The sequence below is a fragment of the Prionailurus bengalensis genome, chromosome X (genome assembly GCF_016509475.1).
Source record: "Prionailurus bengalensis isolate Pbe53 chromosome X, Fcat_Pben_1.1_paternal_pri, whole genome shotgun sequence".
In the NCBI taxonomy this organism is placed as follows: Eukaryota; Metazoa; Chordata; class Mammalia; order Carnivora; family Felidae; genus Prionailurus; species Prionailurus bengalensis.
This window is the reverse complement of record NC_057361.1, coordinates 56,998,109-57,069,875: the sequence shown is the minus strand read 5'-3', so window position 1 is coordinate 57,069,875 and position 71,767 is coordinate 56,998,109. Positions and strand designations below refer to the sequence as shown.

The window sequence follows — 71,767 nt, the reverse complement described above, 5'->3', positions numbered from 1 at the left end:
AATAATTAAAAAAAAAAAAACCTGCCCCCATGGGATTCTAATAGCAGCCAGAGTTGAGACCCACTGGACTAGTCTATATTGACTCTTGAATGAATGATACCCCCTCTTTCTAATTCTTCCAGAAGTGTTTGCTAGTGATAAATAAATAAATCTCTAATGGATGGAATTTCAGGCCAAGTTGGGAGACAATAATAACTAAATGACAGATAACAGTAATAACAACTCTTTATGGCTGTGTAGGCCTTGTCATTTACAAAGGACTTTCATATGCATTCTCTTCAACTTAATCCTCATGACAACCCTGTGAGTTAACAATTGTTAGGTCCGTTTTACAGATTATCAAACTGAGGCTCAGAGAGATTAATAAACTTGCCCAAAAGATCATACAGTTAGAAAGCAGTAGAACTTTGGTTTTCTGATTTCAAATTCCCTGCTCTCTTGATTCCAGAACAGGTACAACCTGCGTAGATCAGATTTGCAGACATTGGAGCAGGCAGACAATAACAATATACACCTCCCAATCTCATCCCTTCTGTTCTATGCCAGCAGCCTCAGCCTCAGCCTTCTTTCAACTCAGCAACATCATTTTGTGGGGATTCTCATTTCTGGTGTCTGCCCTCTGTGTCCAATTTGCAAGGTCATGGTTTAGTTTGTTTCCCAACTATCAACTTTATTTTATCCTTTGTAATGGCATAAATGACATTAACATAAATCAAAAGAAAAGAAAAAAATAATTCACTGATAATCCTGCCACCCAGTGAGTCATGTTTTTATTTTTTATGCTTTCCTCTCCAGAGCTTGGCCATATGCATACATCATTTTTACATACTTGTAATCATGGCATAGATGCAATTTCATACTCTGCTTGTGTCACTTAGCATTACTATATCATAATCATTTGCTGTGTTGCTATAGCATCTTCATAATTATCATTTTAATGGCCACATAATATTCCATTGAGTGGATGCACCATCATTTAGTTAAGTATTTTCAATTTTTCACTATTATAGACAATGCTGCAACAAATATCCTTACACAAAGAGCTTTTTCTTCTTCTGGATAGTTTCCCAAACTGTCTATCACATTAAATACACCGTTTCTTCTCATCTAGTCATCCATTTATCCAATTGTTCATTCAGTCTGCAAGCATTGTCAGAGCATCCAGGCACATGCTCAGAACAATCAGATGAAGGCCCTGTGCTAAGTCTCTGGTAAGACAAGCATCTCAGCAAATAATTGTGATATTATTCTGTAAGTGCTATCAGAGTCCAGTGGAGGGAGTGATAAATTTTGCCTCTTTCTCCTGGGGTGGCTTCTCACTGTTCTTTTACTGGAACTTTGTCTCTTATCAGGTAGCTCCAGCTAACCTCATTTTTTCAATCTCTTCTTTCTCCCTTGGTTGGCCTCTCAGTGTCCCTAACTCAAATTCTCCTTCCTCTGAGTAATCTTCCCCAACTTAACCCTGGAATTCACACTCCCTGCAACTTATGAGCTTGCTGGTTTCCATCATTCAAACATTTCTGACTACCACCTCTTCTTAAGAATCCTCCCCAAAGGTTACAAAATATGGCCTTAGGCCATATTATTTGTCAGGCATAATGTTTTCAAAAGTTGGAATTGGAGTGCCTGTGGACTGCACATGCCTCTCTGCTCCCCACCAGGTCCACCTCTCCCTGCTGTCTCAGATTAGGTCAGCTCCACTCAGGAATTTTACCTGCCTAGTCTGATTGGCAAGGCAAACTAGGCTCTCCTCAACTACACCTGGGACTTTCATTATCTCCCCTCACTTCCTTACCCCTCTACCATAGGAATTTAATTTCTCCTATCTCCCAACTTTTAAACATGTTGGTATTTTGTCAATGTATATCCATTTGCTTCATTCATCTATGTTTCATTTACCTATTCAGTCAGTCAATTGGTCAGTTAAGATATCCTTGCTGAACATCGATATTGTGTCAGGTCCCCTGTGGGATGCTGGACGTATGGAAATGAATGACAAGTGATCTTTTTATTGATGGAACACATGGTCCAGTGTACACATGTCCTTCATCAATTTGGATTATAAACTCTTTTCAAGGAAGAATTGAAGGCAAAAGATCCACTTCATGTAGAGTTGTGCATAGAAAATGACTTATTCAGTGCTCTTTGATGATGACTTTGCCAAAGTAAAAAATATTCAAGGGCCATTCTACCTCATCATACCATATTCCACTGACATTTAGCTTTGTGGGAACAGCATCTGACAAAATTCGTCTTTCTTCCAGGAAAAAAACTGGTCACTTGGAAGAGACTGGATGATTATCCTAATTTTCTCATCAGTAGGGATCTTGTCCTTTCTTTTCATTTGATTGTGGCCTTTATCTAAACAAGCTTCTGTTTTGTTCATACATTCCTAGGCTTTTGCATAAGTACAGGTCCTCCCCTACAGTATGATAGGGCCCAGATCCTCCTGCCTTATAGAGACCACAGTGAATATATCTCTTTATCCAGACAGAAGAATAAAAGAGGGAAGAAAAAAGGTGGTTATGATCTTACATGGCTTGTCCATGGCATTTGACCCCTGTTTTGGAACACTCTCTTGACCTGCTCTTATTTTCTTATTTTCCTGGCACTTGCTCTGGGTTATCCTACCTCTTGGACATTTTTCAAAAAAAATATTTTAAGTTTTTATTTATTTATTTTGACAGAGAGAGTGAAAGGGGGAGGGGCAGAGAGAGAGGGAGAGAGAGAATCCCAAGCAGGCTCTGCATGGTCAGTGCAGAGCCTGATGCAGGGCTTGAACTCATGGACCATGAGATCATGACCTGAGCCAAAACCAAGAGTCGATGCTCAACTGACTAAGTCACCCAGGTGCCCCTTAGACATTTTTTAAAAAAATAATTTCCTCTGAGGGCCTTTCTTTCTGTGCCCATCTTTAAAAAAACATTAGCAACAGTTTTATTGAGATATAGTTCACATACAAGTCACCCATGTGACTATACAATTCAGTGGGTTTTTGTTTTGTTTTGTTTTGTTTTGTTTTTACAATCCATTGGTTTTTAGTGTATATGCCAAGTTGTGCAATCTTCACCACTATCTAATTCCAGGACATTTTCATTATTACAAAAAGAAACCCCATACCCCCTAGCCATCACCCCCCAATTTCTTAATCCTCACCAGGCCTAGGCAACCACTAATCTACTTTCTGTCTCACTGTATTTGCCTATTCCAGACATTTCATACAAATAGAATTATACAATATGTGGTTTTTTGTGTCTAGCATAATTGTGTCTAGCTTCTTAGCATCCCTATTGTAGCATGTGTCAGTACTTAGTTCCTTTTATCTTGGCTGATTAATATTCTGTGTATGAATATGCCACAATTATTTATCCATTCATCCAGTGAGGGACATTTAAATTGTTTCCAACTTTTGGCTATTGTGAATGCTACTGCTATGATCATTCATGTACAAGTTTTTGTGTGAACATGTGATATCATTTCTCTTGAGTATATAGCTAGGAGCAGAATTGCTGGGTCAAATGGTAACTCTACATTTAACCTTTTGAAGAACCATCAGTCTGTATTTCAAAGGGCCTTGATCTACCTTTTTAATGTTGTTGTTTCTCTTCTCCTCTTAATTACTGTTGGCATTTTCTAAATTTCCATTTCCAGCTCAGGTTTCTGTCCTGCCCATCTCTATCTGGACATCTCACAGGTTCTTCAGCCTAACATTTCAGAATGGAACTCATCATCTCTTTCCTGCCCCTTACTGCATTCCCACTTCCTCTTGTGTTGCCTATCCCGGTACATGTCACTCTAATCTATCCAGTTTCCCATATACCAAACACTAGACTCCTTTCCTTTTTCATTCTTCACATCTAATTCATCACCAAGTTCTAAAGGTACTGTCTTTTCACTAACTCTCCAATTCACCTCTTCTTCTTCATCTCCATTTGCCAATGCTCCAGTTAAGGTCCCATTTTGCCAAAAATAGTAATTTTTCACCTAACTTCTAATTTCACTATTCCTTGAAATCATCTTAAATATCACTGCTAATGTGATAAGCCACTTTCCTGCTCAAAATTCTTTGGTAAGATGCCCTGGGCTATAGGATTAAATTTAACCTTCTTTGAAAGACAAAACATGCAACAGACTCTTAACTATAGGGCACAAACTGATGGCTACCAGAGGGGAGATAGTGGGGGATGGGTGAAAAGGTGATGCAGATTAAGGAGGGCACTTGTTGTGATGAGCACCAAGTGATGTTTGGAATTGTTGAATCACTATATTGTACACCTGAAACTAATGTAACACTGTTTGTTAACTATGCTGGAATTAAAATTAAAAACTTAATAGAGGGGCACCTGGGTGGCTCAGTCGGTTAAGCCTCCAACTGATTTCGGCTCAAGACATGATCTCACAGTTTGTGGGATTGAGTCCTGCATCAGACTCTGCACTGATGACACAGAGCCTGCTTGGGATTCTCTCTCCTTCTCTCTCTGCTCCTCTCTCTCTCTCTGTCTCTCTCTCAAAATGGATAAATAAACATTAAAAAATACTTAATGGAAAAATTTATCCTTTTTTTATCTATGGTAATAGGTAATGCTCCAGCAATACTAAATTAGGTATGCTCTCTCATACCTCTGTCTTTTGTACATGCTGTTTTCTCTGCTTTGAAGACTATCCCCATGCTTGTACACTGAGTGAATTTCTACTCATTCTTCAGAGCCCAGATTAAATGCTACCTCCTCTGTGAATTCCTCAGGTAGACTTTGGTCTTACTTCCCCCATTTTCCCAGTGAGCCTATATGCGTATACCTTTACTAGAGACTTTACTATAAATGATATTTCCTTTTAGCCCCTAGACTGTGAGATACTTGAGGGAAGGAACTGTATAATTTCATCTCTGAATACCAGCTTCTAGCAGAGTGTCCAGTATCTGGCACAAAGACACACAATCTGGATAGATTAGGGTGACATACACTGAAGGAGGAAAAAAGTATGTCTTATTGACTTTATTGAGTCTTTGATCACCTGCTCTGAGCCAAGAATGTTAAACCCTTCATATGTGATCTCATTTAATCCTCACAGCATCCATACCTGGTATTTCCATCTTGAAAATGAGGAAATTGGGACTCTCTGAGATGTGGTAACATGCACAATTTCACATATACAGTCACAGCAGAGGGAAAGGTGATAGATAGAAAAGAATTGAACCTCTCTGAGGGTAGTCTTTCCTCAAAAGGACCCCAACCTGAATCCTCACCAGCTTCATCCTGCATTCAGGCTCAAAACCCTCCAATAATGTCCTGTCTACAGACAATAGTCATCTGTATCCCCTTTCTATGAGGGAAAAGTCCAGGAAGGACCTTTAAACCTCATAGAAATGCCACCTCTCCATCTACCTCTAATTCATCCTCTCATCCCAAGATTTCAAGTGGCTCAGGAGTTTGACAATCTTCCTAGCTGTTATGATTTATCTGTGGCCAAATGCCTTTTTTGCTTGAACTGATCTGAGGAAAGATGGGGGTTTTCAAAAGATACTTTTCTCAGAAGCTGAGGGGAACACAACAATTTTTTAAAATTATAAAACCCTAGAAATAAATGAGTTTACAGAAAGATTGGTTACTTTTCCTAATGCAACTCAGATCTTTCCGCTGATGGGCTTGGCTAGCACAGTTTATAGGGCACTCAATCCCCATTCCTATTCTTGGCCTTAGTCCTGTCTCAGTTGGATGCTCAACCACACTACTCAGACTCATTGCCTGGAAAGTTTGGTTGGTGCCACCATTAGTGCTGGTGGGATTCTCTGCCTTTTCCAGAAACTGCTTTATTAATTTAGCTTTTGGGGATGATATGGGGAACATTTCCAGATTGCCTCCTGATTCTGGGAAAGTCTGTCCTTGTCCTGAGTAGTTTTCCCGGCCCCCTGAGAGAAATACCCTGGTTCCTGGTCCCATGAGTGATGAAGGCACTTTCTCATCTAGCTCAAGAGAGGTCTTTCTTGCACTTCAGGAGACCTCATGAGTGTTTCTGTAACTCCTTTTACATAGCCTCTGTGGCTCTGGTCTCTGAAAAGCCCCCTTTCACTTTCACCCTAGCCTGTTTCTCTTGGTCCCTTTTGGTTTACCTGAAGCATATCTGGGGTAGACACCCCTTGGAGTGGTGGTTTGGCTTACAACAACACCCCTGTGACAGTCACTGCTTATTATTTATCCAATAGCTATTTCCCCACTCCTTTTGCTAACAGATGGAAATATGCTGTGTCCTTGATGATGAATTAACCAATCCCAGAACTCCATATCCCTGGACGTTATATTAACAATAAGTTTCCCTCATAGCTTAAGTCACTTTTTGATGTGTTTTATATTAATTGCAGCTGAAAGCATCTCTGGGAACACCCCAATTCCCAGGCCCAGTGGTCAAGTCAGCCCTATGTTATATGACCCCATCCTCTCTCCATCACTTATGGTTCCAAGGTTTAAAAATCTGTTCCAAGTTGTCCAATCAACTTCACTCTGGAATTTAAAACTGGCAATGGGAGACAAAGCATAGGAGCTAATCATTGGAGCTGAGTCCCATAAATGGCAGTGCTCTAATGAGGAAGGACCATAAATGTCTACAGAGCTGTCCTCATTTCTGCCCTTCCAGAGGGCAACTCTTTTGTTCTTGCAACCAAAAAAGCATTAGATAATGATATCTACCTGACTAGACATTGGGACTACTCTACCCTTTTGTGACACACTGCTGTTGTTCCAGGACTGAGATTATAAACTGTTTTCATTTCTATGTCAATGTTGATCCATTGCCTGGAGTACTCAATTAAGAAAGGCTTTGAGGTAGGGGCGCCTTGGTGGCTCAGTCGGTTAAACATCCAAATCTTGATTTTGGCTCAGATCACGATCTCACAGTTGTGAGATCTAGCCCAATGCAGGGCTCTGCACTGACAGTGTGGAGGCTGCTTGGGATTCTCTCTCTCCCTCTCTCTCTGCTGCTTCCATGCTCTTTCTCTCAAAATAAATAAGTAAAAAATTTAAAAATTCGTTAAAAAAAAGCACTTTGAGGTAGAGTCAGCACTGAAGTTGGGGTGCAATGACCAATTAGCAATGTTCACAATTGGCACAAGAGTGGTTAAATGGCACTATGTATTTGCAGTTCAGTGGCACCAAGTATTTACAGACCCTATCTAGGTTAATACCTGAAGCTGTTCTCTCTGGTAGCCTATATGGCCTCTTTTTGAAGCCTATATATCCACCTAGTTCACTAACACAACTTTGTGATGCTGGCCAAATCACTTTCCTTCTCCGAGCTCCAGTTCCTTAAGTGTAAAATAAAGAGGTTGGATCATATGATCCTGAGGTCCTTTCTAGTTTTACAACTCAGGTCAGACCCTTTCAAAGGTCACTAGCATACTCCCTGTCTCTTCCTGTTTCAAAACTCACTCTCCTTCCCCTATAACAGCACTCACAGAGATCCATTGTCTTATCTGAGGAATGCCTCCAGTTCTCAGTCCATTGGTAGAGGAGAAAGGATTGACAGATCTTGAGTTCAGTGAATCATCAGGTCTTTCCCAGTTCAGGTTATGAACTCCATCCACTTCCTCAGGGTTTCTCTGATGATTCATTAAGGTGCCCCTCTCCTATCCTTGGTAATGACCTTCCAGAATTTTATCTCTCCAGTTTTGCAATAGAAAAATACTTCACATGCTGAGTTATGGTAATGGACAATATTCATCAACAGTAAAAGGGTTGCTCTCTCATGCCCTCCCTCCTCTGCCCTGCCTCTATCATCCATGTGCCATCCCAATAGGCCCTAATTCCACCCATTGGCTGCCACTGCACCTCCCCTTCCTCTCTTCCTTCAGACACAGTCCTGCATTCCTGATGATTTCCTCTCTTACACCTCAACTGCCTGTACCTCTCCTTTTTACCCTACACTAAGCTCTGGCCTTTGGTGGCAATCCAGTCTTTACCTTCTCCCCACCCTGTCACCCCACTCCAGTCTCATTGCCCCCTTCACAGGCCTCTCCTTCTGCAGCTGCTACAGTCTGAATATGCACACACACAAAAATACCACATGTATTAAAGGGAAGCTCTTGTTGGACAACTGCAGATTTCCCTGGGCAGGATTTCAGTGTGATTTTCTCAGGGTTCTTATGGTCCTGCCCAGACCCACTCCACCCCCACCCCAGATGTCTAGGCCTGTAGGGAACCAGAGGCTTAGCCAGTCCCAGAGGAGCAGCTCCCTAAAACTTCCTTGTCCACCAGTCAGGGGCCAAAGGAACAGAGAAGGCAGGGGAAAGTCAGCCAAATGGGACAGGGAGCAGGCAGCTTGCCCTGCAGGGGAGTTTAACTCAGAACTGGGGGCCTGAGGGCATAGAGCCAATCTCCCCCTCACTGAAGCAGAAACCAATCTTGTAAATAAACACACAAACAGATTACCAATGAGTCAGGAAGGGCTGCTAAAGGGCTGGAGAGCTGAGCTGTCCCCAGCCCCACCCCTGGCACTTCCCCCAAAGTTTAGGCCTCAGCTTTGCCTAGGAGGGCTTGGAAGAGGGATTGGGTGTCCAAAGCCCAGGCCCCACCCAGCCTCTCAGTTGCTGAGGGAAGCCCTGAGTTTGGCCAGACCTGGGCGTCTCTTCACTGTTGCCCCACTGTTGCTCCTTGGCTTCTCCACCTAGAATCCCACTCCAAGTCTTTTTGCTTGTCAAGCCTGGGCTCTTGCCCATATCCTGAATGTACTTCTGCCATCTTTTTCCAATATTTCACTGCTCCCAGCCATTTTCCCAATACTCCAAGCATATTACCACCACGTGGTTTCCTCTCTGGGCCTCCTTTCCGAATACCCACTATGAACCTTGAAAATGACCCCAGATAACACTCACTTCATCTCCCGCCTTGCTACTCTTACTCTTTCAGAAGTCCAGGTAGAATCTTTAGTTTAAGTTGTCTGGGCCTCAGTTTCTCCCAAGATGCTGAGAGCCCTGCCCAATCCCCACAAACATCCCTGAGCAATGTCTACATGGTGTGGAGCAGAACTGCAGTGCCCAGTCTCTGGGCCTCAGAGAGATTTTCCCAGCCTGTACCTTTCTGTCAATGCCCTTTTCTGACACTACCATCACAACTTTTCAGGAATGGCACCAAGCATTCAGGTGCTGGGAGGGCCCAAGGGGATTCTGATAACAGGGCAGAATGTTTGCCTCCAGATTTGGCCAGAGGCAGAGAATACCGCCCCTGGCCTAGACTAGAAGTTCCATAGCTGTGCTTACTGCCATAACCTTAAGGCCTAGCAGTGTCAGGCACATAGGAGGCACTCAGCAAATATGTAGAATAGTACATGCATAAATATCTATATGGATAAAGCTTAGAGCAACAAACTCCTAGGGCCTGGGGTGGGGCCTCTTCATATGAGTAAAATCCCAAGTTCTCTGTATTAGTTTTCTATGGCTGCTATACACATTTATACAAACTTAGCAGCCTGAAACAACACCCATTTATTAGCCCACCGTTCTGTAGGTCTGGAAGCTTGGAGGAGCTGACTGGCTTTCTGCTCAGGGTCTCGTAAGGTCAAGATCAAGGTTTCAGCTGGCCTGGAGTCTTATCTGGAGGCTGGGAGTAAGAACCCACTTCCACATTGATTTATGTTGTTGGCAGAATCCACTTCCTTGTGGCTGTAGGTCTAAGGTCCCATTCCTTTACAGGCTGTCACCTGGGGGCTGCTCACTGCTTTGAGAAAGGTCACCTGCAGTTCTTTCTGCCCCACTCCATCTTCAAACCAGACACAGTGTGTCAACTTTGATTTTCTGTTCTTCCTTCCTCTTCATCCATCAGATAAAGTTCTCTGCTTTTAAGGGTTCATGTAATTAGATTAGGCCCATTTAGAAAATCTCCTTTTTAAAAAAGTTTATTCATTTTGATAGAGAGAGAGCAAGCATGTGCATGCAAGCGAGTGGGGGAGGGGCAGAGAGAGGAGAGAGAGAGAATCCCAAGTAGGGTCTGCACTGATGCAGGGCTCGAAATCTTGAATCATGAGATCATGACCTCAGCTGAAACCAAGAATTGGATGCTTAACTGTCTGAGTCACCCAGACACCCCATCTTTTTAAAAATTGTGGTGACATAAATATGACATAAAATGTATTGCTGTAACCATTTTTAAGTGTACAATTCAGTGTACATTTATATTGTGCAACCATCATCACTATTCATCTACAAAACTTATTTATCATTTCAAACTGAAACTGTATATCCATTAAACAATGATGCCCCATTTCTTCTTCCCTCAGCCCCTGGAAACCACTATCTTACTTTCTGTCTCTGTGAATTTGACTCCTTTAAGTACTTCATATAAATGAAATTATACAATATTTGTTTTTTTTGTGACTGGCATATTTCACTTAGCATAATGTCTTCAAGGTTATAGCATGTGTCAGAATTTCCTTCTTTTTAAGGCTGAATAATATTCTATTGACTCTCCTTTTTTAAAGGTCAACTAGAACATATAATATAACACAACCATGGAAGCAATATCTCATCACACTTACAGGTTCTTGGAATGAGAATATGGAATCCTGGGGCCATTGTTAGAAATTCTACCTACACAGCCTCCAATTCAGAGATATTGAATATTGCTGTCTTCTACCCAGAACAAGGAGATCAGTTTGTAGTAGCCAGAGCATGCATTGGACCTGGTGATGGTGGATGGATGGGGAATGGGCTAAGAGAAGGGAAATAACATTAATGTTTATCGAATACCCACTATGTGCTAGGTGCTCATAGGTGCTATTACAGGCATTATTTCATTTAATTCTAACAACATCCATGAAAAATATATATTATAACCTTCATTGACAGATGATAGGCTCAGAGAGTTTAAATGACTCTCCCAAGGTCTCACAACCAATAAGAGGAAACAGGTGCCTAACACCAAAGTCCATGCTCTTGCCACTATACCATAGCACCTTCCAATATTGGAAGTAAGGATGGTCAAGCCTCTGAGGGCATGACTAAATGGCTCTTGCCTCCACCTCTCCACCTCTCTTTAACCCTGTCCACCTGTACTGGAACAGTATTTGTGAATGCTGGCAGCACAGCGGAAGGTGACTCTTGTGGACTAAATGTTTGTGTCTACCCAAAATTCATATGTTGAAGCCCTAACCACCAATGCAACTATATTTGGAGATAGGACCTGTGTAGAGGTAATAAACGTTAAATGAGGTCATAAGCATGGGGCCCTACTCCTATAGGCTGGTGTACTCATAAGATGGGGTGACCCCAGAGCTTTCTGTCTCTCTCTCTCTTTCTCTTTCTTTTTAACTTTCACACACTCTCTCTGCCATGTGAGGACAGTGGTGAGAAGGCAGCCATCTACAAGCTAGAAAGAGAGTCCTTTCTAGGAACCAAATTAGCTGGCACCTTGATCTTGGACTTTCTAGCCTCCAGAACTGTGTTGAAATAAATTTCTATTGTTTAAACCATGCACTCTGTGGTATTTTGTTATGGAAGCCTGAGTAGACTAGCATAGTGACCATGAAATACAGCAGCAGAAAGCAAGATTGAAAGAAAACCCCCAGCCCACATGTGTAATTCTACCCTATGTTTTTTACTTTCCTGGCATTCACTGAGAGCTAGCCTGGGTGTCCTGCTGGCCCCAAGTCTGGGGACTAGAGGGATGGGGGAAAGGGCCAGTGTCTGAGACTCAGGTTGGCTTGATGTAGCTGCTTGTGAACTGGATAGGGCTGCCTGAGTAGCTGGGGCCCTCGGTGCAAGTCCACCTCTCTAGAGAGGGCCAGGAAGGTTGCAAGAGGAATTAGCTACAGTTGAAAATCTGAAGCAGGAAGCAGGGCAAGTGCACAGTGCCATCAATGTGCAATTCATTTGCAATTGTGAACAGCATACTTGGGATGTGACAGCCAACTGCAGGGTCAAGCAGCCAGCAGAGCTGGGTTGGTTTGGAGGCAGTTCAAGAGTCTGAACTGAAAAACCATATTTTTGGGGAAAGACCACGAGCATCTGTTTCAACTCGAAGCCTGGCTCCTCCCCATTGATGTTGCTGGTTTCTTTTGTCATAATGTATTCGTCCCAACTGTGGCCCCTGGAAACAAAGCTCCCATTTTTTCAGTGGCATCTCACTCTTGGGGCTGTGGCTTAGTTATATATTGCTGTGTAACAAATTATCACAAGCACAGTGGCTTAAAACAACACAAATGTACTTTCTCATGGTTTTCCTGCATCAGAAGTCTGGGAACAGCTTAGCTGGATTCTCTGTTCAGGATCTCACTGGGTTGAAATCAAGGTGTTCACAGGGCTGCAATCTCATCTGAAACTTGGACTTCTCTACCAAGCTCACTAGCTGTCGGCAGAATTTAGTTCCTTGCCATTGTAGAGCTTAAGTCCCCATTTTGTTTTGACTGGCTGTTGGCCAGGGATTATTCTCAGCTCCTAGAGGCCACCAACCATGAAGTCCTTGCCACACAACTCTTTCCATAGGCAGTTCACAACATGGTTGTTTGCTTCTATAAGGCCAAAAAGAGAGCATCTGCTGAGGCTGCCTCTCTGTTTCTGTCTCTGGCTCTGGCTCTGGCTCTCTCTTCCTTCCTCCCTTCCTCCATCCCATCCTCCCTCACTTTTAGCTTTTTCTTTTGAAATAATTATAGAATAACAGGAAGTTGTAAAAATAGTACAGAGAAGTCCCATGTATCCTTTATGCAGTGTTCCCCAATGGTTACATCTTATATAATTATAGTACAATATTCAATCCAACCAATTGACACTGGCACAGTGTGTGCATGTAGTTCTACGCCATTGTATAACATATATATATATAGATTTGTGTAACAACCACTGAAATCAAGATTCAGAACTGTTTCATCATATCAAAGATGTCTCCCTTGTGCTATTTCTTTATAGTCACATCTACCTCTTCCCTCTCACCATCTCTAACCCCTGGCTCCCCAACTCTATAATCTTGTCATTTGACATTTGACAATGCTATATAACACACAGCATGTGACTTTTTTGAGACTGGCCCCCCCCCACTTTTTTTTTTTTTTTTTTTTTTGCTTAGCATAATACCCTTGAGATCCATCCAAGCTGTTGGGTATATCAATAGTTTATTCCTTTTTTTTATTGCTGAGTAGTAGTCTATGGTACAAATGTACCACAGTGTGTTTAACCATTCAACTTATGAGGGACATTTTGATTGTTTTCAGTTCTGGCTATTACAAATAAAATTGTTATGAACAATCATGTGCAGATTTTTGTGTCAACACAGGTTTCCATTTTTTCCTGGCATAAATGTACGAGAGTGCAATAGCTGAGTTATATGGTAAATATATGCATAGTTTTTATTTTCATTATTTTTTAATGTTTGTTTGTTTGTTTATTTAGAGAGCACGTGTGCATGCACAAGCTAGGGAACGGCAGAGAGAGAGAGTCAGAGAGAATCCCAAGAAGGCTCTGTGCTGACAGCACAGAGCCTGATGTGGGGCTCAGACTCATTAACTGTGAGATTGTGACCTGAGCTGAAATCAAGAGTTGAACATTTAACCGAATGAGCCACCCAGGTACCCATGCATAGTTTTTAAAGAGACTGCCATAGTCTTTTCCAGGGTGACTGTAATATCTTACATTCTTACCAGCAATGTATGAGTGATTCAGTTTCTCAAATCTTCAACAGCATTTGGTGGTGTCACTATTTTTTGTTTGTTTTAGCATTTTGAATAGGTAGTTTTAATTAGCAATTCCCTAACAGCTAATGATGTGGAACATTTTATGTGCTTACTTACTGTCTGTATATTCTCTTCAGTGACATATCTCTTCATATCTTTGGCTTCTTTTCTGATTGTTCCTTTTTTACTGTTGAGTTCTGAGAGTTCTTTATTATACATTCTAGATACCTCTGCTTTATCAGATACATGGTTGCAAATATTTTCTCCCAGTCCATAGCTTGTCTTTTCTTCCTGTTAAGAAGATCTTTCACAGAAAACATTTTTAATTTTAATGAAGTCAAATTTATTAATTTTTTTATGGATCATGCTTTTCATGTCAAATCTAAGATCTCTTCACTAATTCCTAGGTCCTAAAGATTTTCTCCTATGTTTTCTTCTAAAAGCTTTATAATTTGACATTTTATATTTAAATATATGCTCCACTTTGAGTTAATTTTTATATAAATATACAAATTGTAGGTCAAGTTTAATATGTTTTTGGCCTACAAATACCCAAATGCAGCAACATCATTTTTTGAAGACATTTCTTGTCTCTTTTAAGGGCTCACCCAATTAAGTCAGGCCCACCCAGGATAGTCTTCCTTTTGATTTACCCAAAATCAACTGAATATGGACCTTTACTACATCCGAAACATCCCTTTTCCCATATGGTAGTGTAATTATGGGATTGATAGCCCATCATATTTAATGGCCCCACCCACACTTAGAGGGAGGGGATTATATAAGGATGTGTGGATCATTGTGTAGGGGGGCCATACTAGAATTCTGTCTATCACATGCTGGTAAAATCTGTTAACACTCAGTTTTTCCTCCCCTGGGTTTGAGAAATTCTGCCTAGCCCTATTGTCTTGTCTAAGTGAGGACTGACTGCTTTGGAAAGTTCCATAGGGAGCTAAGGGTAGGTATGGGTGTATGTGTATATGCCAAGGGTAAGTACAAGTGCACTGTGTACACCAAGCCCCAAGCAAAATATGATTTGTTCATTCCTTCTCAGAGTTAGAGCTGGGTGCCCTAATCTGAACTAAACAACTCCGGTGGTGAGGTGAAGCATGGGGTGGAGGAAGGGTACTATTATAGGAGTCCTTATAAAATAGAGCTTGGATTAGCTAGCTCAGAGCAGAAGGTTGTTGTAGGCCCAATTAACATGGGAAATGCCCATTCTCTTGCAGTCTATTTTCTAACCTTCATCAGAGTCTGTATTCTGTCACTGACATTCAGTGAATAAGTAGTGCAGAAGGCCAAAGGTAAAACTTCTTTTAACTGTGACATTTTTAGCCATGGGCTTCCTTTTGTCTTTTTACACTTCTCTCAGAGACTTCTACCCCATCTCTTCTGCCTAAAAAAAAATCAAGTTTACAGCAAAGTATGCCCAACTGGAGCCTTGTGGTAAAAGATCCTAACAGTCTTTCTGAAACTGCATACAGGCCACTACCATAGAGGGACCAGGTTGACTCTCTGACTTCTGAATGGAAGGTGACATGGTGAAATCAGGTCACAATGGTATTCTTTCAAGCTGGGACCTCCAAGAAAATTGTAAGGAGTATGTGACCAAGAAGTGTGAGGAAAATTAAAGAGAAATGGTGAATTGAGAAATGTGAGGGAAAAGCCATTAGAAGAGAGACCCACCTGAAATGAGTGAGATCCAAAACCTGTTTGTTAATTAGTTCTTCATGAAGCCAAAGGAAAACCTGAAGCAAGAAGAATGAGGAGGAGCACAGAAGTCTCATATGGTCACATTCCCTTATTCTCTCACTCCCATACTGCTTTTAACTTTCTGCTGCTTTTAACTTTCTTCTTCACCAGGCCCAACATTCCTAATATGAATGGCATCCCTGGAGCTCAGCAGTGTGATAGCCTGGATTCTAATGTGTGCTCTGGAAATGCCACTGTAAGGTAAGCAAACTTCACTATATTCTCAAATCTTTCCTTTATATGTTCTGGATCCTATATTCATGCCTTCTTCATAATTGAATTGTCAACCCGTGTTGGTTTCTTCATACACACACATGGGTGTGCACGTGAATGCACACACACACACACACACACACACACAATCAAGTCTCTCTCACCTACAAACTTTCTGAGTCTTGTATTTTCCTTCAGCTACCATCTAAATTTGATCTCAGATAAGCTTCTTGAAAGAGTGGTCTAATTTATTGTCTCCATTTCCTTATCTGTTAGTTACTCCTCAAACTACAGTTATCAGGTTCCTGCCACTCCACTAACTGCATGGAAAAGAGTCAGAATATAATCCATAGGAACATGTCCAGATCTTTCTTTTATTGGAACTCCTCTCCACACTATCTGTGCTAACCACTTCTACCTTTTGAAAACCTACCCTGGCTCTCATGATTCTTCCCTGTCTCACCTCCTACCTCTCTGGCTGCTTCTTCTCAGTTCTCACTGCTTTTCAGATGTATTATAAAAGTTGGCAGATTTGAAAGTCCTGTCCTTAGCCCTCATCGTTTCTCTCTCTATACCTTCTCCGTAGATAGCCTTATACTGAGGACTCCCAAAACTCTCAGTCCAATCAAGCCTCTTGGCTAAGCTCTAGACCTATATATCCAACCATCTATTGGGTCTCTCCTCCTCCTTTTCTTCCTCCCCCCTTCAAATTTCACATGCTCCAAAACAAGCTCACTATCTTGCTGAATCCTTTTCTATCAAAGTATTAAACCAGAGCCTAGTGTTTCTCATCTTTATTAGTTACATCATTATCCACTCAGACTCTCACAACAGAAACTTGGGTGTGTTTATCTAGAGTGTCCTCTCTGCCTCAACCCTCATATCATCAAGTTCTATCAATTCTACTCCCTAAATAGCTCTCCAGTGCAGCTCCTTTTGTCCACTGCTACTGCCTTCATTCAGGTCTTTATCTCTTACCATGACTAGTGATGCTATAGCCTCCTAACTTGTCTCCCTGTCTGGAGTCTTGCTCCTCAATGATTACTTCATCCAGCAGCCGGAGTGATGAAAATCCTTTAGAATAGTACCTGCGATGGGCACCTAGGGGGCTCAGTCGGTTGAGCATCAAACACTGGGTTTTGGCTCAGGTCACGATCCCAGGGTTGTGGGATGAAGCTTCATGTCAGGCTCTGCACCATGTGTGAAGCCAGCTTAAGATTCTCTCTCTCTCTCTCTCTCTCTCTCTCTCTCTCTCCTTGCCCCTCCCCTTCTCCCCTGTGTGCACATGCACTCTCTCTTTCTCTCTCAAAATAAATAAGTAAAAACTTAAAAAAAAAGAATAGTACCTGGGACATAGTAAGTAGGTATAGTAAAGTTTTGTTGAATGAATGGACGTCCAAATGCTTTCTGGGGTGCCATGCAAAGCCCTTTCTATTTTCCAGCCTTGTTTCCTCTCTTGCAATTTAGGTTCTAGCTAGTGAGTGCAATAGCAGATCTCACAACAGATCTTCTGATTCCAAGTTTGAGTGCTCTTTCAACTACTGCCCAGCTGCTTCCCTTTCAGTCTCATTTCGTGGAAGTATTAAAAACCTTCTGTCTAGGAGCATTTGAATGCAGTCCCAACCAGAGGCAAGAGGACAGACAATATGACCTCCCTTTGTAACCTCCCATGAGGGAATGGTATGATATTACACCCACAAAGGAAGGAAAGGGGTAGATTCTGTAGAGGTCTAAAGCATGGAAGCATTCAGACCGTAATTATTGCATTTGTTAATTAATTCATTTCTTCAACAAAATTTGCTTTGTGCCAGGCTCCATGCCAGGCTTTGAGGGTATGATGGCAGGCTCAACTGCCTTTAGGAGTATTGATGGGCAATGATGGGAGCTTTTGGTATAGTGGGAAGTGGATGGTAGGGAGCCTGTGGAGCATGGCCCCGGTGGTAGTAGGGAGAGAGCATCTCCCATGCTCAGGAAGAATTACCAAAAGGGACACCTAGGTGGCTCAGTGGGTTAAGTGTCCAACTCTTGATTTCAGCTCAGGTTCTCATGGTTCTTGAGTTCCAACCCTATGTCCAGCTCTGTACTGACAGCACGGAGCCTGCTTGGGATTCTCTGTCTCCCCACCCCCTTCTCTCTCTCAAAAATAAATAAATAAATCTTAAAAAAAAAAAGAATGGTCAAAGAGCTGCTCCAGGATGTGTCCTGCCCACTGCAGTCCTAGGGCAATGGGACATCATAAGATGGTAGGCAAAGAGGAAATCCTGAGTCTGCGATGAAACATTATTGCTTTAGCCACTCACTCCTTACTCTAACCATTCCTTACAGCAGCAATTATATCCATCTATCTGGATACATAGGATATGGCTAAACTCAACCTTCCTAGCAGTACCCAAGATGGGTGGCCGCATAAACTTCTTTGGGAAGATGTTATTGTGTAGGATAGAGCAGGTACACCAAGGGGCAAGTTACCCAGGATTCTCCTCAGTCTGAGTTTCTCCCCACAGGCCCCTACCTCTTTACTGGTGACTCACTGAGGTGCCCCCAAATAAGGGTCTTTTATCCAGAATCTTAGAACTTCTTCACTATTTGAAAAAATATACCACATAATTGCTGCCCACATTGTTGGTGGATAAAGAATGGCTCCTCACACAGTTGTTGACCTGTGAGGACTAGGCCAGGCAGAGGAGATCAAGGCTGCAAAACTTAGCCAGTGGAGGGATGTCTGTGCAGTGACCCTATGCCTTCTCCCCAGGGGTCTGAGCCAGACTCCCAGGCTGGCCTCCTCTGTGCCCCTCTCCCTCCCGCCTCCACCATTTCTGGGCAGGGTTGTACCAGACTAAGAAGACACTGCCCCAGGGGCTCATAAGCTGAGTGAGACAGTCCAATTATCTTCAATTTATGGAGCTCAATTGGAGTGAGTTCAGAAAAGAGCAACCTGAACAATTAAGGGACTGGAGGGCTCACTCAGCTTCTGGGGCAAGATAAAAGGCAAGAGGTCTGAGGCAGCAGTAGTGGTTTCAGGGGGAGTGGTGACTAAGGGGAAGGGCCCACAAGAAGGTCTGCCAGCAAGTGAGTGTTCAAGCAAGTGAACACCTGGAAAGGAGGGGGAAAAATGAGTGAGAACAAGGCAAGGGAGTTAAGTCCCCAGGAAGGGCAAGCAAGAGGCTCAGAGCTTAGATCCAGCTTTTGGGAGTCAAGCTGTGTTGAGCAAGTAATAAAGTCTGGCTTTCCTAGCCCAGGCCCTGGCTTCAGGAAATACCAGGATGCTCCAGAGAATAGAGCACAGAAGGGTGGTACCTCTGGCAGAAAAAAGGCCTAGACCTGAAGCCTATTGAAAGCTCAGGCCCCACAAGAAGGTCATATGATGGAGAAAATGATGGTTTGCTGGGCTGATTGAGCTCTGAAGTGTCCTGGGATGTCTATTCCAGCCCTGCTAAGATCCCACATGGAAGGATGCTCCTAACCCAACACAATTCTTCATTTAGATTTTGTATCACTACTTAAGAGGTATAGGGGGCATGGCCTAGTACTTGTTGGCAGTGGGCCCTGCTTTTGGACCAGGCTCTACTTCTGTCAGGCTGTATGACCTTGGATAAGTCCACTCCTTTCTCTGGGTCTGTTTCCTCCTTTGTCAAGTAAGGAGAACCTTCTGAAACAGCTGAACCCTCCACCTCTTAGTGAAATCTTAAACAGAACCCTATTACATAAAACAGATAAAAGCAAGTGCTCTGTTAATAGAAATGTGTTTATTAAGTTCAAATTTATGTCATGAATTTTATTATAAAGTAAATCAGTAAGAATTATGGGACAATTTTGATAAAATCAATGGTTTGCAATGAAGGGTCATAGCTCTTGGTTGCTGTCTGAAATCTGCCAACACATCTGATGTTTGTAGAACTCCTAAAGTTCCTCTATAAAGTCCAAGGGCCCCCACAGGACTCTGGGTGAAAGCTATGACCTCTGTTATCTCCCCATATTCCTTCCAACTCAGATTTTTTCAGAATCTAGACTGTGTATCCCTAGAAGGTGGGCACTCTGTCTCCTTTATCTTGTGTCCCTGATACCTTGGGAACTTTACACCTGGCCCAGGGCTTTGCATAGGGTTTAAAAAAAATAAGTCTCTTGGATTGAATTGGGGACCTTACAGTCAGGTAAAGGAGGTGGGCCTTGGCTGGGAGGGTGCCCTACTCAGACACACAGGTACTGATCACTTCAGAGCTTCCTCCCAGATGACTGGGAGAAGCACTTTTGGAGAAGGATAGCTTACATCCTGGTTTTTTTCGTGTATCACTCCTGCCAAGCTCCAGCTGCAATCTCCAGAAGATTTCACTTCTGGGTGCCAAAGAGGCATCCCAAACCAGAATTTTTTTAGAGGTTGAGCAAAGCCAAGCTGACCAGAGTAGAGGAAGTGGCCTGGGCAAGAAGGACCAGAATGAAACTGATTCGAGTACTCTTGGACATGGAATGGTGACTGTGGAGATAACTTTGAGAAGCAGCTTACTAAGCAGGGGTTTGGGAACTACAGGTGCCAGGTTGTTTCTGTGCAGCTGTCCTGGACTGGCTGATGGCTCAGGTTGCCTTTTGAGAGACTCTGGAATTAGTTTTGTTTGTTGTTATTGTTTTCCTTTGGTATCCACTGCAGAATTTCTTAAAATGAAAATTTGTAAATCAGTTTCATGGTGCAAAATTTAAAAGGAATACAAAATTATATAGTGAAAAAAAAGTATACCTCCTTCCTTCCCTAGTCTCGTAATATCTTTCCCCGAAGACAACCACGGTGGCCAGTTTCTTGATGCATATGTCCTTCCACAGATATGTTATGCCTTTACTATATTTATATATCCTTCAAGAGGTATCTATACAAAGACAAACAGATACATGTTTGTGTTTCTGTTTTCTGTTCACCTCCCACAGACATGAAAGTATCCTGCACACAATGCTCTTCATGTTCTTTTAATGGCTGCATAGTATCACATTGTATCAAAATTTATTTAACCAGTCTTTTATGGATGACATTTGGGTTCCTCCTAATCATTTCTATCATTTACAATGCTGCAATAACTACTCTTGAACATGTATGATTTGGCAGAGGTGTGGGTATATCTTACTGCTGAGTTCTTGAGCCAGATTTTAAATCCAACCGTGAGGCTGCAGGAGGGAATGCTCTGGAATGCTTTAGAAGCCTAACTTTGCCTTCTTTTGTCACTTTGCTGCTTTCCTTGAACTTCAAGCTGGTGCAACAAAGTACCATTCTGGGATGTGAAGAAAGCAGGCAAAGGCCTGGTAGGCTTTTAAACCCCATTGGTTAACAATGTCCACTTGGCTAATGATTCCTATTTGGTGACATGTTTTGCCCCTTGAACCATTTAAGCAGTGGTCAAATGACAGACTGGTTTTAGAAACCAGGCAGACGTTGGAAATTCATGAAACAAGCAGCGTGTAAGATAATAAATGGCAATTGAACACTTAGCTTCAGTCTTACAAACCAGATGGGGAATTGTGGGGGTGGGGCTGACCTGGAGAAAGCATACTCCATCTACAGAGGGCAGATTTCGTTCCAGCTGGCAATAGGCACCTAGTACTATCAGATCTTCTGAATTTTTATTTATTTATATTTTAAAGTAAGCCTTATACCCACCGTGGGGCTTGAACTCATGACTTCAAGATCAAGAGTCTCATGCTCTGCTGACTGAGCCAGCCAGGGGCCCCCTAGATCTTATAAATTTTTAAGATGCTAGGGATATAGATTTTATGTGAACTCTTCTCAATTTATATACAACACTAGTAATAATAATAGTAAACACACACATAGCACTTATTGTGTGTCAGGCACTGTTCTAAATGCTTTAGATATCACAATGCAATATTCTTTGTATCTCTCTGATGTAGAGTACTATTGTTTATCTCTATTTTACAAATGGGCAAAGTGAGGCACAGAGAGTTTAAGTAACTTTCCCAGAGTCACACAGAACAAGTAGCAGGGTCAGGATGCAAACTCAGGCCATGTTCTTTATGACTATTCTCTGAACTTTTAAAACACTCATATTAAATCTCTTGAGGAAACCTAAGAGAAATTTAAGCGCCGCACAGACCAACACTGCCAAGCCAAACAAAATGTCTCTGGAAGTCTCTGGTTGGAAACCTCAGCTTCAGAAGGTATCTGCATGAGGCTGCCTGTTGCTCAGCTGGTCCTTTAAACCTCAACATTGCCTGAGTCTCCCCCTGCCATCATTCAAACCCAGGTCAGGTGTCAGCACAGCACAGGAGCCAGGTGAAAGCCCTTTCTCCTCTGCTTCAGTCACACTGCCTGTGTTTTCAGTCCCTCCTGGGAACAGAGTGAGGGTACAGAGCTAGGGCCAGTTGGCCTAGCTTTGGGTCTTCAACAAATCATGGAACTGTGGGTGAAAACGTGCTAGCACTGTTTTGGAGTTAGAATTCTTGGCTTCTAGTCTTGGCTTTTTGTTCTGCATTTTTTGTAATGGTTTTTATTTTTTTTTGGGGGGGTGCCTTTTGGCCTTTTTGATCCTCAGTTCCTTCATCTGTAAACCCAAGCTAATAATTCCTATAACACAGGATTATTGTGAGGAGCAGAAGACACTGTGTATACACGTGCAGTACAAATGGAAGAGGATATTCTTAGCAGTAAGGCTTGTTTGGGGGACAGGAAACTGTCATTTCCCAGAAGCAGCTACCCTGGGATGCAGTCAGGGAAGACGAGCTGTCTCCTCGTATCCCACCCTTCTCAGCGTTATGTTTTTGATCCCAAGCTCTTTCGCCTACCAGTCCTCTTCTAAGACAATGAATGATACTTATCTAACCCTGGGCATGGCTTCCTGGAGTCCAAGGGCACAGAACAGCCTGAAATTAACCATGAGTGCTTTCTTTGCCAATAAATCTGCCTATGCCAATTTTCCTGTTCCCTTGTATGCTTTTCCATGTTAATTTACATGTTTCTGTGTTGGGTTCAATAGGCTACATTTAATATAGTCTCAAATCTTTGCTCCTCAAGAGCTACCTATAGCGTAAGGTCTGTAAATATTAGGCTCCTCAAGGGAAAAAAATGCATTGAAAGCAAGACTTAACATTACAGAGAAACCTAGTTTTCATGTCATCAACCACTTTGTGAAAGGATGTCATGTCCTGGTTGAGAATGAGCTTCACATACCAGCAGGAGGGTCATAGGGGAGTGGACAACATAAATGGAAAGGGGAACAGAGAGATGGGAGGAGAACACAACAGATCTAGGGGACAGGGGAAACAAAGGGAGAGGGCAAAGGAATAGACACAGACGTGTTCCTGTGTTCTAGGGGAGGCAGACACTGTGTTCTCTGTATATCTCTAATGTTGTGACAGTATGATGGTGAGTAACCACTATTCAGATAGATGCCTAGGCAGCCCTGTACAGAGTTCCAGAGAGCCTCCCACTGTGTTTAGTTCCTGTTGTAGCTCCTTCTCTACTCAGGGCAGCCTACCGGGGATAGGCTTTTTACTCTGGATGTGAGTTGAGGCCAGGCCAAAAGAGTGAGGTAAGAGTGTGGAGGGTCTTGAACGCCAGCTTTCAACTTTTCCAAGCAACAGGAACCATTACAGGGGCAGGATGCCAGGCCACTGCTCCAAGAGGCTCCTGGCTGAGTGCGAGGAAGTCTGGGCTGCAAGGGCAGGAGGCTGAAAGCTGGAGGCTACTTGGTAGGTAATGAGACTGGGGGCAGATAGTAGCAGTGAGGATGGAGGGATGGGTTTAGGATGTAGACTATACACAGACATATAGGATATCTGGGTCATATAGTAGTGGGGTGGAGGAGTCCCAGAGAACTGCTTCTGGTGCCAGGGGCTGAGAGGAGAGGCAGGGCTATTAACATAAACAGTAAATTGGCTCAATGACTCTAGCCCCTTTTTATCAAAAGGCTGCCCAGACCTTTAGTGCAGGCCTGGCTGGGGCCGGTGGTGGGGCGGCCCAGGGTGGCAGCTGTGGAAGCTCTGTCTCATCCCAGGGACCAGGGAGGATCGAAACCTGAAGGGGCTGCAAAGGGAGGGCACCACCCAGCCCCAGCCGCTCCTGCACCCCGGCGGGTACCCGTCTTCGGCCCCACTTTGGCCTGGTGGGTCGAAAGCCAAAGACCGCCAGAGGCGGAGGAAAGCAGGCCAAAGGCGGGCTGGAGTGGGAGGTAGGGGTCGGGGAGCGGCGACGGGCCTGTACTCGGGAAGCGTGGAAGTGGGAGAAAGAGGTGGACTAGGGAGAGCCCACTCTGCAGGCGCCGACGGATCCCCGCGCCAGGCTCAGATTGGCTGCTCCTCGGCCTCCCTCGCGCCTCCAGCTCGGGTAGGAGGAGCCACAGCGCCACCCAGCGGCAGGTGGCGCGGAATGGCAGTCAGGGCTCTTGAGTGGCCCCAAAGGGAGGGGGAGCTGAGTGGAACCGGGCCCCAGAGTGGGGAAGGTGGGGTACACAGTAGTTGACGGGCTCTTAAACCACACCCTCCATTCACTTCACCCACCATTCCATCTGACGTGGCACGAGATGAATCTTACTCCAGGTCAGCTGATGATATTCCTCTTAAAAACACTTTCCTGGCGCCCAAGGGGTCTCAGTATAAAGCCCACATTCCCTGGCTTGACCTTCAAGGCCTTCCATGTTTTGATCTCAGGTTATCTTTCAAGCTTCATCTCCTGCTATCTATGCCACACACCCTACCAACACTCACTCCTGCCCAACTGGATCACTCACTGGCCTCCACATCTATTTACTCAATGAACCTTTAACTAAGGCACTGGGGAAACAGGGAACAGACAGAAGAGATCCTTGTCTGCCCAGAGGTTGCATTCAAATGAGGAGCGGGGCAATGAATAAGAAAGCCAATATATAAACAAGATCATTTCAAATATTTATCAGCTCTAGATCATATAAAAAGCAGGGTGGCATGATAGAGTGGGATAAGAAGGGCACTATCATACCTAGAGTAATCAGGAAAGGCCTTTCACAGAAACTTACATGTGAGCTGAGATCTGATGATCTCTGAAGGAGAGTGAAGAGGAGTCAGCCTTGCAAAACTCTGGCAGAAGAACATCTCAGATTGAGGAAGGGTATGTACAAAGGTCTTAAGATAGGAACAAGCCTAGTATAATATCACAAGAAAAGAAATAAGGCATAGTTGCCGGAGGATAGTGAAAGTGTAGTGGGTGAGACTGACAGGTTGTGAAAGGCCCTGTGGGCCATGTTAAGGAGTTCGGATTTTATCCTTATGGTGATGGGAAGCTAATGGAGGGTTTTAGCAGGGGAGAGACATGATCTGATTTGCATTTTTAAAAGATAGCTCGGGGTGGGGTTCCTGGGTGGCTCAGTCGGTTCAGCTTCTGACTTCAGTTTAGGTCATGATCTCACAGTTTGTGAGTTTGAGCCCCACATTGGGTTCTCTGCTGTCATCACAGAACCTGCTTCAGATCCTCTGTCCCCCTCTCTGCCCCTCCCCTGCTCGTTCTCTCTCTCTCTCTCTCAAAAATAAATAAACTTAAAAAAGAAAGATAGCTCTGGGTGGACTGTGGCAGGGGAACAAGATTGAGAAGCAGGGAGACCAGTTAGAAGGCCACTGAAGTGGTCCAGGAGAGAGAGAGAGAGAGTTGGTGGCCTGGTGTAGGTGGTGACAATGGAGGTAGGAGAAATTGTCAGATTCTAGTAATTTAAGGGATTTCTATTCATGTTTCTTCTTACTAACCAACACAGGAGCTTCTTGAGTGAAGATTCTCTGACTGTGAGTGATCCTTGAATTCCTGCCCTACACCCCTAAGCAGGTAGTCTACTAGGTGTTCACTGTTTAGTGAGTAGATCTGTGACCCTCCACAGAGAAAGTGACCAGAGAATGGCAGTAAGACCGAAACTTGGGCCTGGGGCAGCAGTTCTGGGTCTTCTTTCTAGTTACTCTAATGCACTTCTCCCTTTTTCCTTGTTTGTCCCTCAGTGTCTTCTAAAAATGTTTTGAGAGGGAATGAAAGCAGGAATTATAAGCTCCTCCTCTGTGCTAGGAACTGTACTCAATGCTTTCACATATATTACTTCACTGAGGTTAATTTAATCTTTGTAACATCTAATCCTATTCCTTCATTTTAGAGATAAGCATATTAAAACTCCAAAAGGGAAAGGGGCTTTATGAAAGACAAAGTTGCCATAGCACAAAATATTCACAATTTTGAGCCCTGCATAGAGTCCTTTCCCCATTTCACACCCTCATACTATTTATCTATACTTATTATGCTCAGGTCTTTTCAACCTCTTGTTAATGCTTAGTATTACACAAATGCAAATAAATTTCAGAGTGAAACTGCAGGTCTTGAAAAAGATTCAGGGTTTCATGAAGTCAATGAAAGTGATGTCGAAGATCCTCATTAAAGTCATATGAAGCCCTTGACAAATGGTGAGTTGCCAGAGATGGACCAGTTACCACTGGCAGAAGAGAAAATTGACCTGGGTAATGACAGGATCCAGGCTTCAAAGCAAACGATTCAACTCTCAGAGGATTATAAGAGGTCCTTGGGATAATTGAAGAAGCTCTCTAATTTTGGAAAAACAAAACTGTTTATGATGATGTGGTGAGAGGCACTATTGTGTTCCCATGCACTCTGGTCAGGAAATTATATTATCCCCCCCAGTGCTTGCTTCATTCTTTGTTCATTTTAAGAATTAGTGCATATGTGCAATTATTTACATATTTCAAAACACAAAAGTATTTGCCACATTTTCAATTTCATTTCTCAAGATAGAGTCCTGTTGAAACCCTTTGCCCCCTTTCCCGTACTCTACTGTGAAGTGTTGGTCCCTACTTCGAGTGGGTTCTTTGTAAATGTCCTTTTTCTAGCACCACTTGTCCTCGAATAACAAGGACTTCATGTAGGCCCAGCCTTCTATTCATCCTGTGATTGGTAAGCCTGGCTGCACATTAGAATCTTTTGTGGAGTCCGTTAAACAATACTGAGGCTGGGACCCCGACCCAATTAAATCTGAATCTCTGCTGGTGGGGCCACAGCAAAAGCTCTCCAGGTGATTCTGTTGAACTGCCTCCCCACCTCCTAGCATATGCTGAGGCCGGAAGAGACTGAGGCTGTCTGCATGCAGTCAGCCTGAGGGAGAGTACCAGGACCTGGGCCCGGGGCAAAGGGGGAGCTCAGAGCGGCATACCTTGTTTTATCATGCCTTGCTTTATTGCACTTTGCAGATACTGCGGGGTTTTTGGTTCTGTTTTGTTTTTTAACAAATAGATGGTTTGTGGCAACCCTGTATGGTAGAAGTCTATCAGCACCATTTTTTTTTTTCAACCAGCATTCGCTCACTTCATGTCTCTATGTGACATTTTGGTAATTCTCACAATATTTAAAACGTTTTCATTATTATATTTGTTATGGTGATCTGTGGTCAGTAGTTACAACTCCCTGAAAGCTTAGAGGATGGTTAGCAGTTGTTTTTTTGTTTTTTTTTTTTACTAATGAAGTATTTTTTCATTAAGGTATGGACATTTTTTTAGACATAATGCTACTGCACACTTAATAGACTACAGTGTGGTGTAAACATCACGTTTATACACACTGGGAAACCAAAAAATCCATTTGACTGGTTTTACTGTGCTGGTCTGGAACTGAAAAGCACAATATCTCTGAAGTATGCTTGTATTTCCTTGGCAGGGCCATTGTGCCCTTGACTCCCTTAGCACTGTGGGTTTGTAGCTCTCTCCAGTCTCTCACCTTTTTTTGTTTCCTATGCCCAAGGCCAAGATAACTGGGCTGTCCTCATTGACATGTGGTGAGAGAAAAACTCAAATGTTATGGTGAGCATATCATGGTTGCCAAACACATAGCATCATGTTATCCTGTGGATCTATAATGTGAGGTCCTTTACTGCTATATTGTCAGCATCGAGCACAGTGCCTGACATATAGTAATTGCTCACTAGGTATGTTTTCAATGAATGAAGGACCACGTTGAATAGAGGCAGGGTGTGATAAGTACCATGATTAAGGTGCAAAGTGTGCAAAGTGTTCTAGGAGTGCAGATCATGCTCAGCTTGGGAGAGGGGCAATGTGGATACCTTCATAGCAGAGGTGGCATTTGAGCTGGACTATGAAAACTAGGTGAGGAAGTGACAGAGATGGAGAGAAGGCATTCAAGGCAGAAGAAACGGTGTGAGCAAAAGGTAGGAGATAAGAAGGCACAAGCTCATTCAGTGAACTGCCAGCAGGGAAATGTGGCTGAGGACATGAGTGTGGGATAGTCTATAGGGCAAGATCAGAGTGGTGGGATCGGATCAGAATACAAAGATCCTTGAAAGTCCTGCTAAGAAGCTCACTTTTTTTTGGAAAAAAATTTTTTACTACATTTATTTATTTTTGAGAGACAGAGTGAGACAGAGTGTGAGCGGGGGAGGGGCAGAGGAGACACAGAGCAGGCCAGAGTAGGCTCCAGGCCCTGAGCAAGAGTTCAGTACAGAGCCCGACACGGGGCTCAAATCCACGAACCGTGAGATCATGACCTGAGCTGAAGTCGGACACTTAACCAATGGAGCCACCCAGGTGCCCCAGAAGCTCACTCTTGATTAGACAGGTAATGTGGAGCCATCTGATGTTTTGATCACAGGTGTGATCTGTTCACTTTAGGAAGATTAGATGTGTACTTTAAGGCAGCAGTTCTTTCACGAAATGTTTATGGAGTGCCTCCTGAGTGCCTCCTGAGCATACTGTGCTAGGGAGGGTGGATTGGAGTTGGAGTGACTGGACAAGAGATTAGTTGGTAGGTCATTGCAGTGGTCTAGGCAAGAGCTACTGCAGACCTGAAGTGGCTGAGTGGGAGGGGGGCGGAAAGGATGGGAAGGATCTGACACATGACAGAGGTAGAATTGACAAAACTCGGTGACCATTGTAAGTGAAGGTGAAGGAAAGAGAAATGCGTAATGACAATAATAACGATCAATATTCTTGCGGCTCCTTCCATGCCGGCTGTTGTGCAAAGTGCTTTACGTATACCACGTAATTCTCACAATAAGCCTTTTGATAGATGAGGTCACCAAGGCTCGAAGTCAAGGAACTTGTGCAAAGCTGTACAAGTAGGAGATGGTGGTGGTCAACTTTGCACTCACACACTCTTGGCTCCAGAGACCATATCCTAACCTCCATGCTATGCTGCTTTTGGGGGAATTGGGGGAACTTGCATTTTCTTGGCAAAGGAATTCAGCAACTGGGCGAGGATGCCAGATTCCCTTCGCACACATGCCCTTCCTTCCCCTGTTTATGTGAAAAGATGGTAGGGGTGGAGGGCTCTGTCTGCCCCTCTCCTAGAGTGCCTTTCACTTCTGCGCTGGGTACATGGGCCTAGTAAAGCAGCAGAGGAGAGATGAACTTGGTAGACTTAACAACCAAAGGCTGGAACCAATGTGGAAAACTAGTAATCCCCAGGCCAGGTGGGGCCTGCAGATGTGTTTAGCTCACACATGAGTTTGCTTTCTTCAAACTTGAGCCAACATTTAGAAATTAGAGGGCTTCATGTAAAAAAAAAAAAAAAAGCATGAGACCAGGCATAATTGGGCCCACATTCCCACAAGACAACCCTGGGCTTGAGCTGCCCCTGCAGACTGTGTGCACCCTGACTTTCTCACCGCTCACAACCGCGGAGTCTGCACTTCATGACAACGTGGTTCACCTCACTCACTGATCTCTGCAGAAGTTTAAGTTTGTGATTCCTCACCTGAATGGCCTGTTACAGAGTTTCCTCTTTTTTTTTTTTCCTGAGACTTGAACAAGGAGCAGTGCACAGGGTCAATGTCCTTTGGTCCTACCCCTTCTCCAACACAGACTTTTTCCTCTCACAGTGCTTGACTCCACAGAACAAAACCATAAAGGGAGGGTTATCATCAAGTCTTACCATTTATTTCTTTATGGGGTTAAACAAGAACAGAGAGGCCTCTGCTCTACAATGCAACAAAACAGAAAGCAATACACATACAGAGACTCTCACCGAAACACAGAGGCAGGGGAAGGGGAACAACTGAATCATAGCCAGGTGAGGGAGGAAGGGACGGTTGGGGTGGGGGGGCTACTAGGAATCCAGCTTGGAGACTCAGTCATAGGAACTAGTGCAAGAGAGTTCTACTCATGAAGCACAGTGTAGAAAATGGCATAAGAAAGCTGCCCAGCTCTGCTGCCTGTGACGGAGGGCAGGGGCAGCTGGAGGGGTGGTGGAAGATCTGGGTGGTGAGGTGGACAGGGACAGTCAAATGACTTTGAGGTGGAGTGCGGTGCCCCTTTTCCCTGCCACTGGGCAAGGCCCTGGGCTGGTCTGAGCCAGGGGTCTCCTGGGCACTTGGTGAGGGGGAAGAGAGGATGGGAGTCTCCAAGGGTCCGTTCTTTGGGGCCCTAAGGTCCCCTTTACTTCCAGTCCCTTTTCCCCTCCTGAGGATGCAGGAGTTAGAAGGCTGTACCTAGGGTCTCTCACATTTACATAAGCGTCTCTGGAAAGGAGCCAGCACCTCTTCCCCTCCCCAGCTGAAAAGAGCACTCTAGGGATGGGGTATGTGGCTAGGCCCGAAGTGCTGAGGGCCAAACAGGGGAGTGTGTGGGTGGGGCACAGGGGTTGGGGGAGGGAAACAGGCTGTGAGAAATGAGAAAACCAGCAGGGAAGGACTCCCCGGTCTCACAAAGCCTCTCTGGGACCCAGCAGAGGTCCTTAAATGATTCCCTCTCTACTAGAAGGTCTCCCATCTATCCCCTGCCAACCACTTCTTGGTTTCACCTAATGCAGCTCTAGGCCCAGTCGTCCCCTTAACTCATTGGCATCACAGCCTAGGACACAAGCCTTTCTGGTACCGAATGCCACTTGGCCCATTGCAGGAACACAGTTCTGGTGCCCTTTCTTGTCTGCTCCTTTTGGCTTTTAGAGGTCCCGGGCGATGTAGCCTCCGACTCTCTGGAGATCAGCACAAGGCTAACAGCCTCCAAGGGCCTCTCGATGCTTCTTTTCTTGTCTAGCCCTCTAGCCTGACTAAATAACTCAAATGTCTCAGTCAAGAGACAATAGCACATTATCTTTATTCAGTGGGTCCCCTAGCCTGTCTCTGGCCTTTCTTCAGGAAGGGGCAGGCAGGGGTGGCTGGATCAGAGGACCCTCTACAGGGTGAGGAAGAGTTTGGTTGTTCCACAGTTCAGATAGTAACCCATGGGGTCAGGGATGGGAAGGGATGAATACTCTTTGGTAGGCTGGGGATGGGGACAGGGTGGGGATGGGGGAGTCTCATCTCTGGAAAGCCCTGGGGCAATGCCACCAAGTTCTCCTTCATGGAGGCCTGGGCTAGGACAAAATGAGTGTGTATGGGGACCCAGGCCAGGCCTGACCCACTTGGACTTAAGTCCCTCCTCCCTATGGAGATCAGAAATGGAAACATCTTTGGCCTCAAGGCCAAGATCTCCAGGGCAAGAATGGCCCTTGGAAGTATGTGCACCTTCTGTAAGATAATGGCCCTTCAGACAGTGGCAGTCTGACCATGTGCTCTCAGACTTCTGTTTTGAGGCCCAACAACTGGGTTCCTGTGCTCTTTCCCCACAGGACTCTATGCAACCCTTTCTGATTTGGGGAGGTGTCCTCGAGCCTGCCTCAACACTGATCGTCCTTCTTTCCAAAGCCAGGTGACTATAGACCATTCAGCCATCTCTCTAAACCCTCTGCCCACATCTCATCTCTCCTCTCCCCTCCTGTCCTGTTCTCTCCTCTCCCTCTTCCCTATCTCTACTCTCTCTCACCACTCTGTACCCCATTACTACCCCTCACTGCCTACAGTGGTGGGGCACAGCTTAACTGGGGCCCCGGCCTAGTTGCGACTGTGCGCACCTCATCTCCCAGCCTGGCACTTCCCTGTGGTGGCCCCACATGGGGAAAGGTGCACTGGAGTGGGAGGAGGGCCACTGTACCGTCTGCCATTGCCTGTAGGGGTATGGGCAGGAGGGAATTAAGGATCGTGGCAACAAAAGGAATGTGGAGGGGGGAAAGAGCTTCTCCCCTCTGTGCCCCCCAACATTCCCTGCAGGGCCAAGGCTGGGTGAGTAGCCTCCTTCCCTGGGGTCAGGGTTCTCAGCAGGAGTGGGTACTTCTAGCCCCACTCCCCCCCTTTTTTTGCTAAGCCCCATAGATGGGGACCTGAGGGGGGGCATCTGCTGCTCCTGCCTTTTACTCCCGGATGAGTTTTGCAGCTCCCTGGGGCCCTCTGGCCATTCTGTCGGAGCTGCTTTTGGGGTGGGGGTAGGCTGGGGGTGATGTGTGGCCCCCCATTTCCCCCCGCCCCCCACCTGGTCCTATACCTCCCATGGGAGGAGCCCCTCCCCCTTCCCCTGGGGGGCTGGAGCTGCTGTCAGTGTGTGGTGGAGGTCTGTCCTCCCTCCCTGCTGTCACTCTTCCCGAGTCAGGCCCTCATCTAGGGTAGGCAGTGCCTCCAGCCCCAGTCCTCCACCACCCTGGCTACTGGAGAAGGACACCATGGTATGGAGGAGCATGAGAACAAGGACATACAGCCGGATCCTGCTGGGGCTGAGGCGGGAGCCCCCAGAGACCGGCAGCATGGAGGGCTTGTGGCTGATGTGGCCTGGAGGGTCATGGCGGGGATGGTAGTGGTGGTACTGTTGGTGGTAGTGGTGGAAATAGGAGTGGTGGAATTGCTGGTGGTGGGTTTTGGGGGCCTCAGTCTCCTTGAACTTCTTCTTCTCCGACTCACAGGAGACCCACTGCACGTCACAGCACTTGGTTTCCGGCCGCTTTGGCGAAGTATCCAGCAACCCTGCCAATGGATAAGGAAGGTGTGTGGTGGGGTGCTAAGGGGACAGATGGCTTTCCTAGAGAGGAGATTTTCAAAGCTGGGAGTGCTCTGGTAGCCCTGCCCAAGACTCCTTTCCCCTGACCCCTCAGCACCTACCCTTTCCGGACACTTCTCTCCCAGGGACCTGAGACGGTTTCTCTGGGATGACTCCTTGGCCAGGGCACGTTGTTGATAGAGATGGCCCCTGTGCTCTATTCCTCTTGACCCTATCCCAACCTGGGGACCTCACTGTCAAGTCTTCAAGGCACTAACCTTCTTCTAATCTGACTTCCCTGTTGTCCTCCCTGCTCCCACACCCCCAACCTGGTACCTGCCCTAGGCCCCTGGCCTTCTCCCTCCTTCCCAGTTTTCTGCCTTTACCTGTACAGATAAAGCCAGGAAGCCCTCCGTACACCATTTCCTCATTGTCAGGGAGTATAAAGGGGCACCGGGTCTGCACCTCCAGGCAGTATTGCTTGCAGGGCACCCAGCGCTGGCATTCCTGCTGGGTCACGCTGAAGTATTCTGAGCACAGCCAGGCCTTGTAGACAGCCTGTGGGGAGAGGAAAGAGTGTCAGCCCAGGCACCAGCCCCTTCCTACCTCAAAGGAAAGGGATGAAGGAGGAGTGTAATTGCCCACCCATCCATCCCCAGGATCCAAGATGTGGAGAAGAAGAAGGGTTTGGGTCAAGACCACTACATGCTACATTAAAATCTCTCATCTCATAGTCCAAACTCCCAAGTCCCCTAATCTGCAGGCCTCCAAGACTTACAATTTTCTCATTGGTAAAATCACAAAACTACTCCTGTGTCAGAGCTGGAAAGGGCATTACCAATCATCCCATCCAACCCTGCTCTTGTAGTCAAGCCAAGGAGCTATCCTGGCTTGTCTGAAGTCACTGACAGTGAGGTAAATTTTGTTTCTGTCCAATTCAGCAAACATTCCTTTGGCTGATGGTGTTAAGTTTCTAAATTCAAGAAAGAGATGGACAGAATAATCCTTCCTCTACCTCATTAGGTTGTTATGTGCATCAAATAATATGACACATATGAAAATGTTTTGTAAACTCTAAAGTGCGATACAAATGTGAGGGGTTATTTTAAATAAACAGGAATCTGCCTTACCAGGCACCACATGTGCTTTCAAGCCCTAGTTAATCCATGCTCTGTCCTGTTGGCTTCAGCCCTGGTGTGGAGCAGATGCCACCTTTCTTTTGGAAACCTTGCTTTGCAGTTTCATTCCACAGTATACTTCCTGTTCCTCATCTATCCCATTCCTACCAGGCACTGGGTCCTAGCTAGGAAAGGTTCCCTGCTGTATACTGTTTGGCTATCAATAAGCCCAGAGTTTTTCAACAGTGACACTACTGACACTTTGGACTGGACAATTCTAAAATATTTTATAATTAATTAATTGATTAATTCAATTGAAGTATAGTTGGCATACCATGTTACATTAGTTTCAGGTGTACAACTTAGTACCTCAACAACTCTATGCTCTATCACCACAACTGTAGTTCCCATCCATCACCATACAACACTAGTATAATACCATTGACTTTACTCCCTGTGCTGTGCCTTTCATTCCTGGGACTTATTCGTTCCACAACTGGAAGCCTGTATCTCCCACTCCCATTCACTCATTTTACCTGTCTCTTCATTCCCTCTGCTGTGGCAACCATCAGTTTGTTCTCTGTATTTCTAGGTCTGATATTGCTGTTCATTTGTTTATTCATTTGTTTTGTTTTTTATATTCTACATATAAGTGAAAATGAATGTGGTATTTGTCTCACTCTGATTTCACTTAGCATAGTACATTCTAGGTCCATCCATGTTGTCTCAAATGGCACAATCTCATTCTTTTAATATTTATTCATTTTTGAGAGAGAGAGAGAGAGAGAGAGAGAGAGAGAGAGACAGAGCATGAGCAGGGGAAGGGCAGAGAGAGGGAGACACAGAATCCAAAGCAGGCTCCAGGCTCTGAGCTGTCAGCACAGAGCCCAATGCGGGGCTTGAACCCATGAACTGTGAGATCATGACTTGAGCTGAAGTCAGATGCTTAACCAACTGAGCCACCCAGGTGCCCCTTATGACTTTTATTTTCATTCTTTTATATTACACACACACACACACACACACACACACACACACCTGTCTTCTTTATCCATTTATCTATCGATAGACACTTAAGCTGCTTCTATACCTTGGCTATTGTAAACAGTGCTGCAATAAACATACAGATGCATATACTTTTTCAAATTAGTGTTTTCATTTTCTTTGGGTAAACACCCATGGACTGGATACTTTTTTGAGGGGGGCTATCCTGTGCATAATAGGATACTGAGCAGCATTCCTTGACGCTACCCAGTAGTTGTCAGTTAATCCCCCCCATTTTTGTGACAACAAAAAATATATCTGGCCATTGTCAAATGTCCCCTGGGGATCACGCAAAATCATCTCCCATTGAGAACCACTGATATAGCTTTTTGCTACTGGAAGTGTGGACCTGGACCAGCAGCATCACCATCACCTAGGATCTTGTGAGAAGTGCAGAATCCCGGACCCCACCCCAAACCCACCACTTCAGCACTTGCATTTTAACAGGATGCCCAGGCAGCTCTCATGGATGGGGTTACCCTGCTCACATCCTCCTCATATCTTCAGGGGCACCTTCTCATGATTGCTTCTCATAGCAATGGTTCTTTGATTTCAACGGACCTCAGAAACTCCTGGGGCACTTGTTCAATATGCAGATGACTTCCTCCAATTCAGCTTCAAGAAGACTAAGGTGGGCTTAGGACTCTGCATTTTGAACAAGGGTCCTGGTCATTCTGCTGGCAGAAGCCTTTCAATCACACTATGCGCAACATGGTCAGTGCTTCTTACACGAGCTTTAAACATTTACAGGGAAATACAAATAACTTTACCATGGACATGGACTTTCACAATGTGTCCCCACAACAGCCTTTTCTAAAGCAGAGGGTGGTGATGGGTGGTGGTGGTAGGTAGTAGTGGGTTATAGTAGCAAATCGACCCCCTGAGAAACAAAGTGTTGTTTGATACTTAAAAAAATGTTTTTTAACATTTATTCATTTTTGAGAGACAGAGAGACAAAGCATGGGTGGGGGAGGGGCAGAGAGAGAAGGAGACATAGAATCTGAAGCAGGCTCCAGGCTCTGGGCTGTCAGCACAGAGCCAGACGTGGGGCTCCAACTCACGGACTGCAAGATCATGACCCTGAGCCAAAGTTGGGCGCTTAACTGATTGAGCCACTCAGGCACCCCAAAGTGTTGTTTGATACTTTGATAACTTGCTGGCATCTCACATTTAACATGCTCTAAGTCTTAACATGAAGTTCTTGCATTTTTTTTACCCCTCACTCCCAAGTTTTGAACATTTCAATGAAGTTCCATGGCCATCTAGCCAGGTATTCAAGCCAGAAACCTAGGTGTCAGCCTTTATTCCTCTCTTTCCCTGCATCCCCACATGCAGACATGCCCATTCTTTTTTTATTTTTATTTTTTTATTTTTATTTTTATTTATTTTGGCTTTTGAACTTTATTTTTTTTTCAATATATGAAATTTATTGTCAAATTGGTTTCCATACAACACCCAGTGCTCATCCCAAAAGGTGCCCTCCTCAATACCCATCACCTGCCCTCCCCTCCCTCCCACCCCCCATCAACCCTCAGTTTGTTCTCAGTTTTGTTCTCTATGCTTTGGCTCTCTCCCACTCTAACCTAATTTTTTTTTCCTTCCCCTCCCCCATGGGTTTCTGTTAAGTTTCTCAGGATCCACATAAGAGTGAAAACATATGGTATCTGTCTTTCTCTGTATGGCTTATTTCACTTAGCATCACACTCTCCAGTTCCATCCACGTTGCTACAAAGGGCCATATTTCGTTCTTTCTCATTGCCATGTAGTACTCCATTGTGTATATAAACCACAATTTCTTTTTTTTTTTAATTTTATTTATTTATTTATTTATTTATTTATTTATTTATTTTTTATTTTTTTTTTCTGAAATTTATTGACAAATTGGTTTCCATACAACACCCAGTGCTCATCCCAAAAGGTGCCCTCCTCAATACCCATCACCCACCCTCTCCTCCCTCCCACCCCCCATCAACCCTCAGTTTGTTCTCAGTTTTTAACAGTCTCTTATGCTTTGGCTCTCTCCCATTCTAACCTCTTTTTTTTTTTTTCTTCCCCTCCCCCATGGGTTCCTGTTAAGTTTCTCAGGATCCACATAAGAGTGAAACCATATGGTATCTGTCTTTCTCTGTATGGCTTATTTCACTTAGCATCACACTCTCCAGTTCCATCCACGTTGCTACAAAAGGCCATATTTCATTTTTTCTCATTGCCATGTAATATTCCATTGTGTATATAAACCACAATTTCTTTATCCATTCATCAGTTGATGGACATTTAGGCTCTTTCCATAATTTGGCTATTGTTGAGAGTGCTGCTATGAACATTGGGGTACAAGTGGCCCTATGCATCAGTGCTCCTGTATCCCTTGGATAAATTCCTAGCAGTGCTATTGCTGGGTCATAGGGTAGGTCTATTTTTAATTTTCTGAGGAATCTCCACACTGCTTTCCAGAGCGGCTGCACCAATTTGCATTCCCACCAACAGTGCAAGAGGGTTCCCGTTTCTCCACATCCTCTCCAGCATCTATAGTCTCCTGATTTGTTCATTTTGGCCACTCTGACTGGCGTGAGGTGATACCTGAGTGTGGGCCACAATTTCTTTATCCATTCATCAGTTGATGGACATTTAGGCTCTTTCCATAATTTGGCTATTGTTGAGAGTGCTGCTATAAACATTGGGGTACAAGTGGCCCTATGCATCAGTACTCCTGTATCCCTTGGGTAAATTCCTAGCAGTGCTATTGCTGGGTCATAGGGTAGGTCTATTTTTAATTTTCTGAGGAACCTCCACACTGCTTTCCAGAGTGGCTGCACCAATTTGCATTCCCACCAACAGTGCAAGACGGTTCCCGTTTTTCCACATCCTCGCCAGCATCTATAGTCTCCTGATATGTTCATTTTGGCCACTCTGACTGGCATGAGGTGATATCTGAGTGTGGTTTTGATTTGTATTTCCCTGATGAGGAGCGACGTTGAGCATCTTTTCATGTGCCTGTTGGCCATCCGGATGTCTTCTTTAGAGAAGTGTCTATTCATGTTTTCTGCCCATTTCTTCACTGGGTTATTTGTTTTTCGGGTGTGGAGTTTGGTGAGGTCTTTATAGATTTTGGATACTAGCCCTTTGTCCGATATGTCATTTGCAAATATCTTTTCCCATTCCGTTGGTTGCCTTTTAGTTTTGTTGGTTGTTTCCTTTGCTGTGCAGAAGCTTTTTATCTTCATAAGGTCCCAGTAATTCATTTTTCCTTTAAATCCCTTGCCTTTGGGGATGCAGACATGCCCATTCTTACTCCACGTCCAAAACTTCGTGCAGGTCACTGTTGTCTGTCACCTGTACAACAGTCTCCTGTGTGGCCTCCCCACCTCTACTCTTTATTTTTCCAATCCACTGTTCACACAGGAGTAAGAGTGATCTCAAAATGTCACCAGATCATATTACTCCCTTGCTTCAAACCCTTCAATGCATTTAGAATAAAATCCAAACTTTTGACCACAGACTTCAAGCCCCTGCAAAACTTGGCTCCCATCTGGCTTTCCAACCTCATTTCCTATCTCTCCCTTCAAGCTCATCATGCTCCACATGCATAGGTTTTCTTTCTTTTCCTTGAAAAGAAAAAAATGCATGTCTTTTCTTTTCCTTGAAAAGAAAAAAATGCATGTCCTACTTCTTTCCACCTTGGGGCCTTGGCTCATACTGTTCTCTTGGCCTGGTATGTTCTTCCTCCCACTTTTGGCATGACTAGGTCCTTCTCATCTTTCAGGCCTCAGTTCAAATGTCACCTCCTCAAAGAGTGTCTCCCTAACCCCTCTAGCTAGAAGATGCCTTCTCATTATTCCCTCTTTTTCTTAACTGTTTCTTCACCACAAGTATGATTTTGTCTGCATCCTTGTTTTGTTTTTCTCAGACAACTTCACTAAAATGTGAGATGCATGAGAGCAGACATGGGTTTGTCTTATTGACCATTGTGTACTTATTGACCACTGTGTCTGTAGCACAATATACATAAAAAGGTCTGTTTATTGAATGAACGGGACAAGTCAATGAGGACATGTCCCTACTCTCAAAGAAATTCCAGTTTCATCGATGGATGCATCTAATTTGAATCTATGGCATATGATCTATACTGTTGGAGAGGTAAACCACTGGTCATTGGAGGGAATCAAATAGAAAAGTTGGGAAAGCAATCAGTGAGAAGATAACAGCTGACCTAGAACTGAAAGTAGGATTTAAAAAAAAATTTAATGTTTATTTATTTTTGAGAGATATACAAAGCACAAGCAGGGCAGGGGCAGAGAGAGAGGGAGACACAGAATCTGAAGCAGCTGAGCTGTCAGCACAGAGCCCGATGCGGGGCTTGAACTCACAAACTGTGAGATCATGACCTGAGCCGAAGTCAGACACTTAACTGACTGAGCCACCCAGGTGCCCCTCAAAGTAGGATTTTAGATGGGATCGGTAGAGGTGAGACAAAAGGGCATTCCAGGCTGAGACAACAGCTTAAGTGGAAATATGGAGGTAAGTAAATGCATGGGAAGGGTGCCAACCTCCTGTGGATGGACATTTATTTCCAAGTTTTTATTGTTATAAACAATGCTTTGTACACATGTCTCTTGCACACCTGTGCTAAATTTTATTTATATAAACCTTTAAAAGTGAAATTTTGGGGGTGAAAGTTACGTGCAAAGGAATGAGAAGGGAGTGAAATAAGGATGTAAAAGATCAAGTGCAGGTAAGAGGCAGGGTAAGAGAGAGGTGGAGGGGTAAGAGTGCGGGTTAAGGGATAGAAGAGAGTGGCAGTGAGGTAAGGGGGTACAAGGCAGGAGTGTGTAAGAAAGAGAGGGTGAGAAAGAGTGGGTAGTTGGAGAGTAAGAAATGGTGGTGATGGGGGTATGCCTGGGGAGAAACAGCAGAGGAATAAGAGATGGAGGGTAAGAGAGGTAAAGGGATGCAATAAGGGTGAGAGAAAATGAAACATAAGAAAGAGCATGGGGATAAGAGGGTGGGAACATAAGAGAGGGGGCTGTGAAGAGGAGGGGTAAGAAAGATGAAGTAACAAAGATGAGGGTAAGAGAGAGAAGGGGAATAAAGTTGGGTAAGGAAGATGGGGATACAGCAGAAGGAGGGTAAAATAAACAAATGCAAGGCAAGAAAGGAAAGGAAATCCCCACAGCTAAGGGCCCTAGTGCCTCAGAGAACACCCTCCATCTTTGGGACCAAGTGCAAAGGTGAAGCTCTGCCCATAGCCATTGCCCCAATCTCAGCAGCTTGGACCCAGGATCCTCCTCAATCCTCACCCCAAAGTATGTGCAATTGCCCCTTCTTCCACCGACTGAGTACAGAGGTCTCTGTCTCTGTAGGATTCTCCCTGGGCTCTTTCAGCTCAATATTTCTGCTCCTAACTGGAGGGTATTATGCTAAGTGAAATAAGCCAGGCAGAGAAAGACAGATACCATATGATTTCACTCATATGTGGGTCTTGAGAAACTTAAGAGAAGACCATGGAGGAGGGGAAGGGGAAACAAGTTACAGAGAGGGAGGGAGGCAAACCATAAGAGACTCTTAAGGACTGAGAACAAACTGAGGGTAGATGGGGGTAGGGTGGGGGAAAGGGGAAAGTGGGTGATGGGCAGGGAGGAGGGCACTTGTTGGGATGAGCACTGGGTGTTGTATGGAAACCAATTTGACAATAAATTATATTTAAAAAAAATATTTCTGTTCCTAGGTGAGGAGGCCCAATTGGAGTTGCAGCCCTCCTCCCAGGCAACTGTGATTAGCCTAATAACAGGCTATGATGGCTGGGCACTCACCTGTATGCTCTGGGAGGGAGAGGGGGAGGCAGGGGTTGGGAGAGGGGTGGCCTGACAGTGGGAGTGTGGTCTTTCTAATTAATTAGAAGACCCTCCCTCAAGCCCCATACCCCAAGCCTGGGTCACCATGGCAACAAGTGGGTGAGCAGATTGCCTGAGGAGGACACCAGGTCTGTGGGTGGTTAGGCAGGAACAGGCAAGGAACTAATGAGGGGAATGGAGGAAGAGCAAACAGGAGCTGAGAGGTAATCCAATTTCTTGGCCTCACAGAGGGCCAGCTGAGGCCACTGCTGACTCACCTGCTTCAGAGGTGGTCTGGGGTCCTTCTCCAGCGAAAAGTCTGGCTCTCAGGGCTACCACCTGGGCAGCAAGCCTGCCTCAGTTTCTGCAGCCCTTTCCCCTCACCAGGCCTAAGTAGCTTGCCCTGACTCATCAGTGTGAGGACTGAGCCAGAGGCCACCGGGTTGTTTGGGCAGTCACGGGGGCAGCCTCAATACTCATCCATAAGGATGGGGAAGAGCCAAGACATCCAGGGTTAGGGAAGCTGTGGGGCTTGCTGGAGGTGGGGCATGTAAGGAAAAGGAAGAAATGTCTCAGAACCAGACAACAGTCAGTTGGGAGACCCTTGGAGGTCTTTTGCTCTAGTCTCTCAACGCTGGCTGCATGTTAGAATCACTCGGAGAGTCTTTAAAAAATTCACTCCAGACCAACTAAGTCAGATTCCTTGTGGGTGGGACCCACACACATGTGGTTTTTCAAAATACCCTATGTAATTTTAATATGCAGGGAACTATCAGTTTAGCCCCTCTACTTGCATTTCATAGATGAGGAAACTGAGGCCCAGGAAAAGGGGAATGACTTGTTTATAGTCACATAAAATACTGGCAGAGGGAGAAAATTTGAATCTGGTTTCTTGACTCCAACTCCAGGATTATCCTACCAATAGCCTACCAATGACTGGACAATCCTACCAATAACTGCAAATTCCATATGCAGGGGCAGGGCACACCCTTGTGCCCATATGCATGGGCAGGGGAAGAGAGAACCAGCCTGGCTCTGGGCTTTCAGGCTCTTCAGACTCCAGCCCTGGCAGAAAAGCCTTTTTCATCATGTCCTGTCCTCTGAGCTTAACCATCCTGGACCCTCTAGGTAGCAGCAGAGGATGGGTGGGGTTGGAAGACCTGACCTGAAAGTGCCCTCCTTTTCCTAAAGAATCTCCCTTTCCCACCTCAGTCAGGCCACCGCTGGGCTCACTCAAGTTCTGGCTGTTGCAGCCAAGTTGCTATGGGAACTGGGAGGGTAAGGAAGCAGGAGGTAACTAGAGGGAACACCAATTAACCCAAAAAGGAAGCTGGGAAGGCTATCCCGCCCCTCCTCCCAGCTGGGCTGCTAAAGAACTCTTGAAATGGGAGCGGGAAAGATGAGGGGGATCCCAACCCCTTCTGGGCTCTGGAGCGGCCAGTTTAGGGAGGACCAGGAGAACCTGGAAAGCCTTACCTTCCTGCTTCCTGGCTTGCAGCCCTGACCAGGGCCTTCTCATCACTATGCTCTTTGGAAAGACTATCTGACTTCTCCTGGCCCCCAGGGTGCTGTGTGAATGCACAAAAGTGAGTAGGTAGGCACACAGACCAAAGTCAAGACTCAAGGCCAGAGGGTTTAAAAAGAGGAGGCATCCTGGACTCCTTGGTTTAAGAGCTGGAAAACCATCCAGAGAGGAGAGCTTCTGTTCTTGCCAACCAGAAAGTCGGCAATTTCCTTCCTGGATTCCAACTTGCTAATGTCCCTAGGGCCTGTTTCCCCATCCAAATCCTCCCTACAGACCTTCTTTTTATGGTTGCTTGTTTTCTTAATGTACTTCTGGGACTCTTGGCCAGGAGCTGCCGCTGCAGAGCCCATGGAGACAGAGCAGCAATCTGGGCTGGACTTGGGGATGAAATCCACTGTCCACTGCAAACAAGTAACCACCCTACCCCCAGATTTTACCTAAGGGGAAACTGAGGCCCAGTAAAAGGGATTGGCTTAGGAAGTCAGAGGCATGCAGGCAATCAACTACAAAGCCAAGATTAAAATGGGTACTCTGACAACTAACCCCTTGCCTCTTTGCACCACATCCATCAGCACACTTAGAATTGTGTGAGGTACCTCCTTGGGCAGAGTCTGAAAAGAGCCATGTGCTCCTATTCCTGATTCTGGGCTTTCAAAGAATTGGATCTGAAAAGGATAAGGTCAAAGTCAGTCTCCAGTTTGGGGGAAGGAGATCATGGACATAACTCTGGAGACAGCTGTAGTCACTGGGATTGGCAGAGTCAGACTGGGATTAGAGGCATGACAGGGCAAATCCAGGTGGATAATATGGCTTTACTTAAGTGGATATAAAAATAAGCAACAGCTTTCCTGCTTCAGAGAATGAGCAGTCATGGGTCAAAGTGGCCTGACCTAGCTTGGAAGAAAGGCAGGTGAGATGGATGAGAGGTGGGTAAGAACTTAAAGCCACTGCAGTTCCAGAAGGACCTCACACATCCAAGCTTCCTAGGCCATCTGCTCAAAGACCAATGGCTGGGTGGGCCTGGCTTGGCCAGGAGCAGCCTGGTTAGTGAAAAGTGGTGTTCCTAATGCAGGGGCAGCTCTTAAGGAGCCTAGGTGATCCATATCAATTACATGAGCAGAAGAGGCAGGTTTATGACCACTCCAGAATGGAAGTGACTGTGAGAGTCATCACGACACTTCCCTGTCTGCTATTGGAATTTCCATTCCAACATCACTGCCAAGCACTATTGTCACAGGGCCCTTACTCTCTCCCAGAGCAGCCCATATCTTCAGACAACTCTAACAGTAAAAGAAGTTCTTCCTTCTTTTGAGCTAATGCCCTCTCTGTGGCTTTACTCATGGCTCCTACTAGCTCTATAATCAGCTTCCTATCCTCTTTGATAGTCCTGAAGTTATTTGTAAACTTCCCTGAATCAGGTCTTCCCATTCATTTGTTCGTGCAGTGATCACTTTCTGAACGTCTTCTGACTATCTGGCGCTGTGATGGGGGGGAGGGGCTACAGATGATGAAGATAAGATTGCTATCTTTAAGAAGAAGGAGAGACAACAATGTGAATCAATCATTATAAGTCACTGTGATAAGTAAGTAGTATGTGCTTGGCACAGTGTTAGCATAGAGGGAGGAGTGATCAACTGTTTTGAATGCTGGGGACATGAAAACATCTCCATGTGGGAGAGGCTTGAATTGGGTCTTGGAAAAAATTAGTACAAGTTCACTAGGTGGAATAGGGCAGGGATAAGTGTATTTCAAGCAAAGGAATCAGTAGGTATAAAGGTCTGGAGGTGTGAAATAGTGCTGGGTTCAGACACTGTAGGTAGTTTAGCATAATTAGAGGCTGCAAAGGGAGATGTAATAGGAGGTGAGGCTGCAGAGGAAGGCCATGCCCATATTATGATATGTTCCGGATGCTGAGGAGGATGTGGACTTCATCTTATAGGGAACTGAAAGCTTTTAATGAGTTTTAAATAATTGCTTTTTAAAAGATCACTTATCATCACTTCTGTGGCTAACTTTACAGACTATCTGAAAGTATGGATGATGGAGTGTAGGCATCAAGACTGAAGGTAGGGAGACCAGTTAGGAAACTATTGCAATAATCTTAGTGAGAGATGATGGGGACCTCAACTAAGGCAGTAGCAGCACAATTAAGAAGTGGAGAGAAGGGGTGGATGAGAAGAGATGTCAAGGAGGTAGAACCAACAAGATAACTTATGGGGGTAGGGAATGACGGAGAGGGAGGGGTCCAGGATGACTACCAGGTTTCTGGCTTGAGTGTCAGGATGAATAGTAGTTTCTTTCATTAAAGAAGGGAAATCAGGAAGAGAGGTAGATTTGGGTGTGCAAAAGATGAATTAAGTTTTTGGCCATAATGGGGCACCTGGGTGGCTTAGTTGGTTAAGCAACCAACTGTGACTTGGGTCATGATCTCATGGTTTATGAGTTCAAGCCCTGCATTAGAGGGCTGTCATCTCTGCTGTCAGCACAGAGCCTGCTTCATATTCTCTGTCTCCCTCTCTCTCTCTCAAAAATAAATAAAACAATCATTTAAAAAAATAAATATAAAAAAAAAGTTTTTGGCCATATTGACTTTGAAGTATATGTGGGTTAGGTAGGTATAAATGTCCAGGAGCCAGTTGGATATAATGGTCTGAGCTCAGAAGGAAGATCTGGGCTAGAGACAAATCACCAAGGGATAGGGTTAATCATTAGAAACATGGTAGGACTGTACTTTCCCCCACCCTTTGAAGATAAGCATGACCATATGACTTACTTTGACCAATGAAATGTGAGTTGAAGTCACATGGATCATTTTTGGGGAGAAGCTCTAAGAGTTGGTATATGATTTGCCATTCTCTTCCCTCTGCTGTTGACTATGGAAACAGTATTGAGAAGCTCCTGTCCTCCACTAGCCTGGGTCTCTTGGTGACTATCATGAGCAGATGATCCCTGCTGACCTGTTTCAGACATGTATGGTGAGCAAGAAATAACTGTTGTGCTAAGCCTCAGATGTTTAGGAGTTGTGTGTTATCACAGCATAATGTAGCTCACCCTGACTGATAAAGCAATAGTGAAAGCCAAAGAAGTGGATGCTATTGCTTAGGGAGAGTGAGCACAGAGAGAAAAGAACCAACAGTGGATCCCTGGAAATCACTAACATTTAAGGGGAAGGTGGAGGAAGAGAATCTGATGAAGATAGGGGAGTAGCTTAAAAGATTAGAGGAGAAACAGAAGAGAGTGGCTCTTTTTTTTCTGAAAATTAGGGGAGGAGAGAGTTTCCAAGATGAAGGAGTGGTCAGCAGATAAGGATTCAGACAGAAACATGCTGGCAGTCCCATCATGGTGAGAACAGTTTCAGGGGATCACTGGGGGCAGAAACCAGAATGAAGCCAATTTAAAAGGGAATGTGAAGGAAGAAAAATGGAGATAGCTATGTGTAGACTACTCTTCTAAGAAGCCAAATACTCCCAGTTTTTTCAATTATTTCATAGGATGTGGTTTCTAGTTCTCTCTTCTATCCTGGTTCTTCATATTCAGATGAGTTCCTATTTTTCTGTGTCCCTTGCAACTGAACCCAATACCCAAATAGAGTTTATCAACACAATCAAATAGAAGTATCAGCCCTCCTGGCCTGGAAGCTCTGTTTCTGTTAATGCAGACTAAAACCACATTTGCTCTCCGGAGGACTGGGAATCCAAATTCACTGTGTGAATCCAAATTCAGCTGAGAGAGATGGAAAGAGATAGGCCTGCCTGGAGTGTGGGATCAAAGACATAGCCTAGATCAAAGTCCCTGAAAGGAGCCCAAGCCTTCTGGTAAGACATCTGTATAAATTAAATCCTTGAAACTGTAGGCTACCTGAGGACAGGGATTTTATCTTAATTATCTGTGCATTGCCCTTAGTGTTTACAGCTCTGATGGGGAAATTGGAGATGCATTAGCAAAAAGTCCTAGAAAACTAAGCAAATAGAAAAAAGAGGCAAATATTAACTCCAAGAAAACAAGTTGACCAAGGAAGAAAATGTAATCCAGTATTCTACATGACTCAGCTGTGAACAATATTTATAGTCCTAATGATGTAAAAAAGGAATACTCTTAAAGTCAGAAGTTGTGATATGCCAATATTGGATGTATGAAGGGAGGGGAAGTATGTGTACACATACAGTGCTGCTGATAGTAAGAAAGCAAATCTGCCTCTAATAAAGTCAATAGATATTTAAAACAGAAAAAAATCAAGAAATAGCATTGGCATGCCATTTTGAACTGTGGGGGTAAATATCAGAAAAAACAGCTAAGAGATTTGAAAATATTTAAGTCTAAAGAGTGAGGCTCTAGGGTTGAGCAGAAGGCTTCTGTTTTAATTTTAAGCATTGAGATCTATATTTAGCATTTAAAAGACAAATTATACATATCTTTCATACACACACTGATATTTAAAACAGAAAAGTCAAGAAATAGCAGAACTGGCATATCACTAGAAATGTAGAGATAAATATTAGAAGAAAAAGGTAAGAGAATTTCTGTAACACTCATTCTGAAGAATGAGTATACATATGTAGCTTATACAGGTTTCTTAACAATAAAACAAAAATCTCCAAGACTTAATCTGACCAACCTCACCAGACTCAGGCCCAAAGCCCCAGGTCCTGTACTACCCAGTCCTGGGTCATCTACTCCATTACCACTGCCTGGGCCATGAGGTTGGGCCATGTAAGCTTAACAGGCCAACAGAACTAATGAGTGGTCCTATAGCCAAAGAGAGGAACTAATGTGAGAGGAAAGGAGCTTTGGGGGCTTCTGTGCCCAATGGCTATGCAGGCCACCACAGGAATGTTGCCAGTGTGACAGTGACAGCTGTTGCTTCCTTTGAGCTGCACACAGACATATGCAGCATAAAATCCCACTGCCCCCTCCCAGGCACAGGTGTTTGCCACACACTGCTAGTCCTGGGCCCAGGCCCAGAAAGCAATCTCTAGCCTTCTGCAGGGATCATTGTGAAACCAGCTTCCTGACCCTGCCTTCTTCATTCCCCAAATGCAGTACCTTGATAGACAGATGAGAGGCTGAGGAGAACAGAGACCTGATAAAAGGATCTGTCAGCTGTGTTTGGTCTCTAGGGATGAGGTGAATCAAGGCTTTGGAGTCCTTCCATCTCTGCCTCTTTCTTCCTCAACCTAAGCATGTCTTTGTGCCCTCACTTCTAGAATCTCTCCAGTTGCCTTCTGGCTCCTAACCTCCCACTCCCATGCCAGACACTTCACCTGCTCCCAAATTACCTTTCCCATCTCTTAAGCAGTCCATCTTGGTATTGTCAATCTCAATTGGGTATTAAACAGTCATTTGGATTAAACACATCTAATTAAGGTAAGAATAATAACTAGCTGCCATTTGTTAAGTGCTTGCTATATGTCAGGCTCTGTTCTAAGCAACTGACATTTATTAACTCCTTGAATCCTCACAACTACCCCCTGAGGTGGAGACATATTTACAGGTGAAATAGGAAGGACCAGAGAGTGTACATAACTTGCCAAAGGTCACACAGTGAATAATAATAATGGTGGCTACTATTTCATGAGCATTTTCCATCTCATAGGCACTGTAGTCTTAAGAGGTCAGCATGTTGTAGGTCAGTTAAGCATCACAATGACCCTGTTTCATAATTTCAAGTGTGAAGAAAGTGAGGTTCTAAGTGAAAGAAAATGTTCAAGATCTCAGCAATTATTTTATGGAGAAGACAGATGTCAAAGCCAGATTTACCTGGACTTTAGTGCCCAAGCTCTTATATCCCGTATTGCCCCTTGGCTGGTACCTCTCCATTTCACTATTACAATTAAAATAATTAGCTGGTTACTTAAATCTTTTTGATAGAATTTCAGGTCAAGTTGGGGAAAGATCTCTAGGACTGGATGTGAGAGTGATTTTCCAAAGTCAGTGTATTTAGGGGCACCTGGGTGGCTAAGTCGGTTAAGCCACTGACTTCAGCTCAGGTCTTGATCTTGCAGTTCATGAGTTCGAGCCCCACATTGGGCTCTGTGCTGACAGCTCACAGCCTGGAGCCAGCTTTGGATTCTGTGTCTCCCTCTCTGTCTGTCCTTTCCCTGCTTGCACTGTCTCTCTCTCTCTCAAAAAATAAACATTAAAAACATTTTAAAAATTTGAAAAAAATTAAAGTCAGTGTATGCAGCCCATTTCTTGTATGAATAAGGTTTTCTTTGTAAGGGGATGTGAAGGGAAGAATGTTTGGGTACTAGGGGCTACGAATGACCATTTCCACTCTCCCATCAAAGCACTCCCTTCCCACTTTCCTCTAAACACACACACAAACACACAACTTAGGAGATGGAGATGTTGAGAAGAAGCAACTACTGCTTTGTTTCATCCAAACCCACCAGCTTCCTACCCACAGCTGAAGGCTCACTATTTCTGCTTTAATCTTTGGCAGCAGGTGAAGGGAAGGCTGTCTCCTTGTAGAAAGGTTTTCTTGGCTATGGACACTAGCTGTCCTGTCATGGGTCCTATCATTTAGGGGCTTCTGGAACAGTTTTGCCTTGGAAGATTCCAATGCAAGAGTCCATTCCTTCAGAAAGGCCTCAGGGCACTCTACCTAATCTCTCCTACCCAGGTTGCCCCATAAATGTTCTTCACTGCAAAGCCTTTGCTTAAGTCAGATGGAGAGTTAGCTAAAGCTAGGTTCAGACTCTGGCTCTGCCAGTACTAGCTTTGTGAACTTGGACAAGTCACCTGCAAGGAGGCAGGGACTCAGCCACTAATTTGCTATGTGGCTATGAGCAAAGTACTTTCCCTCTCTGGGCCTTAGTTTGGATCCAAGATGATGATCCCTAGGGAGGCAGCATGTATGAGGAGAAGACAGGGTCAAACATCTTTAAACTCAGTCCTGCAGTCAAATCCCAGGTCTGCTCTTACCAGTTATGAAACCTCAAGCAAGTGACTTAAATTCCCTGATCTACATTTTCCTCACCTGCAAAATGGAGATAATAAAAGCACCTATCCTTACCTTTCTATAAATTATGTTGGCAAGGCAACTAGCACAAAGCTTTACCTATAGTTTAATTGTACTGGCACAGATTGGGCAGTACCATTGCCTTCTGGCAATCAAATCCCTGGATTTGACCTGGACTCAAATCCCAGCTCCAACTCTTACTAGCTGAATGACCTTGAGCTAGTTTACTTAACCTCTCTGAACCTGTCTTCTCCTATGTAAAACAGGGATACATATTTTTGCACTTCCCAAGGTAGATGTAAGAATTAAGGGCCTGGGATAGTTCTTTTCTTTCCATTCCCTCCTTTCAGCTCTAAGATTGAAATAACAAATGAAAAAAACAACTGACACAAATGTGATCAGAAAAAGGTTAAAACTATTCATACATATAAAAGAGTACATATAAATCAATAAAAGAAACACACAAGATATAAACAGACAATTCACAAAATGGGCAATACAAATGGCCTACAAAGAAGAAAAACAAATTTTTGACCTAAGGAATGCAAATTAAAAGCCAATGCTCTGCCATTTTTTCAACCCCAACTTAGTAAAGCTTTAAAAATATGATACTCAATACTGGAAAAGGGTGGTAAATTAGTCCCACACTTGTGGCAAGGATATAAACTAGATATGGATATAACCCTTCTGGAAAGAAATTGGTAAGACACAAATTTTGTATGTCAAGAGCCTTGAAAAGAGTAGGACTCTTTGATTGTGTTAGACTAGTCCCAAATGTTCATCCTGCAGAATTAATGTTTATGCTCCCATTTGTATGCAAAACAAAGGAAAGAAAAAGTCATTTGGTGTGCAAATGTTTATGTAAGCTCAGAGAGAGGGGCAGAAGGATACACACGGAATTGTTAACATCAATGACCTCAGGGCATAAACCTCTGTATTTTTAGATTTGGTCCATGAGTATGCATTATTTTGTGATTTAAGAAACTCAGCAAAGTAGAGAAATAAAGAAATGATTGACATAGCATTTATTAAAAAAAGGAATCATAGATCTGACAGGGATTTGTGAACAAAGATATTCATCACAGCATTAATTGTAATAGTAAAAGTTGGAAGTAAAGTAAATATCTCACAATAGGAGCCTAGTTAAATAAGTTGCACTATATTCCTGTGATAGAATATTGAAAACATCAAGAATGATGTTTTCCAATATTTAATTACATGGAAAGATACTTGGCATAACTTTAACAGTAACTTTAAAAGAGCAGGGTGAACAACTATGATTTCAACTATGTAAAAATAGATACTTCTATCTATTAGGATGGCTATTCTCAAAAAATGGAAAATAATAGGTGCTGGGAAGGATGTGGAGAAATTAGAACCTTTGTGCACGGCTGAGAAGAATGTAAAATGGTGCAGCTGCTGTGGAAAACAGTGTGGTGATTCCTCAAAAAGGTAAATATAGAATTATGTGATCCAACAGGTCCACATCTAGGTATATACCCCAAAGAATTGCAAGCAAGGATTCAAACAGATACTTGTACACCAATGTTCTTAACAACATTAGTCACAGTAGCCAAAAGATGAAAGGAAATGAAAACATATGTCCACACAAACACTTGTCCATGAGTGTCCATGGCAGCTTTATTCATAATTACCCAAAGGTGGAAACAACCCAAGTACTCATAGACATGAATGGATAAACAAAATATGGTATATCCAGAGAATAAAATATTATTTGACTATAAAAAGGAATGACACATGCTACAACATGGATGAACCTTGAAAACATTATGTTAAATGAAATAAGCCAGACACAAAAGGACAAATAGTGTATGATTCCACGTAGATGAGGTACTGAGAATAGTCAAATTCACAGAGCCAGAACATAGGATAGAGGCTACTGGGGGCTGGGGAAGGGAGGTATGGAAAGTTATTGTTTAATGGCTATAGAGCTTCTGCTTAGGAGAATAAAAATGTTTTAGAAATGGGTAGTGGTGATTATTGTACAACATTGCAAATGTAATTAATGTCACTGGATTGTACACTTAAAAGTGGTTAATATGGTAAATTTTATCTTATGTATATTTTACTATAATGGAAAAACTAAAAAAATATATATGCCAGAAAAAGACCTATTAGGAGGAGATACACTATAACATTAGGAGTGTCTCTGGGTCCTTTTACCTATTGTACTTCTATTTTCAAAATTTCTCAAAGAGCATGTCTTTGGTAATTGGAAAAAGGGGTATTTTTGCAAGACTCTGAGTCTATAATTCTGGAAGCTTCACTTGGTGTTAGAAGTTCTAGTTGAGTTTAACCCTAAGCAGATACATTCACCTTTTACAGATCTGCCAGGTGGCCATACTATCTGCTGAAAACCAAATAAGAAAACAGGAAACAATGGTAACCCCCATACCACTACATGTCTCTCTGCAGCAGCACTTGGTGAGTTGGCACTTCCTTCTACTCCCCCAGAGAAGCCTAGCCATCCCAGGCCAGGGCTCACCAAAACACTGGCAAGGGAACTAGGTGTCCAAAGCTCAGGACAGGCGTCATCAGGCTCTGGGGTGACAAGGTCTCACTGTTTCCCCTACCAGCTCTCCCAGCAGGTGCTGGGTGGGGCTCAGGCCTGCACCAGGCCTGTTGAGGAGGACCTTCTCCTTTCCTGCACTGGTTGGTCTTTCTAGTGGGTGAGGCTGAGAATGTAGGGAATACCTTCCCTCCAGGCAAGGGGAGCCCAGTGCTTCCCACCTCTTTTGTAGAGCCCACGGAAAAAGAAGGCAGCAAACACCTCCCTTCCTGGCACCCATCCTCTGTCACTATCCCAAGAGGGTACTGGTGATTGTTGCTGGGTCCCAAGGACAAGAGACTGGGGTACCAAGCCAAGAGGATTTTGGTGGATCCCCACTTTGCATTTGAGCGACTCCAGGGGACCCCAAGCTGCCAAGAGGCCTTGTTGGACTTCCTCTGAGGTCAGTGTGGCTTTGCAGCCCAGACTCTCAGTAGCCAGCTGGGCATTGTATCTGACAGCTGAAGGACACCATTAACATTTTCTTTATACTTGTGTGCTCTGGGGAAAGAACAGACAGACCTGATTATGTATCCCAGTCCCCCCACCTTTGGGCTGTGTGGCATGGGTGGGTCACTTCCCTTCACTGAGCCTCAGTTGTCTCATTTGTAAAGTAGGGATAATGATAGTACCCACCTGCTAGGATGACTGTCAGGATTTAAATGTGTTTATGGACACCTATAAAGCCCCTGTAATCTCCCAGGCACTCAAAAGCCCCCTTTCCCTTTCTTATCCCTTTCTGTTTTGGCACCAGTCTGCCTAGCCTTCTAGCCCAGAGACTTGTGGCTCAGGTTCCAGCTCCCTTCTCCAGAATCCATTTGAGCAGGAGCTTTGGTCCTGGCAGCCCCTATTAGTCTGTAGTAACTCCTTCCCTCCCCAGGGCCAGCTGCAGCTTGCCTGTGCCCCTGCTCTCCCCTCTAAGCACCTACCTGGCTCAAGGTGTCAAAAATTCAGGCTGTTCTGAACCCCCTCTTATGCCTAGGGAGAAAAGTCTGATCCCACATCCCTGGCCACTGGCATAAGCTTTGGTGTACGTGCCTCTAATCACAGGAACACAACATACCCATTCTCCCGAGACCTCCCGGGTCAGCATTGGAGAATGGTACTTCTGGAAGCCCATATTTGTCTAGACCCCATCAGAAGGTGCCCCTGGCTTTCTAGCAAACACCTGCAGCTGGGATGTGCATGAAACTGAGACAAGAGCTGAGGTGGGGGTGGAAGGCACGTTTGATGCCCAGTCTGCCTGGGCAGACAGCAGGTAAACAGCCTCAGAGGGTGGGAACACAAAAGAACTGCCCTGAGGGAGAAGATTTTCTAGGGCAAACTCCCACCCTTGAGCCTGAGATGTCCTCCTACATACCCACCTACACACGGAGGGGTGGGTGTGTCCTTTCCCTGAGGTACCAATGCCTAGGGAGGAGACGACAGGCACCTATATGACTTAGAAGCACCCTCTCAGGCTAGTGATGTGTTCTGAGGTCCTTGACCCTCCTTTATCCTCAGTCCCGCCCACCGTCTTCCCTTTCCTCACCCCACCTCCACTGTGTTCAGCAGACTTTTCCAGCAGACCATGAGACTAGGTGGGAGGCTGCTGGGCTCCCTTCCTCCACCTAGCTCCCCCCACCCCCACCTTCAGGAGATACCAGCGAATCCTTCCTGGAGGTTCCCGTTGCTATGGTGACTATAGTAGTCAGGCACCAGCCTGTGGGAAGGATGGGAAGTATCCATGAAGAAGATTGTGTGTCCAAGTGAGTGTGTGTCTAAGTGTGTGTGCATGTCACACATACACATGTCTACCCTGAGCAGGGAGCAGGAAGGCAGGGAGGACATGAAAGCAGAAAGGGAGAGGAGGAGGGAGGGAGAAGACAGAAGAGGGGGCCAGAAGATGGAAGGGGGTGCAGGAGAGCGGATGGGGATAAGGGAGGTGAAGTGTGAATGGGGTGTGAGAGATGCAAGGGGTGAGGGGGCATGGAGGTTATCAAGGGAAAGAGGTACAGTGCAGGGTGGCAGGAGGGAGTGGTTAGGGCAAGGAGCCAGAGAGGGGAAGAACATGGGGTAAAAGTTGGGAGGGGTGTGTGGTAGAGGTGGGTGATGAGGGGAGTGGGGTGGGAGGGGAGATGGGGTGAGGGGATGGACGTAACTGCTGGGAGAAGTGGGGGTTGGATGAGTGTAGGTGTAGGGGTAGGGATAAGAAAGTGAGGTGTGGGTGCAGCTTGTGAATGCTCTGGCATGATCTTCTAAGAGATTGGAAAGGTTGTGTGGCCATTGGTATGTGGGTTGGGTGTGGGCTAAAATTTGAGAAGAATGTGGGGGTGGGGGTAGGTCAGGATGGGGGTGAAGGGGTCTGGAGAGGTGTGGGCAGCATGAGGTCACTTTCCTACTCCCACGTCGAATCCACTATATCCCTGTCTGAGCTATGCACATTGCCTCTTCTCTGGCCCTTCTCTTCCCAGAAGCCCAAAGCTCACATTCCTGGGCAATGAGCTTCTGTGGATTTAGAGACTCCTCCCCAGCGGAGGCTTTCCCATGGTTCCCAGGAGGCCCCTTCTTAACTGTCTCTCCCTCCCCCCACCCCCAGCATGGACCAGGGATTCCTCTCTGCCTTCAAGAACCCTGGGTCAGGGAGGCCGACTGTGGGGCACTCCTAGCATGTAACCTCGAGTGACAACAGGGACCACTGGCCAACTTGGGGCATCTGCCCTTTGCCCAGTGACCTGAGCTCTCTGCTCTCAGTATCAGTGTCAGCCCAGGAGTCCTGCTTGGCAGGAAAGCTGTGGCAGGTGGGAGGAGAAAGGAAGGCAGTGAGGCAGAAACAGCTGCCAGCCAGAGTGGAGGAAGAGCAAGGCCCCAATGGGTATGGGCAGAAGGCAAGGTGCTGGCTCTGGCAGTCCCCTCCTCTGTGTGTCAGGCCCCTCTCTCTGGCCCTTCCCATCCGAGGCTCCTGTTCAGGGAGCAGGCTCTGCTCACGGGCCTAAACTCTGGACTGAAACAGACCTCAGAGGACACCTGTCCAACTCCCCCCCATAATCTGGAGTTAGAGTCATCTCCATGGCATTTCCTCCAGGAGTCTGCCTGAATCAGGCCAGACATTTACTGGGAGCAGGAGGTCATTTCCTTAGAAGGCAGTCTGTTCCCTCTTTGGAAGGAAAAAAGCTGTTAACTGGGCAACTCTGATGTGCCAGGCCTAGGTACTGTGCAGACTTCTCATTAATGATGACCTCACAGGGCTGTTATGATGAATTCACTCCATTTTACAGATGAGATGAGTGAGGCTCAGAGAGTTGAAGTCCCTAGCTCAAGGTCACACAGGTAATAAGTAAAAGAGCTGAGTTGGAACCCAGGACTTTCTCACTACAAAGTCCCTGGCGGGGGGGGGGGGGTGCTAAGCAGGACATGCCTCCTTTGCACCATGACGGCTCTTCTGAGGTTGGAAGTCAGAGCCCATATCCTCCCGAGTCCCCTTTTCGCCTGTTGAAACAGCTGCTTCAACTCTGTCCAGGAGAACTCAGGTTCCAGCCCCCTCCCGACCTGCTCAGTGTGAGATCCAGAATGAAACACACACAGTTTGCCAGGTGGGTTCAAGCCTATCCAGAATAGAGTAGAACTATCACATCCTTCCTTGGCACCAACCTTTACTTATGTGGCCCTATGGCTTGTAAGAGAGCTAATTGTCCTCTTGGGATTCTTTCCCTTCTTGGATGAGAATTATGAAAGAAGAAGCCAGGGTTTTGTTTTCATTTCCACCACTCCCCGTAGTCGCAACGTCCTGAATTTTGAGTAGGAAAGGGGCAGAGGTGGGGGAAAAGGCAATCAGCAGCAGGCAGCGGCCTGGCAGGGTTGGGACGGGGGACACCTATGGGGGAGTGAGGTGGCTGTCCAGTAACCACGGGAAGGGCTGGGAGTGAGGGCCAAGGGGAGGGGGAGCTAAGAGCTTAGGGGGAGGGTGTGTGCACAAGGAGATGAGGGAGGGGTGGAGCACCGGCCTGAGGTTGGGAGAGGTCGGGGTGGGGGTGGGCAGCGGCCTGCCTAAGTTAACATCCCCTACTGTGCGAGAGGAAGTCAGTCGCACATTAAGGAAATGTTCCAGCTGGTACTAAATTGGGAGGTGTCACAGGCAGCAGTGAGGACAGGTATGATTCGTGGGGGCCTGCATGGCCCAAAACAGGGGCAGAATGTTGCCGAAAAAGAGAACAGGGTTTCTGGGGCTGCCCCGGAAAGATCTGACTGAGACACTCAGGACAGGGCCCCAGGAATGGGGCGGTTACCTGGCCCTGGACCAGGGGTTCCAAGCTTGGTTTCCAGAAGTAGAGGAAGCTTCTTCACCCTGGCCTGGGCTACAGGCTCTCTACCCAGGAGAAGCTTTGAGGATGGGGCATCATCTCCAAAGGATCCCCTTTGGGGCAGGGGCTGGACAGGAGGGCTTGGAGCCTAGGGGCAGGCTTGGGAATTGGCAAAAAGGACTGGGATAGAGGTGGAATGGTGGGGTGAAGAGAGAGGGGCTGCAGGTAGGAGCAGAGCAGGGCTGCCTTCTCCCTCAGTGCCCATAATGCAGCTGCAATCCAGAGTCCTGGGGGCCTATGCCTCAGCTGAGGGAGACAGCGCTGAAGACGAGGGGGAAAGACTAGGATAAAGCTGGCACTGCCCTTCTCCCAGCACAGCTGGCAGCAGGAGAGCAGGCAGAGTTCACTTGAGAGGGAGAGCAAGAGAGTGACAGTGACAAGGAGACAAAGGAGAGCAGGGAGGGCTTCAGCCAAGGGGAACCTGATGGGAGGCTACGGCAAAAGCATGCCTGTGCTCCTCTGCAGAACATGCAGGTTGGAGGCTTGGCACTCCTACGCATCAGCTAAGTGACCTCACACAAACTGCTGGATTCCCCCTGCACCTCAGTTTCCTCATCTGTGAAATGGGGATAATGGTGCTGGTATTGCCATCCTCCTGGGCAGTTGTGATCTCATAATATATGCGAGAGAGGGTAAAACCCTAAGCACAACATCAATGTCAGATGTTACATTATTATTACAAAACACTATCAGCTATCTCTTCCCACTTAAATCTCACAAAAGACTGAGGATGTAGGCAGAGTGAGGATTAGGGTCCCTGTTTTACACATGAGGAAATGGAAGCTCAGAGAAGTGAAGTGACATGCCCAAGGTCACACTGCTAACAAGTGGCGGAGGTGATAAGGCCCCCCGAATCCAGGACATCCTTTCTCCTACATCAAACTGCTTGGTAAAAATAAGTAATATGAGGGATCATTATTTAGTGTGGCATCAGACAAAGCTTGAAGGCAACTATAATATGGGAAAAATAAACCCATGGGAAAGTTGTGGTGTGGTCTCTCAGGCATCCTGGTGACAGAAGAGAAGAAAAATGATTGGGGCCATGGGATTGGAGGGAGGGCCACAAAGATAAACATCCTTTATTATTCTGTCTGCTAGTGGACCACATCCCTCTGCTCTCACCGAGTGTATATCTGTTACTGACATCGAGGGTGTGTGTCTGTCTACATGACAAAACATGTCCTTCTTCATATGACAGTTCTTCCGCCTGTGTGTCTCTGACATCGTGGGGAGACACGCCTGTGGGGGACACGGTGTCTGCTTCTATGGCACTGTTTGTGGGTGCGACAATCTCTCTATATCTCTGTATGACTTTGCCTGGGGTGGTGGTGGTGGTGTATGGAAGTGTGTGTTTGTCTATCTGTCTGTACACCTTTAAGAAGTGGAATATCTCATTTGGTAGTGTGAGTGAGGCAGTGAGTCAGCTGAGGCAGAGGGAGGCGGGAGGGAGACTGCTAGGTTACGAGAACAGGAAAAAGGAGGAGAAAGTGAAGTCAGGAGCAAGGAGCTGCCCCTTTTCTCCCCAATCCCCTGCCCAATCCTTAAGAAGCTCACGAAGAGCATGGAACCCTGAAGAAGTCCATGGGGGTCACATTTCATGGAAAGGGGGCACTTTCTGCCCCTCCCCAAGGCCTCAGAGGGAGACAAGTGAGGATAGGAGTCACTGTCTCCCTCTCCAGCTCTCGGCCCCTAGCTCCAGGATGAGTGAGGCCACCACCCCACCTGGTCTCCTCCTCACTTGACCCTTTGACCTTGCTACTCTCTTCTCTCCCCAAGGCAGGCCACCTGGCCAGGCTGAGCAAACAGGGCAGTAGCACCACATCCCAAAATGCTTACAGCCGCCATGCACCTCTTGTCCAGAATGACCCTGCTGAGGGTCAAGAAGTTTCTCCATACCCAGCTCTGCCCTAGGCAGGCCCATTCTGCTGCGGCCTCCCCTCTCCTCTGGATGCCTGTTCCTAGCAGCCAGACAGCCAGCTTCCCCTCCACTGCTACCCCAGTGTACTGGGAAGGCACTAGGAGTTTTGTAATGCACCAGCCTCCAGTGGCCTTCCCACAAGCTGCTGTGCCCTGTTCCCAACTCCTTTTATCAGGGACAAGGACCTGGCAGGTTCCCTCCTTGGGACAAGACAGGCAACCCTGGGCTCCACCTCAGGTCATATAAGGTCAATAGAGCCTGGTGCCCCACCAGCAGGAATGCCTCTCCTCTCACCCATTGGCAGGGGCCAGAGGGTGAGGTTTAGGTTGGCAAATATTTCTCCTTCCACTTTTGGCCTTCCCCCTGCACCAGTCAGTCCCAGGACATTCAATTCCGGCCGAGGTAAGGAAGGGGACACCACTGGCTGAGAATGAAGACTGGGGAGCCAGATCCCTCTTTCCACCCCTTTGTCTGTGACCCCTCCCTCCTCATGCGGGGGCGGGGCACCAGGAAGCCCCAGTCCGAAGGTGCCCAAACCCGGAATTAATAGAAGTTGGCCAGGTGGTTAACTGACCTGAATCCCTGAGGCCCCTTCTCTGGGGAGGGTCCCAAGGTAGCATTCTTAGTGCTCTACTGTGAACGGTGGGGGTGATGGGAAGAGGTGAAGGCGGAGACCTCCTTTTTTCTCCGGGTCCCACCGCCACCGCTCCCGCCGCCGAGGTAGGTGGTGTGCCCGCGGACGCCAGTCCCTACCTTACAGCCTTTCGTGCAGGACCGGATTGAGTACTCTTCTGCCTGTAAGTATTTATGCAGCACGAGGTCGAACTCGTCATATTTTTCCTGAGCATGTCGGTCGAGCCGCTGGTACGCCTCGATACAGTTGCTACACACCTCCCAGGCCCCGGAGCCTGGGCTGGCCACCACGGCCAGAAGGTCCCCCAGCAGGGTGTCCAGGCTGCAGTCCAGGCTGTCGGGGCGGTCCATGCCCAGCAGCAAGTCCCAGACCGTGTAGGTGTCGCAAAAGGAGAGAGTGAAGTTCCGAAAGTGGCCTTTGAGCAAGTTTTTTTTGGCGGAGGGGAACTCGGCCGGGTCACGGGAAGGGGAGTCAGGGGGCCGCAGTGGGGGGGCTGGAGTAGTCGGTTCAAAAAGTCTCTGCAAAGATTGCAATTTGGTGCAAGCTGCGTCCAGCCCCGTGGGCTCTGGGACGCCACCGCAGTCCGGCCTGGGACCGGCAGCGGGGGCAGCTTTGGTCAGGTTGCTGTATTGGGGGCCGCAAGTGCCCGGGGATGCGCTGGGCTCGCCGGGCGGCGGCGGCCGCAGGGGCAGCACCGCGCGAGGAGGCATCGGCTGCCGCTCCCGGCCGGTCCCCCAGGGCGGCCGCATGGCGCTGCTCAGCTCCCTGGCCCGGGGCCGGGCCCCCGCGCACAGCCACAGATGGTCAGCGAGCAGCACGGTGAAGAAGAGCAGGGACGCCAGGGACAGTCGCCATCGCTGCGCCCGCTCAGAGTCAGCGCAAGGTTTGTCGCTTGGCCTGGGAGCCCAGCAGCAGCAGCAGCAGCAGATAGTCAGCGCGGCGGCGTCTTTCCCGGGCCACATCCAAGCGCCCCTGAACATATTTCAGGGGGGTCCGGGCTGGAGGGATCAGGTAGGCGCGAGGCCGGACGGCCGTCACTGGCGGGCGAGCGGGCTGCGCGCCGCTTCGCGCTCCTTGGCGCCGTCCAGGCTCTACCTCGGAGGTTGCATGGTGAGGCAGGCCACCGGCCCGGGGCCCCGCTCAAGGCCAGAGTCGCGGGGTGCTCTCGTGCCGTCCCCGCGCTCCTCCCGTGCTCCCTCGCTCGCAGTCTGGGCGCCGCCGCCCGGCCCGCTAGGCACTGCCCGGTGTCCCGGCGGGGGGCGGTGCGGGGCACTGGGGCGGTGGCGGCTGCGGCGGCGGCGCCGCACTCCTCATAGTGTCGGGCCCCTCAGCTGCCCTCGGCTCCGCGCCACTCCGCTCCGCGCCACTCCACTCCGCGCCGGCGGCCGCCCGGCTCGCACTCTGTTCTGGCCGTCTCGGCTCAGCGCAGCTCTGCGCCCCTCAGCGCCGCCGTGCGGGCCCAGCCACCGCGCTCCGCTCGCTCGCCCCGCGCCGCGCCGCGCCGCGCCGCTCCCGCCCGCTCGTCCGCCCGCCCGCCTGCTGCCTGCTCCGCGCCGCTCCCTGCCTCGCTTGCGCCCTCCTAGGCCCGCCGGCCGGCCCACTGCCCGGCCCTTCGGGCTTCGCTCGCGCTCTGGCCGTTCGCCCGGGCCGGTCCCGGGCCGGCTCCGCTCCGGCTCCGCGCCTGCTGCTCCCAGAGTTCCGGCTCGGGCGGGCCACCTGGCTCCTGGCGGCGCCACAGGCACCGGACGGCGACACGGGGCTTCACTTAGTGCGCCTCTCGCTTCCGTCTCCCGTTAGCACCGCTGTGGCGGCCGCCAAGCGGCACGGCCCCGTGGCTCCCGCTGGCCATGCCCCCTCAGTCTGTCGCCATCTTCCGCTGTGCGGAGAACACCTTGAGAACCAGAGTGCGAGTGTGTTGGGGGGGCGGGGGAGCGGGGCGGAGAAAGAGGCACTGAGAGGAGGAGGGAGCGGGACTGGGGCCCCGACTGCGCCTGCGCCTCAGGACTCACCGCCCCCCCCCCCCCCCAGGCCCCCGCCGGCCGCAGCCTGTGCTGTTTGGGGATGTTTCCAGTCCACCCCCAACTCCATTCACTTCAGCGCCTCCGTTCATCCGCCCGCTCCCCGCGTGCACACGCCACACGCTGAGTCCCAGGCCCCGGCGCTCTCCCTCCCCCGCCCACCTGGGCGCCAGCCTCCCTCCCCAGGGCGGCTGCTCACTCTCCGCCACCCCCCCCCCAACCCCCGAGGGCTAGGGGACTTCTGAGGGTGATTCTTGGTGGCAGGAGGCTAGAGGCTTCTCCTTAGCGTCTCGCTGCCTTCCTGGGTCGTGTCTCCCGTCCCCGTGACTAGGCGATGCTGGAGGCGGCTGCGGATCGAACCAGTCCCGTGTCCCTAACTCCCTGCCCGAGGCGGCCCCTGGTGCTGAAGGACAGCTCCCAGCTCTGCCGCCACAGAGGACAGGTCTGGGAGAGCGCCCTGGAGGGGGCAAGACGGTGGGCTAAGATGGGTAGTAGAGATAGGGTGTCGTTTCTGCCCTTACTAAGATTTACAGCAGCCTCTCCCCCTTCCTAGCTTCCTGGCTCCCCCTACAGGCTGCTGAGAAAAGCTTGAGAGAGAGTTAGAGAAGCTGCGCCTCCCGGATGGAACCATGTGCTTGGGGCCCTCACAGAGTCACATGGCACTAGGAACTCAGACGTACAAACGTCCTGCCGCGCCACTAACCTTGTTTGGATTCCACCAAATCACAGACTGGTCCTATTGTCTACTTCCTTTTCTCACAACCTTCCACTCCCAGTAACTCCCCCGTTCAAAATTTTAATCAGCCATTGCCAGTAAATTTGTGTTAATATAAAGAATAACAACAATAAAGAAAATTGCCTTTATTGAGCGTATACTAGGTGCTAGGTCACTGCTCAAGGTACCTTAGATGAATTATTTCATTTAATCTTCACAACAATCTTAATAAGATAGGCACTACTGTTATCTTCATTTACCTATGGGGGAAGCTGAAGTTTAGAGAGGGTCAGTTGCCTAAGGCCACATAGTTAGTAACTGATGAAGCCAAGACAGAAACCCAGGCAGTCTGGCTCTAGAGCTCTCTTAACATTCAAGTAAATCCCTGGAAATATGAAGGAGTGGAAGACACAGTCCTACCTTAAAGGAAATTACAGTCTACATGAGGAAACAATGTATGTTGGTTAGTGGAAGGATTCATGGACTGGAGACTTGGGTTCAAGTAATAGTTCTACCACTGAACATGAGGTGTGTCCTTGAGAGAATCTTTTCTTTCTCTGAGTCTTGGTTTTCTCCTGAGTAACATGAGGAGATGCCAAGGGCTAAATGAGATAGGTGGGAATCATTAGCACTACTCAGGGTGGGCTGGGGTGGATGCATGAAAGGTTTCCAGAAGAGTGAAAATCTGAGCTTGTTCTAAAGAAGTAGCAGGATTTGGCTGGGTGGGAAGGGCATTCCATTTAAGAGGACTGTTTCAGGGATGAGAAGGGACCCTGTATGGTTGTGAAGCCATAGTGTGACAGTTTGGCTGTATTGGTGGTGAGAGCTTGTGAGGAAGGGAATAGAGGCATATGAGAGACAAAGGACAAAACTATCAGGCATTTGGGAAGCCTATTCATTCATAATGTTCCAAGTACTATGTTGGGGACTAGGCAGGAGACTAGTGGATCAGACATGTCCCCATCCTTGAGATGCTCTCACAGTTGAATTAGAGAGCAGACATTTTATTTATTTAGTTTTTTTTAAAGTTTATTTATTTTGAAAGAGAGAGAGAATATCCCAAGCAGGCTCTGTACTGCCAGCTTGGAGCCCAATGTGGGGCTCAAACACACCAACCATGAGATCATGACTTGAGCTGAAATCAAGAGTCAGACGCTTAACTGACTGAGCACCCAGGTGTCCTGGGATACAGACATTTTAAAGAAGAAATTGCAACTGAGTGCAATAAACATAAATATGAGTGTGAGGAAGGAGAAGTTTCGATCCCATAAGGGAAAGGACTGATTCACTCTGTCAACTTCCCTCAGAGACAACTTTGCACATGGGCATATGAGTTGAGGCCATTCATTCATTCATTCATTTGGCAAACATCTTTTGAGGATCTGTTATGTTACAGATGCTGTACTAGGCATCAGAGATATGGGCATGAGTAAAATATGTGTCTTGGGCTGAAGGAGTTTAGTTGAAGTCTTAAGAGATGAGTAGGAATTGGCTGGACAGATAGGAGAGAAAGTGGTGTGTGAAGGATGTCCCAGGCAGAGGGAATGTCATGTGTAAAGGCCCAGGAGCAAAGCCAAGAATGGCATGTTCAGAAATCTGCAAAGTAGTTCATTGTGAATAGGTGTGAAATGGGAGCACTGCCAAAAACGAGGCTGAGGATTTGGCAGGAGACAAATCATGAAGAGCCCTGGGTGCCATGCTAAGTAGTTTGGACTTTATCCCAAGGGTACTAAGAGCCACAGAAGAGGCTGAAAGGTTTTCAGCAGGAGGTGACACAGTAAGATTTGTATTTTTAGAAGATTCATTTGGCTGTAGGATAGACATTGGGTTGGGGCAGGGGGAGACTTGAGACAGGTAAACTGGTTAGCAGACTGGTTAATGGTTCAGATGAGAGGTATTAAGGGCTAAACAAAGACACCAGCAGTAGGAGTAAAGAAGAAATACACATAGGAGGGAAATGACAGAAATTAAAGGACCTAGGACTGGCCTAGATATAAGGACGAAAGTAGGGCCTGAAGGAAGATGAAACCAAAGGGTTTGAGTTAGTGCCATGGGCACGACTGCCCCTGCCTCCCTAAGAACTGTCTTTCCAGAGCCATTCTTTGTTTAGTCCTTGGAGGGTTCAGTGTTCTGTTTAACAAAGAAGGCTAATCGCTTACAGATGCCTGGTTCTGAGCTGATTGGCAGGGCCACAGTGATGGACACCCTTGAATGCCAATGAAAGAGCAGCTTGCCAGGTTTAGGCTATCAGCTCTGAGCACCTCTGGAGCTTTCTGTGAGAAGTCACTCAGGCAAGACTCCCGCCCTCTCCCAGCACACACAGGGCCAAAAGTGTCTCACAAAGGTCCATTATCACAGGAGCACAATGTAACAATAACTTACCTACACAGTACCTGCTGCACACAAAGGAGAAGTAGTAGCATACCAGCGGTCAGAGGAAGCTCTCATTTTCTCCCTCTAGATGACACAAGAAATTGGGATTGTGGCTTCTAATCAGGCCCCTGGAGTAGAAAAGCCAGGTGTGGAGGGGGACTGCTGCTCCCCAGAACTGGTGAGCCCTGGCCAGCCTTCCTCCTCCCAGTCCTTTTTCTCCACCTGCTCCAGGTTAGCAGAGCCAGAGGATAAGGGTGGGTCACTTCTGATGGGACCCAGACTGCCCAGGAAGAGTGATACAGTGTCCCCAAACCTGGTAGAGGGAAGACGACTTGGAGTAGAAGAAGGAAGGGAAGGTTTTCCACAGTGAAATTCTGACAATTAGGAAGAAGAAAAAGTGACAGCCACTTAAAGAGACGAATATGGTTACACAGAGAATATGCTGTTAAGCTCAGATCTTAAAAGTTCATGGGAAAAAGATGGAAACAAGGACTCGTAATTAAAGCTAAATCTAATAACCTATAAGAAGAGTGCCAGGATGGCTAAAGCACAGCTTGAACTAAAACTTGTCAGGCTCTGCCTGGATCCCATCCTCTTTCCCCCTTCTCCCTTTATAGTTGGAGTACTTTTCCTCTGACCTGCAGGCTACACCTGTCTTAAGACAGGAAGGATTGAAGTAACCTCACCTTGTATCAAGTAGCCCCTTTGCCACCAATCTGAGTCTTATCTCAAGTTTCCACGGAGCCTCTGTCTCATTGTGCAGTTCTGATCCCTGGCCTTCTGTCTCATGTCCTGTGTCTGAGTACTCCAGTCAGAGACCCTGCCTGACCACCAGTTCCCTATCAAGTCCTAGGCCCAGTATGTTCTTTTAGTCCACCATCGAGGGAGAAGGTCCTGACCCCAAGCCCCCATTCAGTGGCTAAGACCTGATGGCCTACTGATGGACTCCTCTGACCCCAACTGCACACTTTTATTTCTAAATGTCTAAGTTCTTGTATTCATGTTAGCCCTCCATTTGGATCCCAAGTTTTCCAATATTGTAACACTATGTCAGTTAGGTGTGCTTTTCACTGCAGATAATAGACAACTCTACATTAATGGCTATTTAAGATAGAGGTTTATTTGTCTTATGCAACAAAAATTCCCTGAATACATGGTCCAGGGCTAGTATGGCAGTTCAACAATGCCACCAAGGCCCTGGCTTTTCATCTCCACTGTCCTTAGGATAGGCTTGCTTTTTGTCTCATGGTCACAAGACACCTGCTATAGCTCTGGGTCTCATGTCTGTATCATAGACAGGAAGAAGGGGAAAGAGCCACAGGGAAAGAAGACTAAGGACAAAAAACATTCTAGAGAGGCTTTGGCTTTTTGTTCAGAATGAACACTCTACCCAGTGACATCTACCTACATCTCTTTGACTAGAACTGTGTCATAGAGACACTCCCAACTGCAAAGGAAGCCAGAAAGTCCACTACTTTTAGCTGGGCACACTAATGCTCTGAGCAAACTTGGGATTCTTTGAGTAAGGAAGAAGGAAATCCTTATAGGGCAAACAACTGGTAGCATCTACCATGAACCCCAACCACCAACTGCTTGCCTGGACTACTTTTCCTTTATACTAAACCACTAATGTACCGGGCTTTGACTGCTACACTTGACTTCCTCTAAGCAACTACAGCTGGTTTGTTCCTCTAGCACAGGATAGAAGAGACCTGCCTGGTTTAACAACAGCACATGTGAAAAAGACCTTGATTTGATTGCAAAGTCAATACAAGCCAACAGAGTGATGATGCTGCCAAAAGAGGTAATTAGATTTTAGGCTGCATTAAGAGAAGTATAGAACTAGAACAAGAGAAAAGATGGTTATGCCCTTCTCTATACTTGTCACATCCTACCTAGAGCTCTGTGCTCCATTCTGGACAACCCATTTAAACAGGGATACATTGGCTAAGTACAGAGTGTCCAAAGGTGGGTCACTAGGCTGGTGCACCTGAAGCCATATCATATGAGGAACAGCTGAAGGACCTAGGCTTAATTGGTCTAGAGGTAAAGAGACCCAGGAAAGAGCCCCCAGAGTGGAAGGATCAGAAGTAGTCATTGAAGTTAGGGTTTAGAGCCAAGAAGATTATAGCAAGCAGGGTGGTGTCAAGTGATTAAGTTGGGGGATGGGAGAGAGAATCAATAACAATAAAAATGCTTACATAGTGCTTAGTATGTACCAGGTACTGTTCTAAGCATTGACATATATTAAGTCCATTAATTGTCTATGCAACAATTCTGTGAGGTACGAAATGTTATTTTCTCCATCTTCCAGATGAAGAAAGTGAGGGACAGACAGATTAAGGCATTTATCTAAAGCCACACAGCTAGCAAGTGGCTAAAGCAGAATTTGAATACAAGAGTTCATGCTCACCTTAGAACAGCATTAGTGATTATGGGTAATTACTTAGATTTGAGCATCAGATAACATTTGCAGCTTGCTTGATTATTTGTCAGTGGTGGATGAGTTGGCAAATAGGGCAGAGAGATAGAGGGCCCTATTTTATTTATTTTTTAATTTACATCGAAGTTAGTTAGCATATAGTGCAACAATGATTTCAGGAGTAGATTCTTTAATGCTCCTTACATATTTAGCCAATTCCCCCTCCCACAACCCCTCTAGTAACCCTCTGTTTCCCATATTTAAGAATCTCTTATGTTTTTGTCCCCCTCCCTGTTTTTTATTATTTTTGCTTCCCTTCCCTTATGCTCATCTGTTTTGTTTCTTAAAGTCCTCATATGAGTGATGTTATATGATATTTGTCCTTCTCTGACTAATTTTGCTTAGCATAATACCCTCTAATTCCATCCACATAGTTGTGAATAGCAAGACTTCATTCTTTCTGATTGCCGAGTAATACTCCATTATATATGCATACCCCATCTTCTTTATCCATTCATCCATCGATGGACATTTGGGCTCTTTCCATACTTTGGCTATTGTTGATAGTGCTGCTATAAACATGGGGTGCATGTGTCCTTTTGAAACAGCACACCTGTATCCCTTGCATAAATGCCTAGTGGTGCAATTGCTGGGTTGTAGGGTAGTTCTATTTTTAGTTTCTTGACGAACCTCCATACTGTTTTCCAGAGTGGCTGCACCAGCTTGCATTCCCACCAACAATGCAAAAGAGATCCTCTTTCTCTGCATCCTTGCCAACATCTGTTGTTGCCTGAGTTGTTAATGTTAGCCATTCTAACAGGTGTGAGGTGGTATCTCATTGTGGTTTTGATTTGTATTTCCCTGATGATGAGTGAATTTGAGCATTTTTTCATGTGTCGGTTGGCCATCTGGATGTCTTCTTTGGAGAAGTGTCTATTCATGTCTTTTGCCCATTTCTTCACTGGATTATTTGTTTTTTGGGTGTTGAATTTGCTAAGTTCTTTATAGATTTTGGATACTAACCCTTTATCTGATATGTCGTTTTCAAATATCTTCTCCCATTCTGTCAGTTGCCTTTTAGTGTTGCTAATTGTTTCCTTTGCTGTGCAGAAGCTTTTTATTTTGATGAGGTCCCAGTAGTTCATTTTTGCTTTTGTTGCCCTTGCCTCTGGAGATGTGTTGAGTGAGAAGTTGCTGCCGCCAAGAATCAAAGGGGTTTTTGCCTGCTTTCTCCTCGAGGATTTTGATGGCTGCTTGTCTCACATTTAGGTCTTTCATCCATTTTGAGTTTATTTTTGTGTATGGTTTAAGAAAGTGGTCCAGGTTCATTCTTCTGCATGTTGCTGTCCAGTTTTCCCAGCACCACTTGCTGAAGAGACTGTCTTTATTCCATCGGATATTCTTTCCTGCTTTGTCAAAGATTAGTTGGCCATACGTTGGTGGGTCCATTTCTGGGTTCTCTATTCTGTTCCATTGATCTCAGTGTCTATTCTTGTGCCAGTACCATACGGTCTTGATGATTACAACTTTGTAGTATAGCTTGAAGTCCGGGATTGTGATGCCTCCTGCTTTGGTTTTCTTTTTCAAGATTGCTTTGGCTATTCGGGGTCTTTTCTGTTTCCATACAAATTTTAGGATTATTTGTTCTAGCTCTGTGAAGAATGCTGGTGTTACTTTGATAGGGATTGCATTGAATATGTAGATTGCTTTGGGTACTATTGACATTTTAGCAATATTTGTTCTTCCTATACAGGAGCATGGACTTTTTTTTTCCATTTTTTTTGTGTCTTCTTCAATTTCTTTCCTAAGCTTTTTATAGTTTTCAGTGCCTACATTTTTCACCTCTTTGGCTAGATTTATTCCTAGGTATTTTATGGTTTTTGGTGCAACTGTAAATGGGATTGATTCCTTGATTTCTCTTTCTGTTGCTTCATTATTGGTGTATAGGAATGAAACCGATTTCTGTGCGTTGATTTTATATCCTGCAACTTTTCTGAATTCATGGATCAGTTCTAGAAGTTTTTTGGTGGAATCTTTTGGGTTTTCCATACAGAGTATCATGTCATCTGCGAAGAGTGAAAGTTTGATCTGCTCCTGGCCGATTTGGATGCTTGTTATTTCTTTGTGTTGTCTGATTGCTGAGGCTAAGACTTCTAATACTATGTTGAATAACAGTGGCAAGAGTGGACATCTCTGTCGTGTTCCTGACCTTAGGGGCAAAGCTCTCAGATTTTCCCCATTGAGGATGGTATTAGCGTTGGGTCTTTCCTACATGGCTTTTATGATCTCAAGGTATGATCCTTCTATCCCTACTTTCTTAAAGACTTTTTTTTTTTTATCAAGGAATGATGTTGTATTTTGTCAAATGCTTTCTCTGCATCTATTGAGAGGATCATATGGTCCTTGTCCTTTCTTTTATTGATGTGATGAATCATGTTAATTGTTTTGAGGATATTGAACCAGCCCCGCATCCCAGATATAAATCCTACTTGGTTGTGGTGAATAATTTTTTTAATGTATTGTTGTATCTGGTTGGATAATATCTTGTTAAGGATTTTTGCATCCATGTTCATCAGGGAAATTGGTCTATAGTTCTCCTTTTTAGTGGGGTTTCCTTTTTAGTGGGGACTCTGTCTGGTTTTGGAATCAAGGTAATGCTGGCTTCATAGAAAGAGTTTGGAAGTTTTCTTTCCATTTCTATGTTTTGGAACAGTTTCAAGAGAATAGGTGTGAACTCTTCCTTAAATATTTGGTAGAATTCCCCTGGAAAGCCGCCTGGCCCTGGAATCTTGTTTTTTGGGAGATTTTTGATTACTAGTTTGATTTCTTTACTGGTTATGGGTCTGTTCAAATTTTCTATCTCTTCCTGTTTCGGTTTTGGTTGTGTATTTGTTTCTAGGAATTTGTCCATTTCTTCCAGATTGCCCATTTTATTGGCATATAATTGCTCATAATATTATCTTGTTATTGTTTTTATTTCTGCTGTGTTGGTTGTGATCACTCCTCTTTCATTCTTGATTTTATTTATTTGGGTCCTTTCCTCTTTCTTTTTGATCAAACTGGCTAGTGGTTTATCAATTTTGTTAATTCTTCAAAGAACCAGCTTCTGGTTTCATTGATCTGTTCTACTGGTTTTTTTTTTTTGGTTTTGATAGCATTGATTTCTGCTCTAATTTTTATTATTTCCTGTCTTCTGCTGATTTGGGGTATTATTTGCTGTTCTTTTTCCAGCACCTTAAGGTGTAAGGGTAGGTTGTCTATCTGAGATCTTTCTTCCCTCTTTGAAATGCCTGGATTGCTATATACTTTCCTCTTATGACTGCCTTTGCTGCATCTCAGAGGTTTTGGGTTGTAGTGTTGTCATTTTCATTGACTTCCATATACTTTTTAATTTCCTCTTTAACTGCTTGGTTAGCCCATTCATTCTTTAGTAGGATGTTCTTCAGTCTCCAGGTATTTGTTACCTTTCCAAATTTTTTCTTGTGGTTGATTTTGAGTTTCATGGAGTTGTGGTCTGAAAATAAGCACGGCATGATCTTGATCTTTTTGTGCTTGCTTATGGCTGATTTGTGTTCCAGTATATGGTCTATTCTGGAGAACATTCCATGTGCACTGGAGAAGAATGTATATTCTGCTGCTTTAGGATGAAATGTTCTAAATATATCTAAGTCCATCTGGTCCAGTGTCTCACTCAAAGCCATTGTTTCCTTGTCGATTTTTTGATGAGATGATCTGTCCATTGCTGTGAGTGGGGTGTTGAAGTCTCCTACTATTATGGTATTCATGAACTTCCTTATGTTTATGATTAATTGATTTATATATTTGGGTGCTTCCATATTTGACACATAAATGTTTACCATTGTTAGGTCTTCTTGGTGGATAGACCCCTTGATTATGATATAGTGCCCTTCTGCATCTCTTTATACAGTCTTTATTTTAAAGTCTAGATTGTCTGATATAAGTATGGCTACTCTGGCTTTCTTTTTTGACCACTAGCATGATAGATGGTTCTCCATCCCCTTAATTTTCAATCTGAAGGTGTCTTTAGGTCTAAAGTGGGTCTCTTGTAAACAGCATATAGATGGATCTGGTTTTCTTATCCATTCTGTTAGCCTATGTCTTTTGATTGGAGCATTGAGTCCATTGCCATTTAGAGTGAGTACTGAAAGATATGAATTTTTTGCCATTATGATGCTTGTAGAGTTGGAGTTTCTGGTGGTGTTCTCTGGTCCCTTCTAATCTTTATTGCTTTTGGTATGTATGTATGTATTTATATTTTTATCTTTTCTCCCCTCAGAAAATCCCCCTTAAAATTTCTTGCAGGGCTGGTTTAGTGGTCACAAACTCCTTTAATTTTTGTTTTTCTGGGAAACTTTTTTATTTCTCCTTCTATTTTGAATGATAGCCATGCTGGATAAATAATTCTTAGCTGCATATTTTTCTGATTCAGCACATTGAATATATCCCACCACTCCTTTCAGGCCTGCCAAGTTTCTGTGGATAGGTCTGCTGAAAACCTGATCTGTCTTCCCTTGTGTGTTAGGGACTTTTTTTCCCTTGCTGCTTTCATGATTCTCTCCTTGCCTGAGTATTTTGTGAATTTGACTATGATATGCCTTGTTGATGGTAGGTTTTTGTTGAATCTAATGGGGGGTCCTCTGTGCTTCCTGGATTTTGATGTCTGTGACTATCCACTATGATTTTCTCACATAACACTTCTACCCCTATTTCTCTCTCTTCCTCTTCTGGGACCCTTGTGATTCTGATATTGTTCCTTTTTAATGAGTCACTGATTTCTCTAATTCTTAAATTGCGCTCTTTTGCCTTAATCCCCCTCTTTTTTTCTGCTTCATTATTCTCCATAAGTTTGTCCTCTATATCACTGGTTCTCTGTTCTGCCTCATCCATCCTTGCCACCGCAGCATCCATCCATGATTGCAGCTCAGTTATAGCATTTTTATTTCATCCTGACTAGTTTTTACTTCTTTTATCTCCACAGAGAGGGATTCTAATCTATTTTCGACTCCAGTTAGTATTCTTATTATCATGACTCTAAATTCTGGTTCAGACATCTTGCTTTTATCTGTGTTGGTTAAATCCCTGGCTGTCGTTTCTTCATGCTCTTTCTTTTGGGGTGAATGCCTTCATTTAGTCATTTTCAAGGGAGAAAAGGAATTAACGAGGTAGAAAAATTGAAATTAAAAAAATTAAGTTTAAAAAAATATTAAAAATTAAAAACACATACACACACAAATAGAATAGATGATGCTAGATTCTAGGTGTGTTTTTGTCTGGGTGTTGAAAGTGGTTTGATAGATTAGAGAAAAAAGGGAAAAACAGAGGGAATCGTTTGAGAATTTGGAAAAATAAATACATTGAAGTAGACTAAAATGAAATGATGGGAGTAAAATAGAATTTGAAAAAATTTACACAAAAGTAAAAAGTATAGTAGAAAACATTAAAGAAAAATATTGTTAATAATAATTAAAAATAAAAATGAATTTTTTCTCTTTCTGTATTCAAGAAAACAAAAAGAAGGAAAAAGGAGACAAAAGAAAAAAAAGGAAATCGTTTGAAAATTTGAAAAAGTCAATACACTATAGTGGACTAAAATAAAATGATGGAAGTAAAATAGAATTTGAAAAAACATACATAAAAGTAAAAAACGTAGTAAGAAAAATAACAAAAAATAATTTTAATAGAAATTGAAAATAAAAATGAAGTTTTTATCTTTATTCTAGAAAAAGAAAAGAAACGAAAAAGAGAAAAAAGAAAAAGAAAAAAAGGAAATTGAACATTTGAAAAAGTATATACACTGAAGTAGACTAAAACAAAATGATGGAAGTAAAATAGAATTTGAAAAAATTTACACAAAAGTAAAAAA

The 71,767-nt window shown here is 45.4% G+C and overlaps 1 protein-coding gene across 1 annotated transcript; it reads right to left on the bottom strand.

Annotated features, from left to right (window-relative positions):
• Window positions 1–29,489: 29,489 nt before the first annotated feature.
• On the bottom strand, window positions 29,490–60,254 carry NALF2 (NALCN channel auxiliary factor 2). Its single transcript, XM_043570215.1, has 3 exons — window positions 58,475–60,254; window positions 32,805–32,976; window positions 29,490–32,405 (listed from the first exon to the last, which is right to left on the bottom strand). The coding sequence occupies exons 1-3, from the start codon at window positions 59,333–59,335 to the stop codon at window positions 32,020–32,022; spliced, it is 1,419 nt and encodes a 472-aa protein (XP_043426150.1). The 5' UTR covers window positions 59,336–60,254; the 3' UTR covers window positions 29,490–32,019.
• Window positions 60,255–71,767: the final 11,513 nt, after the last annotated feature.

What these genes read in the sequence shown, in the direction of transcription:
- NALF2 (XM_043570215.1), bottom strand. Translation starts at nt 59,335, where the DNA reads ATGTTCAGGGGCGCTTGGATGTGGCCCGGGAAAGACGCCGCCGCGCTG. An exon ending in CCTGCACGAAAGGCTGTAAG is followed by an intron (nt 32,977 to 58,474) that starts GTAGGGACTGGC and finishes CTCTCCCCACAG; the next exon opens with GCTGTCTACAAGGCCTGGCT. An exon ending in TCCTGGCTTTATCTGTACAG is followed by an intron (nt 32,406 to 32,804) that starts GTAAAGGCAGAA and finishes ATCCATTGGCAG; the next exon opens with GGTTGCTGGATACTTCGCCA.